This window comes from Nelumbo nucifera, chromosome 7 (genome assembly GCF_055504915.1).
Source record: "Nelumbo nucifera cultivar China Antique chromosome 7, China Antique-T2T, whole genome shotgun sequence".
In the NCBI taxonomy this organism is placed as follows: domain Eukaryota; kingdom Viridiplantae; phylum Streptophyta; class Magnoliopsida; order Proteales; family Nelumbonaceae; genus Nelumbo; species Nelumbo nucifera.
Window position 1 is genome coordinate 47916555 of NC_142655.1, and position 72089 is coordinate 47988643.

Consider the following 72089-nt stretch of genomic DNA (forward strand, 5'->3'; position numbering starts at 1 on the left):
AAATCAAATGATTGAATGATTTGATTAGCTAGGTCACCACGTTGTTGGCCAAGCCAATGGTTATTTACAGATAAGCAATTTGGTAGAAAATTATCCTAAAATCTTGGTCAAGTAACAATTCAATTAGTCTAATCAGTGTTTAGGCAAGCAATAGTTCAATTAGCACAATAAATTAAAAATATTGGTATAAGCTATAGAGTAATAAGATTTGATACAATTTTTCGGTTGAAAGGCAATAAATCACCAATATATATATACAATTATTGTTGTTGTTATCATTTGAAATTGCCATGTGTACATTTACTAATATTAATAAAGTTCGCCAAGATTACATGAAAAACCCTCAATTTGAAGGTAAAAACCATGGGACCAAAGTCCAAATATATCCCACTGTCAACAATAATAATATAGTACAATAATCTCTCTAGCCACAACGAAAGCCATACACATTAAGAGTAATTAATAATCTCTCTTGGATATCACAAACAACTTCGCTAATAAGTGGATCACAAGAGAAGATGGAGAAATCTCACCAAATAAATGGATAACCAACATTGTCATGAGTTGTGGAATGATACTCATAAACCCAACCCAACTTATTGTAAAGTGTGTCATTATTGTGTAGAGTGCCTTGTGTTCTTCTAACTCTAAGATAAAACCCTTGTTGTTTTCCTTTCTTTTGTTCATTAAGTCAATGTGCCACATAGTTAATAGGACCATGCATGTGGAAGGAATCAACCACAACCACACAGTTACTAGGCCGTTGGAGGGAGATTCATAATTTCAAGAATCTCTCTCTTCCCTCTCTTGTTTTTGTCTTTTCCTCTTCTCACCCTTGAGTGCATGGGAAGACTCCTTGTCCCACATTGCTTGGGAAAGGAATGAAAGTAGAGTGCATTTGTAGTTTTGCCCTCTCTATGTGTAGGGACCCATAGGAGGATAGCACTATAGATATTCCATGTATGTGAGGAGGGCTGGGGGTGCCTTTTACACGTGCACGCCGAGTCGAGCCAAGCCAGGCCAGGTTGGGGCATGGGCGAGGGTGCAGGTGTGGGTGCGAGTACAGGTACGTGTACGTGTATGCATGCATGTTACACCGAATCACTTTTTGCTTTTAATCAGATTTGATTTTTTAATTAAACGGTTTTGTGTCCATTCAAATAGGTGTTTGTTCGAATTTCAAACTTAATGTTTTAAAACGTTTTCTCTTTCCTTGTTCGTATCTCTTCCTCTCTGTAAATCTTCGAATAGGTGCACTGTTCTGAAGAGGCTCTTGTTTGAAAGGACACCTTTGTGTCCATTCAAATTTGAGAACACTCTATAAAAGGAGTGTTGGACGACCTAGTTTTTATCAATCAATTTTTGACTCTCTATCTTCTCTACATGTCTAAGCATCAGTCTTCTGTGGTTTGCGGAGGTCTGGTAAGCGAGTGCACACCTACTAGTAGCCTGTGGGTTGTTTTATCTTGACAACCAATTTGCAATCACTCGGCTGCACCATAGGGGGCAAATGTGGTTTTAAGGAGAGTGACCAAGTGGCTCAACTCAGCCCTCCTTCTCCCTGCAATTCCCAGTTCCAAGTTTCTGCAACAACATCACAGCACTGCAAGTTCAGTTTGGAAAACGATTACCAATAAATTCCATTCTACCTTCTTTATTATTTTTATAACATAGGCTGAGTTGAAAAAACTCTTCTCTCGGCTGTTTTACACATTTTCGTTTCAAGCCAAGAAGCACCAAGAGTAAAGATACCCAAGAATCTTATTCTAAAAGAAAATTGGTGTTTCTCCCCTTTCATTCCACATATTGTGTTCATAAATGTACATAAACATAATCTGAAGCATGAGAAAACTTTTTGAATATAATCTCTAAATGTTCCCAATGAAGGCACTATCTGTGCTAGTTGGTTCAAAGGCGTAGGGCCATAAGAGGGGAGTAGGAGTTGCCACCTGATTTTTGAATAAAAAATTAAGAAAAATATGTAGAAATAAGAAATGGGAGATTTTGAAAATCTTTTCTACATTTGGTTTATATGCAAATGCAAAAATGTATGTTACATAAGTGTGTTTGAACGGTTCAGTTGAATGCAAACTGGGATTGAATTTCAAGATCCAAATGCATTCATTTAGTTTGGACATGAATGATGTAAATTGGAATGCAAAACTGTAAGTGTTTTATTGTTTAAATTGAAGCAAATTCAATCTGCACATGTACCGAGGACATTCTAACCATTTACCTTGTTTAAAATCAAAATAAGATCCAATTCCATTAAAACCCTAAACTTTATTAAAACCAAAAGAAGATTAGACTCCATTAATTAAGTTTGCTTCCTGATTTAAGTTTGCTTCCCTTATTAATTAACATATCTAATGACAAAACTTATTTGAAATCTACTAAATTCTACCAAATAGTTTCACCAACTTTTAGGAAAATAGGACACGGATCCATTATATTTCATAGCAAGAGAGAGTAAAATCTCCAGTTTAGACTTGCCTTGTGACCCCAAACCGGTTTTCTCTACTCAAATGTGTTTGTTACCTTCGATAGAATGAAATCTCTATAATCAAATGTATATATTACCTTAGACTGTCGGCCAATGTGATATCTTCCTCTACAAGCCTATTGCAATCATCGGTGACAAAGACTGAGACGATGCCTATGAGTACATCAACTAGCTTCCTATTTTTAAGTGAGTGTGCAAGGAACTCTCTCACCTAAGTCTCGTTTACTAAAGTGGAGCCCTCAATCTTTGAACCAGAAATAGCAAAAAAAAAGTGTTGGAACCCAACTATTGCAGCCATGGTTGTTTTAATAGAGTCAGGATATCACTTATCGAATCTTCCATCAAGAACTAGGAGAATAGCAACCGGTAATACCTGAAAATTGATCTGGAATAGGCGAGACATTGTTCAGTTTAGGGGGCATTTTTTTTTTTGGATTTTAAAAGGGAGAAAAGTTGGTTAAAAGGATTTTGGTTCCCATTGACCAAGAATCCCATGTTCTTTTTTTCAGATTTATGTGGGGACCAGGGAAAGTTTATTTTCCTAGGTATCACTTACCCCATTTCCTATATGAGTAAATAACTTACCCACCTAGGGGGAAAGTTTCCAACACTTGAATGGGACAAAAATGCCCCTTTTAATAATAGACTTTTATGGATAAAATGGTCATTGCCTTGTTTACCTAAGAAAAAAAGAGCATGGATAAATGCATTTACCCAGGTAAGCATTTCCCAGGGAAAATTTACCCAAGTAATTACATTTACCTGGGTAAATAACTTACCAAAAAGTGAATGGAGCCGTGTTTCTCCATGGGTAACTCATGGAATACCAAAGTATGACGTTTTTTGTTCACCATAAAATGGAAATGGCTGAGACAAAGAAGGATCGTGCACATACCTTATTTTACTCAGAGATCCAAAGAGAACAATGTAAGGTGAGTCACTAGAGAAGTTGTACATGACCATTTAGGTGCAGGATGGTTGTGTTGGGATCGATGGTCTTAACTTAGAGGGGATGAATTGAGTAGAGCTTTAAAAAAGTAATCTTGAATTCAAATATGAATTCTTTGACAGTAAATCAATCAAGCTCAAAACCCTTTTCCCTTAAACTTAAGCTAAGGCTTCTTGACAATGAAGATCAAGATGCAGAAGAATAGAGGCTTAGTTAGTTTGATTTAGCAGTTAATCAAGATGTCACTCTTAGATTAACCTAACTCTCAAACTAGAATTTTGTAGCTACATAAACAAACAAACAATATAGTAGCAAGAGCTAGGGGTGTCAATTAGACTGGATTTGGTCCAATCCATTCTGGTATAATACAAATGGACCAAGTCCCAATCCGATGAATATTGTGGACCATTTCTCCAACTCAATCCAATGAATAATGTGGACCATTTTGGACTAGTCCAATTCAACGTCTAGAAATGCTTCTAATCTATACAAATTGGTTTTGATTTGGATTCATTCTAATCCAAACTTGGTCCATTGACACTAGTATTCTTATCTTCTATCAATGGACTGGATATTGATTCAATCTGACCCAATCTAATATAAACCGATTATGGATGGACCAGGTTCAATCCAATCCGATAAAAACATTGGGCCATTAAGTTTAGATTGGTCCAATTCAATGTCATATCAGCCCGTTCAATCCATCAAAATTGATTTTGATTTGGATAGAGTCCAACCCAAAATCGATCCATTAACAAGCTCAGTTGGAGTTGCAGGGGTTAGAAGTCAATAAATAAGAACAATAATAATAAAGATTACTAACAGGACGATCCTAGCTAACAAATAAATATAACAACCAAGAATTCCAATCTTCTATCAGGTTAGTAGTTCTACACTTAAACAAATAAACATTAAAAGTAAATAAGTATTGAAATGTAAAGGAGCAACTAAAAGTAAATGAAGAATAAATTTATAACAATAGAAAAGAGAAGGACCTATTACAAATTACAATCTGATAGTTGACATACGAACAAACTATCCAAATTGAATCAACTTGAGATTCAAGCAGTTAACTGCTACCAAAGCCTCAAGGACAAATCTAACTGCAAAAATTGTAAACACAGTTGAAAAATAAATGAAAAATAAGTACAACAACTATAACAATAAAAGTAAAGCAGTTAGAATAATAGTTAGTAGTGGAAAATGTTAATAACAACAGAAGACCCAAAACTATTAAGCCAAAGAGTTAGTGCAATCAATAATGTTAGTGAGTTAATAGCTCAATCACTGCACTAAATGGCCTTGTATCTTGCATATGGAAATAAAAAGAATAAAATAAAACAAGATCTATAAGATCTCAAGGGATCAAGTTATTATAGTTATGAGAATATTTGCAAAGATAATAAACTACAAAACTTGGAAGAAAAATAAACAAATACAAGGAACACAAGATTTCTATAGAGGTCGAGATAGCCCTCCTATGTCCTCTACCTCAAACCACGACCGAGGATTTCCAATAACCGATTAGACTTCCCAAACGTTAGCAAGGCCTTTACAATCAAGGGGACTTCACAGATGCTTACAATACTTGAACCAAAGTGGACTTTACAAGTGCCAACCCAACCTAAAACAATAAGGTTTTCAACTTCCTACAAAACATTGTAGTTGGACTTAATAGAGGTGACAATAACACCTTAATAATAGAGGTCACAAGTTTTGAGTCAAATCTCTTGCTTTTTTCCCTTTTCCTTGAATCGAGTTGAACTCCTCTATTTATAGAGGATTTGAGAGCAAGTGACCATCTTTTAGTAATCGGAGGGATTTTTCTTTTTTATTAATAAAATTTTCCCAAAATGTTAGAAGGCTTTCCAAATATGGCAATAGCCATTAGAGTTTTCAATCAATCAAATTTCTTTGAAGCACTTTACTATCAATTTTTTCTAATCAACCACTTGATAAAGGGAGGGATGTTTTTTCTCTCTTGGTTAATTGATTCTCCTATATTATCCAACTAGTAAAATTTGAACTCAGTTTGTTTGGGGTAATCAACTATACTTTTCTATGTATAGTAGTCAACTCATCCTATCAAATAAGGCACTTTGCATGCCTTGGTTGTCAAAGTTGGTCAACTACGCTTTTTAGGGTATTTGACTACTCTTTACAATCCTGGCACTTTACGCCTCAGCCCTAACAATTACTCGACCATGTTGTTTGGGATAGTCAACTATGTCTCATAATTATGGCAAACTTGCCTGATAGACGATCCAAGACTTAGAAACCTTGGATTTTTATCCAAAATTTTAAAAAACTCTAGCATTGGCTTTCAACATCTGATTTTTATCTTTTATTTAATATTAAAAAAGCATAAAAATTAAACCTATTAAAGTTTAGGGTTTCCAAGGTTGATTGCACCAAGTTTAATCTTGTTGATCACTGAGATACATAGCCTCAGTAGAGCTCCCACTTATTCTTTTGTAGCATTAATTCTAGCTTTAATACTCTTTTACCACAGAGAAGGTTACTAAAGATTTGTTGCACACTTAGATACATTGTTAGTACTCTCAAGGAATTTTTTATCCTCAAAACAAATAGGGGTCAACAGGTTGAAAGTCAATGAGATCAAATAGGTAGCTTGTTTACCTCAACCTCGATGCAAGCAAACTTTACTTTGATTTTTTTTTTTTTTTGAAGTATACTTTGTACCTATTGTCATTGGAAACCTTAACATAATTGTATGTTTCCATCAGTTTACATACATATTTCCACATCAAACAAGTGACTGCTAAGTTGAACCGGGGACACATTTTTACCCTGATGTGGGGTTTGTATCACAACTAAACATAGCCTAAGTGACTCCAAAGCTAATTGGTTCTAACCAAATTAACTTCGGAATTAGGCACCACACTTGCCCAGGGTTGAAACCTCAGCCTCTTTCATTCTCCCAAGCCTTAGAATTGTTAATATGCATTCTAAACTATAAACCTATTAGACAGAAGGGGATAGCTTGGTCATGTTCAAGAACCCATTAGAGAGGTCTTACGAAAAAGCATCATATTCCTCATAAGTCCCCAAAAAAATTATGCCCTAGACTACATGCCTAAATGCAATTCTACATGGCATGTTTTTATATCAATAACATAATAAAGGTAAAAGTAATTCTAATAGGATGGGCTTGCCAAGAGATATCATAATCAAGATACATATTAGCAACCTGGCAGGATTTAAGAATAAGAATAACATCAAAGTAGTTAAACCGGCGACCAATCAATACTATGGAGCTGACCCCTTTCCTAATCTCCCATGCCTTTCTGCTCCGGCATGAAAATGGGAAAGGGATTTTTAGCTCCCTAAAACAAATGCACAGACAAGTATTAAACCAACTTAAGAGGGAATGGAACACTTGCATAAAATGATTAATTCATAACTCTCAAGGTTGAAATTGCAAATAGAGACTCCACGAGCTTAGACCTTTTGTGAACTAGACCATGAACCCAACCACAAGCTTAAGCTACAAAGAAGACCCTCAACTTCCTAAGAAAAGAAAAGAAGAAGTTTCTCTTCCACACTTGTAGGAAGCTGCACAAAGACCGCTTGTGAATAATTAAACATGTGTATCCAAGGATTTAGCAAATCCCCTATTTGTAGAGATAGTTATGGTTTGAACCTAGACAAGAGCTAGAGGTTCCACCTTCACCACCCTCCTCCCCACCTTTGGCTCTAAAATTCAAATTTTAGAGGGTAATAGCTCTTATAATGAATCTAGATTGATTCTAGACTTAGTCCATGAGCCAAAAACTAACTTTTTTGGCTGAAAAAGGTTGAAAATGAATGGGAAATTGAAAAGAAGCATAAGGCATTCGCCACAAGGCTAGTAGCCACACAACAACCCTTTGATCAGGCTAGTCAAAACGTTATTTAAAATTGGTATAATGTGAGGGTTTTGGATAATACCCATTACTCTTCAAGTTTTTTTCTATAATTGAGGCCTTTTTTGATCAATTACACACTTCGAATGAGGTTTTGATGTGGAAAGAATGAAACACCCACATTCAGTTCACTACTTGTAAAGGGAGGGCACAATGGAGTATTTAAACCTGCAAATAATCTATACTTTGTCCAATAATTTTTTTTTAACGGCTCATGTCAAGGAATCATCTACACTTAGAATAATTTTATTTCTTGCTTTTAGTTTACATTCTTCTTCTTGCACTATCACATACTTGGCTAGGTTTTAATTTTATTTACACTCAGTCTGTCATCTATCTTTGTGGCACCCAAACATCTTATTACCTCTAATTTCTAAAGCTATTTAGATCACTACATGAAACATTTGTCATGAGATACCCTAGGGGTGAGCATAATTCGGTTAATACCGAAAAACCAATCAAAAAATTTGGTTTCAGTTTTCCAGTTTTTTTTCATTAATTTGGTTTGGTTAATTTGGGTTTTGAATAATTCGATTTGGTTTCTGAATAATTCGATTAATAGTTTTACAGTTAAACAAATAAACATTAAAAGTAAATAACTATATAAATGTAAAGGAGCAACTAAAACTAAATGATGAATAAATTTAAATGCCAGCTGCACCTAGTGGTGTGTGCTTGAGTGGTTGGACAGAGAGGACCAGCTACTAACAATAGCAAAGAGAAAGACCTATCACAAATTACAATCTGATAGCTGATATACGAACTAACTATCCAAGTTGAATCAACTTGAGATTCAAATAGTTGTTAGCTGCTACTAACATCTCAAGGATAGATCTAACTGCAAAAATGCAAATACAATTGAATAGTAAATGAAAACTAAGTAAAGCAACTATAACAATAAAAGTAAAGCAGTTAGAATAATAGTTAATGGGTGCAAAATGTCAGTAAACAATAAAACCCCAAAACTATTAAACCAAAGAGTTTGTGCAATCAATAATTTTAGTGAGTTAATAGCTCAATAACTGCACTAAATGACCTTGTATCTTACATATGGAAACAAAAAGGGTAAAATAAAACAAGATCTACAAAATCTCAAGAGATCAAGTTATTACAGTTATGAGAATGTTAGCAAAGATAAATAGACTACTTGAAAGAAAAATAAACAAATACAAGGAACACAAGATTTCTATAGAGGTTCAGCCAACCCTCCTTTGTCCTCTACCTCAAACCAACACTGAGGATTTCCACTGATCAATTAGACTTTCCAAGCACTAGCCGAGCCTTTACAATCAATAAGACTTCATAGATGCCTACAATACCTGAACGAGTGGACTTTACAAGTGCCAACCCAACCTAAACTAATAAGGATTTTGACTGTCTACAAAACATTGTTGTTGGGCTTAATAGAGGTGGCAATAAAACCTTAATGGTGTTCAAAGCACTAGCCAAGCCTTTACGATCAATAGGGCTTCATAGATGCCTACAATACCTGAACCGAGTGGACTTTACAAGGGCCAACCTAACCGAAACCAATAAGGTTTTCGACTGTCTACAAAACATTGTTGTTGGGCATAATAGAGGTAATAATAAGACCTTAATGGTGTTCAACTAGTTGAACACCTACTTCCTCAAAAGTCTTTCTTTGTTTAGCATAGAAGCAAGTTTACAAGAAAGAAAATCCTTTAAATGGCAAATGTATACAATTCAGCACAAACAATACCCGATTGCTAGAGTTCTCAACAAACGCTTAGATAAAAGAAGAGGATTCAATAAATGGGTGAGATTGTATAAGCTCAATAGCTTCTTTGCTTTACTCACCTCTAACACTATTAAAGCACAAGGAACTCTTTTGCATTTTGCAAAATCAACTCTAGCTAGCTTGCTCTCTAAAAAATAATTATACACAATATATACAATGAATGCATAGGTTGCTTTTTTACAAGCTTTGAGTCAAATCTCTAGCTTTTTTTCACTTTTCTTTGAATCAAGCTGAACTCCTCTATTTATAGAGTATTTAAGAGCAAGTAACCATTTTCTAGTAATTGAAGGGATTTTTCTTTCTTTACTAATAATGCAAATTTTCCCAACATGTTAAAAGGCCTTCTAAAAATGGCAATAGTTATTAGAGCTTTGGATCAATCAAAATTTCTTTGAAGTATTTTATTATCAATTTTTTTGTAACCAACCACTTGATGAAGGGAGGAATGTTTTTTCTCTTCTGCTTAATTATTTCTTCTATATCAGCCAACTTGTAAAATTTGAACTCAGTTTGTTTGGTGAAATCAACAATACTTTTCTTGGTAGTTAACTCATCCTCTCAGCATTTTGCATGCCTCAGCGGTCAAAGTTAGTTACTTTTTAGGGTATTTGACTACTCTTCACAATCCTGACACTTTATGCCTTAGCCATAACTATAAGTTGACTATGTTGTTTGGGGTATTCAACTATGTTTCATAATTATGTCAAACTTGCCTGATAGACAGCCCATCACTTAGAAACCTTGGATTTTTATCCAAAATTTTGAAAAACTCTTATGTTGTCCTTCAACAACTATTTTTCTGATTTTTATCTTTTAATTGATATCAAAAAAGTTAGAAACCAAACCTATTAAAGTTTATGATTTCTAAGGTTGATTGTACCAAGTTTAATCTTGTTGAGAATCTATATAAGTGCACCATACAACTGGTCACATCAAGGTCCTAAAAAGATAAATACAATTTGAGTACAACTTATTGTACTTATCTCCTTAAAGAGAAGTTGTAGCAGATATTCTTTTGATAGCCCCAAAACCATTAAGTTCTTCACTAGCCTTGATGCTTGAACTGCTTAGAGCTTCCTTAGTTGTAGAGATGATGTCGTTTAGAGGTTCTTTGAAGCATAGGTAGCCAGTTCAGTAGATCTTCTTCCACTCCATCTTTTGTAACATTCTACCTTTAAACTCTTTTAGCTTAGAGAAGCTTACTAAAGATTTATTGCACACTTAAATACGTTGCTAGTACTCTCAATGAATTTATTATCATGAAAACACAAAGGATTAATAGGTTAAAGATCAATGAGAGCAAATAGGTAGTTTGTTTACCTCAACCGTTGATGCAAGAAAAATTTACTTCGATTTTTTTAAGTAAAGTTTGTACCTATTGTCAATGGAAACTTTAACATAGCTGTACATTTTAACATTTCCATCAATTTACATACATATTTCCACATCAAACAAATGACTGTTAAGTTGAACCAGGAGACATTTTTACCCTAATGCGGTGTTTGTATCACAAATAAACATAGCCCAAAGTGACTCCCAAGCCAATTGGTTCTAACCAAATTAAGTTCAGGATTACTGTATGAGCATGGAAGGGGTTAGGCACCACACTTGCCCAGGGTTGAAACCTCCGCCTCCATTTCATTCTCCCATGCCTCAGAATTGTTATTATACATTCTAAACTATAAACCTATGAGATAGAAGGGGATAGCTTAGTCATGTTCAAGAGACCATTAGAGAGGTCTTAAGATAGAGCATCATATTCCTCATAGGTCCCCAAAAAAATTAAGGCCCCATTTGGTTCGTGGGAATAGGGGTCTAGAATTGGAATCAGAATATCCTATTCTGATTCCAACTGTTTGGTTGGGTGGAATCGGAATCCCATTCTAATTCCTATTGGAATGGCATTCCCCCATTTGAGAGAATAGCCATTCCCCGCCCCTCCCTTGGAATTAAATCTCATTTCTGCTGATTTTAATTCTCATTCCTATTCCTGTCTGAACCAAACAGACTATTGGAATGGACCATTCTGATTCCGATTCCGAAAGATTTCAATTCCGATTCTGACTACGAACCAAACGGACCCTAAGTCCTATATTACATGCCTAAATGCAATTCTACATGGCATGTTTTTATGCCAATAACATAATAAAGGTAAAAGTAATTCTAATAGGATGGGCTTGCCAAGAGATATCGAAGATACATATTAGAAACCTGGCAGGATTTAAGAACAAGAAATAACATGCAAGTGGATAAACCGACAACCAATCAATACTATGGAGCTGACCCCTTTCCGCTCGGGCATGAAAATGGGAAAGGGATTTTTAGCTCCCTAAAACAAATGCACAAACAAGTATTAAACCTACTTAAGAAGGAGTGGAAGACTTACATAAAATGCTTAATTCATAACTCTCAATGTTGAAACTGCAAACCAAGACCCCACGGGCTTAGGCCTTTTGTAAATTAGACCATGTACCAATCTACAAGCTTAAGCTACAAAGAAGACCCTCAACTCCCTAAATAAAGAAAAGAAGAAATTTCTCTTCCACACTTGTGGGAAGCTCCACAAAGACTGCTTGTGAAGATTTAAACTTCTGTATTCATGGCTTTAGCGAGTCCCCTATTTAGAGATAGTTATGGTTTGAACCTAGACAAGAGATACGGGGAGATTTCACCTTCACCACCCTCCTCCCCACTTTTGGCTCTTAAATTAAAATTTTAGAGGGTAATAGCTCCAGGTATATATGAATCTAGATTGATTCTAGACTTAGTCCATAAGACAAAAACTAAGTTTTTTTTGGCTGATTAAGGTTAGAAAACGAATGTGAAATCGAAGAGAAGCATAATTAGTCATGAGGCTAGTAGCCACACGACTGCTCTTTGGTCAGCATAGTCAAAACTTTGTTTAAAATCGGTATACGGCGAGGGTTTTGGATACATACCTACTACTCTTCAAATTATTTTCTATAATTGAGGCCTTTTTTATCAATTGCACACTTCGGATGAGGTTTTGATGTGGAAAGACTGAAACACCTTTATTTAGTTCACTACTCAAAAGGGGAGGGCATAATGGAGTATTTACAGCTACACATAATCTATACTTTATTCAATAATTTTTTTAACAGTTATGTCAAGGAATCATCGACACTTAGAATAATTTTCAGAAAAGTATGGACAGGTCTAATGCAGATTTCTGATTTCCACTGCAAACTTATAAACACTCAAAATGTGAAAAACCCCCACCTTATACACCAATGCCCCCTCATGAATTGGCATCAATTCCAAATTGACACCTACCCCAACTGTACTTTGTGCCTAAAAATTTTGACCCTGGGTTGAACTGTCATTCTCCCAATAATTTTATTTCTCACTTTTAGTGGACTTTTTTTCTTCTTGCACTATCACATACTTGGGCAGGTTTTTACTTTATTTACACCCAACCCATCATCTATTTATGTGTAACACAAACATCATATTACCTCTATTTTCTAAACCTCTTTGGAGCGTCACTTGAAATACTTGTCACAAGAAACCCTAGGGGTGAGCATAATTCGGTTAAAATCAAAAAACTGAACAAAAATTTTGGTTTTGGTTTTTCAATTTGGTTTCTTCGATTTTTTGGTTAACTTGGTTTTTGTTTTTGGTTTTTTGAATTAGAGATTAACTGAATTGACCAAACTTTGATATATAATATGTAATAAATCAAAATTTTTGATTTTTTTATAATTCGGTTTTGGCTTTGATTTTTATTTTTATTTGTTTTAAAGATTTTGATTTATTCGGTTCGGCTTTTAACTGAATAAACTGAATTCTCACCCCTAAAATACCCTACCCTTATAATAGCCTCATGACGTCTTTTAACTTAGTCAACAAACAGTTTGCACACTTTCAACCTCAACTAATATATATCACATTCCTCTTTGACCCACTAAGTTCAGCCCTATATTTCATTTCCAACCACACCATCATATGGGTTAAGCCCCACAATCCCATAGCCTTTACTGGGGGCTAAGGCCAAGTTTGGGAGTGCTTAAAAGCTTAAAAATAAGTACTTATTCGAATAAGCACTTGTTTTGGGTCGGTACCACACCAATAAACACTTATTGTCAATGAATGTTGATTTAGTTAAGTGAAATACTTGGAGTCTTGGATTGCTGAACCAAATAATTGGAATAAATATTGACTTAAGCATCTATATCTTGCATTTTACTTTATGACCCCATTCACTTTTCAGTAAGTTACTTACCTAGGTAAGTCCATTTACCCATGTTCTTTTATTTCCCAGGTAAATAAGGCAATGACCATTTTAGCCATAAATTTCCATTGTTAAAAGGAGCATTTTTGTCCTATTCAAGTGTCGGCAACTTCCCCCCTAAGTGGGAAATCTATTTACCCACTTAGGAGATGGGTATCACTAATATACCCAGGAAAATAAAGTTTTTGTCATCCCACATAAATATGAAAAAAGAACATGGATTTATTGGTCAATGAAAACCAAAATCGCATTGACTAACTTCCCCCCTCTCAAAATCCAAAACAAGAACACCCCCTATGAGCTGGTCATACTTAGAATTCAATTTAAAGGGAAAATCTTTTTTCTTTCCTATGGACTGATGAAAATTTGTGATTTAAGCAAAAGACTAAGTTCCCAATTATCATTATGTATGGAAAAAATACTGATGGAAATTATCTTATAAGCAAGAGACTAAGTTCGCAATTTTCATCAATTCCTATAAACTGCTGAGAATTTGTAAACTTTGCCATGAACCCAATAATCTTCGGATTTCGGTTGGATGTTGTTTTCCATAAGTTCCCATATGGCAAAAACACACAAGTTTTTTTTACCTTCTTCAACCCATGTAACTTACTAGCTTCCAATTGTTTGTTTGTTATTCTAGTTAAGTTCTTTACTTTTCATTCTGGGGAAAAGATCTAAGCCTTGCAACATGTTCCTCTTCCTTTCGATTAGAGTTCAATAAATTTATCATGGTGCTGACTTCTGTTACTATGTATAAGATAAGTAGTGTTGAGATGACCTCAGCTCAGGTTGTGATCATCCTTCCAATTAAGGATTATGCTCAGATGTCTGTTCTAGATCAGACAAGTTTTAGTTCATGGTTTTATGGAGTTCAATAAATTTATCATGGTGCTGACTTCTGTTACTATGTATAAGATAAGTAGTGTTGAGATGACCTCAGCTCAGGTTGTGATCATCCTTCCAATTAAGGATTATGCTCAGATGTCTGTTCTAGATCAGACAAGTTTTAGTTCATGGTTTTATGGATTTCCTTTGTGGAGTGGTTTTCTTATCATCAATCTTTCACCACTTCGTCCTGCTCACCTCGTCTATCATAGCTCAACCCATCCAACTCAATAGGACTTTATCTGTTATTTGTCTACCTTGGTTCTGTGGAAAATTATATAGTGATGGTGCACAATCTGGATGCTCTTAGCTGGAGGCAGTTCGGATGTCAATTGCTTTGCTGGCCGGTTGAACTGCAAGGAAACAATGTTCAAAAAACCCGGGGTAGCTTACCCGATGTGGGCACTCCGATGCTTAAGTTAGTAATCTGGTGTGCGAGCTGAAAGCTTGAATGCAAGTAAGCTAGTGAGCAATAAATCGCGCGTACCTTGCATTGTTAGGGTTGGGACCCTTAGATAGGTGAGCTGTCATATGCCTTATGAAACGCCTCTGAGATTCTCCAGTCCGTGCTACTAGGTATCCGTTCCGCTCTAGGAGGTGGACTTCGTGTGAGCTGATAAGGCTTATCGAGTTCGTCCAATCCGAGCAGGCTAAGGATAAGGCTTACAGACATGCAACTTGATCTCGAAGAGGTTGAAGACAGTTGGCTAGCTTCTAGAAGTTGGCTATGTGTCACCTCGGTAAGCCAGGCCATAGCGAGCTACTCGGACCCCGGTCTTGGCTGAGGTGCCCGAGGTACCCGAGTTGACCTGGCTTGTTAAGGTGGTAAGAGATGCCAAGTTGTCATATAGTCAGCAAGTTGCTTCCATGTGTCCAAGTGTTGATAGGTCGGGCCAAATTACCCTTCATCAATTGCCCCCCACTCCCAGTGCCAGGGGTCCTGACTTAATGTTGGAGTTCATGACGAGCTTAGGTAGATTTGGCCCGGACTTTGTTTTGGCTGAGGTCCGGTCTAGAGATCAAACCTTAATGACCCAACTGGCTCAACCACAAAGTTAGATCGTATGCTAGGGACTCACAGACGTCACTCGAATTAAAAATTTCGTAGATGTCAAAACACGCGCTCAACCAATTTTGACCTCAAAAGTTGTGCGACCAGTTCTTATGGGAGTCATCGGAACAAACTAATCTGAGCCATCTATGATGGACTACAGTGGCTATAAATAGGGTCCTTGGGGTCCCATTCACCTTGTCTTAATTCGAATTTTCGCGGTCTAGAGGTCACGCACTAGTTTCCAAGTCGGTCGTCTTCCTTCTATCTCTGAGGTCGTTTTCCTTTCTTTAGGTAAGTCATCTTTCCTTGCTTTGGTTCATTCCTATCTTTCATTTCAGCATGTCTAGTAGTGATAGCCTTTTTAATGAGAACGGGGAGTCCAGTCAGGTCAAGGAGGGCACCTCAACACAAGACTTAGAGCCTAGCCCAGCCGAGATGGTCACTTCAACCCAAAACTCAGATTCCAGACTGGCTGAGGTGGACACCTCAGTTTAGGAATGAAAGGCTTCAAGAAAAAAAGCATCGTCTTCCCATAAACCCCGAGGTCCATACACCTTCAATCCTTCCACTATGACACCCGAGCAGATTTGCACTCTAGCTATTTAGTATAAGTTCCCCGACCACTATGGTTACTACCTGCCCTTGGAGGGGTTCCCCTCGGAACATAATCACGAGGAGATCACGATCCATGGTAGAGCTCAGCCTGAAATTACAAGACTACTTGGCTGAGGATAAGCTTGTTAAGGTCGGGCTGAATCCCCCGAGTAGGTCATTACTTCAGGTGCATGTGCTTTCTTTTGATGCTTACTTTACTTTGTACTACTTCAGCTAATCTTCTACTTGTCCTTCGCAGATATCATGGCTAATTTCCCAATGTCTAATCTGCTTGCCAAAATGAAGAAGAAAAAGAAGAGGAAGGCATCCTGAGGCGACTCTTCTCAGAAACCGACAGCCGAGCCTGTTGCTCTTGCTACACCTGCTAAGGATGAGGAGGTCCTCGTCATCAACCTGGTCAAGGAAGACCAAGGGAAGAAGTCACCACCTCACCAACCCGAGGTGACCCAGACTCCAAAGCCTCGGTCCAATCATCCTGAGGCCAACACTCTAGGCGGAAGCCACAAGGAGGTCCGAAGAATAATGAATTTATGGGTTGCTCTCAACAAGAGTAAGAAGGTAGTCTTCTCTGAGGAAGTCTCCAAGTATGCCGAGCTGCAGCCTGCCGAGGTGACCGCCAAGGCAATGGGTCACCTTAGAGTGGTACATCTCCGATCCCACTACTATGCTTTTGTTTGTTTTCCTCTTTGTACTTAGCAAATTTTGTGTCTCTCACAAACAAACTCCATGATTCACTTGCTACTGAAGTAGTCCAAGCATTATGCTGCCATGATGCAAGCTGCCAATGCCAAGGTGAAAGCCGCCAATGCCAAGGTGCAAGCCGCTGATGCAAAGGCACAAGCTGCTGAGTCTGCAGCCATGGAGTGTCGGACTAAGCTGGTGAAGGTTGTTGACGCTATCAGAAAGTTGGAGGCCGAGGTGGTGGTGAAGAGGGAGTGCATTCAAGGACTAAGGAAGGAAGTTGAGGAATAGAGGATCACTTTTGTTGAGCATGAAGCTGCTCTTACTCAAGGGATCAAGGACACCGAGGTTCTTGCTATTAAACCTACAAAGACTCTCCAGAGTTTAATGAGCTTAAGTAGGACCTCATATAGCAACCTTCCAGAAGGGCTTCAAGCTATGTCACTGGTTGGCTAGGCATTCATTCCCCAACCTCAACCTCGGAGCCATCACCACCATTGGAGTCACTTCGGAGATGGTGCTCAAAGCTGATAAAGACCCAAACTCCGAGGAACCAAAATTTTCTAAGTGTAAGTTGCCCTGAGTTTCCCAACTTCTAAAATGACTAGGCATGCTAAAGAGTGAACCGAAATAACTATGAGCCAAGGTGAAGAGGCATAGTGGGGTATATGACCCAAACTGCCTATGCACCAGTTAGGCATAAATAAAGTTTACCCATGGTAACCATATTCTTAGAAAGCAATTGGGTCTTCTTCAACTTCGGTACTGAGGTCATTATCAGCTTGGCATCATTGCCCTTGGGCTTTAGAATGACTCATGGTCCATTCCTCGATTTGTAACTTAGCCGACAGGTGGCCTGACCAATTGGCCTAAGCGAGTGGTCATTTGTATTTAGAAAAATTCTTTGATACTACAGATGCTTGAACCACGTGCTCATAAGTAATACTTCTTTAGGTTTTTGACATTCCAGGCACGAGGCACTTGCCTCCCTTCCAATGTCTCGAGCTCGTACGTCCCTTCACCGAACACCCATCTTACCCTATAGGGACCCTCCCAATTTGGTCCAAGCTTACCTACACCAGGCTCAGGTACCATCACTTTCCGAAGTACAAGGTTGCCAACTCGGAACTGGTGTTGCTTGACTCAAGCATTGTAATACCGAGCTACTTGTTGCTGGTAAGCCGCAATCTAGATGTAGGCTAAATTGCGTACTTCTTCAATCAGGTCGAGGTTGGTTCGTAGCTCATCGTCATTGGCCTATTCATCATACGCCTCAAGCCACAAGGTATCTCAGCTGGGATGACAGCCTCCGTACCATATGTCAGATTGAATGGGGTCTCACCTATCGCAGTCTTGATGGTAGTCCAGTAGGCCCATAGGACACTAGGCAGTTCATCAACCTACAAACCCTTAGCTCTTGCTAGCCGAGCTTTTAGTCCGTAGAGAATTGCCCTATTCATCACCTTGGCCTAACCATTTGCTTGTGGAGGTGCCATCGACGTGAAGTTTTGTTGGATCCCCATCTTAGCACACCAATTCTGGAACTTTATGTCTCCGAACTACTTCTCGTTGTCGGAAATCAGCACCTTTGACAGTCCGAATCTGCACACTATGTTCCTCTAGAAGAAGTTTTGTACATTTTGGGTTGTGATGGTCACCAAGGAATCGGTCTCCACCCACTTTGTAAAATAATCAACCGCCACGACTAGGAATCTTCTCTGCCCAGTTGCAGGTGGGAATGGATTGAGGATGTTTATCCCCCACTGGACAAAAGGCCACGGGTTGGTCAGATACTTCGAGTCAGCAGTAGGCTGGTAAAATATGCTAGCATGCCTCTAGCAGTTATCACACTTGTAGACAAGCTCGAGTGCATCTGCTTTCATAGTATGCCAGTAGTATCCTTGCCTTACCACTTTTTGGGTGAGCGCCCTGCCCCTCAAGTGTCCTCCATAGATACCTTCGTGGATCTCTTGTAGCACCTACCTCGCCTTTGAAGGTTGCAAGCAGCACAGGTAGGGGAGTGTAAAGGATCTCCTATACAACCACCCATCAATGCTAGTAGGGTCCTATGGAGTAGATAGTCGACAAGCGAATCAATCCAACTCGGTTCTTCATGCAACATGGGAGCGACCTTTTATGCCACCCTAACAATGCTAGGCCAAGGCTGGTCTTCAATATACACCATCCTCATAGTAATGTTGCTAGTGCTAGCCAACCTTGACAGTGCGCCAACCTCTGCATTCTCTGATCTTGGTATTTGCCAAATAAACCAAGAGTGGAAGCTGGGCAGGAGTTCCCTCACTTTGGCCAGGTAAGCCATCATGGCGGGTTGCCGAACCTCATACTCGCCATTCACCTAGTTCAAAATCAACATAGAGTTACTGCACACCACAACGTGCTTTGCACCAACCTCCTTCGCTAATGTTAGCCCGGCTATTTGTGCCTCATACTTCTCTTCGTTGTTTGATGCTTCAAATCTGAACCAAAGAGCGTACTCGCTTCACCTCGCTTAGCCCGTACAATATGATTCTAGCTTTATTTCCTCGCTGATTAGACAAGCCATCGATATGGAAGATCCAAGACTCGTCCTAGGCTAGGCTTTCCTGGCCAAAACTGGCATCGTGCTAGTTGATGCCTCCGACATGAAGGTCAACTCAACCACCTCAAGGGTTGGCATGTTGAATGTGCATTCGGCAATGAAATCTGCCAAGACTTGAGATTTTATGGCTGAGCGAGGCTTGAACCAGATGTCGTATTTTCTCAGCTCGATGGCCCGCTTTGTTAATTTTCCTGAGACCTCAGGCTTTTATAGATTGTGCTTCAATGGTCTGTTAGTTAGGACAACGATGGTGTGGGCATAGAAGTAAGGCCATAGTTTCCGAGCTGTGATGACTAACGCGAAGGCCAGCTTTTCGATGTCGGGGTACCTAGTCACAGATGCTTGCAAAATCTTACTGATATAGTAGACAGGCCTTTGGACCAGGTCTACTTCTCTTATTGGTGCCGAGCTAACTACCTCATCGCTCGGTGAGAGGTAAAGTCTTAGCTCGTCTCTAGGTTCAGGTCAAGTTAAAACTGGTGGGATACTTAGTTACTTTTTGAGCTCATCGAACATGAACTGCCACTCTTCAGACCATTCAATGTCCTCGTTCTTTTTAATGGCCTTAAAGAAAGGTAAACACCAACCAGCCAATTTGGACATATATCGGTTTAGGGCGACAATTCGGCCATTTAACCTTTGCACTTCTTTTATTGTTTGAGGCAGTTTTATATCTAAGATAGCTTGAATTTTATCTAGGTTGGCTTCGATGTGACGCCGGTTCACTATATAACCAATGAACTTGCCCGACAATCGACATGACCCCGAAGACACACTTGTTTGGGTTGAGGTTCATGTTAAATTTTCTTAAAATTTGCAAGCAAAATTTAAATCATCAATTAAAGAAGAGAAAAACTGGGTCTTCACGACCATGTCATCAACATAACATTCTACTTATTTCCAATAAGTGGTTCAAAACTTTTATTTGCAAGTCGTCGGAAGGTCACTCCAGCGTTTTTTAGTCCAAAGGGCATGACTTTATAACAGTACAACCCTAACTCTGTTAAAAATGCTGCCTTTTCCTAGTCGGCTAAGTCCATCTTGATTTGGTTATAGCCAGAATAGGCATCCATGAAGCTCAACAACTCGTGCCCCAAGGTTGCATCTACCAGCCAATCTATTATGGGAAGGGTGAAGTTGTCATTTGGGCAGGCTTTGTTGAGGTCAGTGTAGTCGATGCACATGCGCCACTTGCCATTGGCCTTCTTCACAAGCATGGGATTTGCTACCCATCTCGGGTACTAGACCACTTTAACAAAGTCTGCTGCGAGGAGCTTTCCGACCTCCTCATCTACTATCCTCCACCTCTCTGGGGTGAGGTTCCTTTTCCTTTATCTGACTGGCCTGACTAAAGGGTCCACATTAAGATTATGAGTAATTCTGCTAGAGTCAATATCGGGCATCTATGATGCCGACCATGCAAAAGCATATAGATTATTCAATAAAAATCTTACCAGTTAGGTGAGTACCAATTTGGAGAGTCTTTGTGGACTTAATTTCTAAGACTAGGACATGGATTGTATCCTCCATTGGTGCATCTCACTCATCGGTGTGTTCATGGGGCGGCTCCGGTTCAACATCGTCTGCTAGCTTCACTTTACCCTTTAGCGCCACAACATAGCACTTTCACGATTCCAACTGATCGCCTCGTACTACTACTCCATAGTTCATAGGAAACTTCATTGAGAGATAGCAGGTCGACACCATTGCACGAAGTGCATGCAAGATGGGTCAACCTAGAATATCGTTGTAAGGGGATGAGGTGGTGACCACGAGGAAGGTGTGCTTGAATCGGACGATGTTGGGCTTCGCTCCTATTGCTACCGGCACTATGACCCTGCCAAGGGGCTTTACCACATCTCCACTAAAACTGGCCAGAGGGGTGACTGTTGGCTAGGTGTCCTTCCACTCTAACTTTATTTTCTCAAATGCATCTAAGAATATGATATCCGTAGAGCTTCCTGAATCAACGAGAATCCGCTTTACCTCGAAGTCATTGATGACCATCTTGACAACGAGGGCATCATCGTGCGGATACTGGATCCCATGAGCGTCATCCTCGGTGAAGTATATAACCTCCTATACCCGAGGGTGCTTCAATGGGTTCACGTCCTCATCCTTTAGCTCCCAGACTGCTATCTTTCCCGTTGTTGTGCTGCAACTTGCTACAATTGACCCTCTAGTAATCTTATTGATTACCCCATGGATCAGTCTCTCTTCTAGCGGCAGATCCCGAGGTGGTTGGTCATGGTCATTCCGCCTGCTCGACTCTGGTGCATCTCTTCACTGCTCGGCAAGCCGATGATCTCTGTCTCTGTCTTAATACTTGATGAACTTTGTGAGATAGCCACGACAGATTAGCTCCTTGATCTCGTCTTTCAAGTTGCGGCAACTTTCAGTGTCGTGGCCAATATATCCCAATGGAAGTGATAGTACTGGTTTGGGTTACAGTTTGCTGGATCTCCTCTCATCCTAGGGGGCCATTTGACAAAGCTGGCCTCCTTAATCTGCATCAGAATCTCACCCTACTTTGCATTCAAGGCGGTGTAGTTCGTTCTCTGGACTAGGGGAGTTCTAGATCGCCAACCTGACCTAGAACTCCGATATGGTGACCGACTCTTTCTTGGCGACCTACTTCGCCTGCTGCACGATGACCTGCTTCTCTCCAACGACTTGCTCTTTCATTGTTGATCTTTATTGTTGCTTGCTTTTTCCTCTATTCTCTTCCTTTTCCCAGCCTAGTGCAGCTCTAACTGGGACCCTAGAGCCACATCCACCTTGATGAACTTGTCTGCTTTATCGAGGAACATCTCCATGGAAGTAGGATGGTTCAATTCGAGCTGCCAACAAAAATCTAGGTGGCGGACTCCCTTTCGGGCTATAGTGAGTTGCACGGTGCAGTCAAGGTTGGGTACCTATAGTCTTTCCGAGTTGAACATTTTAATATAGTCCCGTAATGACTCACTCTCCCACTGAACCACGTCCAAAAGGCTAGTCACAGACTTCGGGCACTTCTTACTTGTAACAAAGTGTGTTGTAAAAAGGTCCACGAACTATTTCAAACTTTTGATCGAACTAGGGGATAGACCTCAATACCACCATCTTGTTATTTCTCTAAAAGTCGTAGAAAATGCCATACAGAGACTAGCTTCATCTACCCTGGCGAGAAACATCAGGGACTGGAAACTATTAACATGGTCATTTGGATCAGTGTTTCCATCATAAGTTTCTAGGGTGGGCGTCTTGAAGTTTTTTGGCCACGGGGCCGAGAGGATTTCAGGTGCTAGGGGGAAGGCCAACTCAGCGGAATTGAGGTGGGCTATGCTACTACCAAGCTCACTTCTTTCCTTCTCTTCTCAACTTTGGTCATTGGTGTGACGCTGCTTCTTCCTGAGGTGCGGCGAGCACATCGGTGGTGTCGCTTCTTGGCCACCTCATTGGTGTTGTTCACTTCAGTGTTGGCCAGAATCTTAGCCCTGGTATTCTCTCGATCTCTAACATGGTCAGGACTGGGGGTTGGTCCCGGTTATCAATGTTCTCACGAGCAAAGGTTGGGTCTTGGTTACCAAGGTGTTAGGAGGGATCCTAGGTTGGATCCTCACCCCTGACTCCGAGCCACTGTTCGCTAGGTTGTCTATCATCTTGCTGACAATGCTATTGGTGCTGCTAGTCATTGCGGCGCTGGTCATTCTATGATCATTGCTACTGATCGCTCTGGCGACTACGCTGCAGCTGGTTGTTCCCCTGGTCCACTGCGAGGTGCCTGGGTGGTGAGGGGCACCGGGTTGGTGCTGGATCTTGAGGTGGAGTCAGGCCCCGAGGTGATGTCGACCCTTGGGGAGACGGTTGGTGTGGCAAGAACTAGTTCTGGTACTCATATCATTTGTGTTGTGATGGCATGCATGCTCCAAATCTCTCCTCCCAGGATTGCAGCTACAGATGCATGATTTGGACACTCTACAATGGCTCATGGAATTGTCATGCTTCTATCCCAATAGGAATCATAGAGGGCCTACCACTAAGAGAGCAACGCTCACATGAGGCATGGGCACATTGACTTGCTGGAGAGGAAAAGCTAGCTTCTGTGCAGTTGATACTCCTAGAAGAGTGAGGGGCACTGTCATCTACCCGATGGTCACAAAGGGGACCTTTGGATTGATAGCTGGCTGATCTTGCCACCCAATGACTTGTACCTAGACTTATGCTACATTTGGTTGCAATGAAAAACTTGTACCTAGTTCAGTTTTGCTCTCATTTGTTTGTAATTGTAATTTGCATTCTTATCTGATACAAAATTTGTACCTTTTTTCTCTTTTTTATTTATTGGTAGTGCAAATTTTGCATTCTAAAAATTGATGCAAAATTTCAACCACCTTCATCTTCCCTCAATTCTTTCTCATACTAGCCAGAGGGGCCCTACGTTGCAGGGGCTTGTGAAAGATATAGTATTTTCTTGTTAAATTTTCATGTAATTTGACATACAACTTAGGAGTAGTCTCCCTTTATTTTATATTTTCTTTGATTTTTGTAAAATGGAAAATTTGGTTTTCACTTATTAATAAATTGAAGTTACTGGGCACTCACTCTTTTGTAATCGTAGACTCTAATTTTCAAGTTATTTTTTCAAATTTTGTGAAATAAAATTACACAAAATCACATTAATATTTGCTATAAGATAAAATTCTTGTTATCCCTTTAAACTGAAGCCATATTCCCATAAATACACAAGGAATTTTATGGTTAATTTCTTCATTATTATCCTGAATTTGTTCATCGATGTGAAAATCTTGGATTTTTCTTTTCTCTTGTGAAAATTAGTGAGGTAACTTAAGGGTTTTTATAGCTTGATTTCTCAAATCTCTATGTGAGATTTCAGTGACGAAGTCCAGTGTTTCAAGGAAGTGATTGTGTGGAACACAACCCTCTGTTTTGCTATTCTTCACTTATTGAACTAGTTGTAAAAGAAATAGGGCTATGTGTCATAAGATTTCTTTCCTGTGCTTCCCTAATGTTTTTCTAGGTTTGCTTATATAATGGCTTCAGCTAGATCTTCATATTGGTACTACAGATGCAATCGATTTTTTAGGGTTTCGGATCGAGAAACTATTGTTTGCCCTGATTGCGATGAGGGATTTATTAGGGAAAATCATTGAGTCCCCTTGATCTGCACATGCAACCGGTAGGTGCTGGCATTTAGAGTATGAATCTAGGGTTCCACCACAACCGAAGTAACACTAGGGATCATTTACCTTTTAGCCTCATTATTATCCTCTGAGGCCTGCATGGCGGCACTAAAGGCGGTGGTGGAAAGAGGGGAAACTTTGACCTTTACTGCGATGATGGCTCTAAATCGGGACTCCATCTACTACCCGTAAGCATGTCGGATTTCTTGATGGGTTCAGGCTTTGACCGTCTTCTCAAACAGTTGTCTCAGATTGAAATCAACAGGGTAGGGCATTGTGAACATCCCTTGGTGTCAAAGGCTGTCGTCAAATCCATGCCGACCATTGGGATTGTCAACAACCATGCTGTCACTAAGTCTCATTGTGTTGTCTGCAAGCAGCCCTTTGAACTTGCACAAGTGATGGAAAGAACCAGCCACCATTAGTGCAATCAAGCAAAACTGAAGCAAAACCATGGCAAGAGGACCGAAGACCGAAGAGTAAGCCCCCAGAGCTCTGCTAAACCGAATACAAACTACAAAGAGAACAGAACAAATAGAAACACTAACCCTCTACAAGACCAATAAACAAAGAGAATGAGAGGGGGAGGAGAGAGAGGGAGACCGGGAGAGACAAAGAGGAGAGAAAGAGAGAGAGAGAGAGAGAGAAAGAGGGTGCAAAAATTTTTCTTCATCCTAATGTAGAGGATGTGAATTATCTTTGAGAAATTGAATCTCTTCACGCATTGGAAGGGGAGTCACACGCAAAATAATGTTGGATAGTTTTTGTATGCCCATAGTTTCAATCAGTTTTGATTTACTTTTGATATTTAATGTAAATAAATGAAGTACATGTTTGGTTCATGTTGTGTGGTATATTTCTGTGTAAAACCCTAAAATTCGACACTTAATGAGACTTGTGTTGGTTTTAAACATTCACAGCCATTGGATAAGTCTGGGGACATTTATCTTGCCAAGGCTGACACTAGTGTATTGCCAACTGTTGGGGAGGCTTGTCTCAACCGCCAGGGTAAAACCCAAGGCACATGTAGTGTAGGATTAATTGAACCCTTGAACCAGACCAGATTTCCAGTATTGCCCTGGACCTTGGAGATTGATGGGCAAAACTAGAAAGTTACACCTGACCCCTAGACCCGATTATGGTACTGCACTAGGTGTCCGATTGGGTTGTCTTTGATATGCCAATCAGTAAGATCCTTAGCGGGGTTCAAAACCTGGGTATGTTGGGACAGTCTGAGAATTCATCTGAGTTGGTGATCATAGTGACGGGATCAGCCCCTTTGCCGGACAAAGGTAATGATCGGGGATGCACTCTCTCTGATGGAAACCAAACTGCCGGCAGTTGATTCCAATCGTTGGAATTGGTTTTGCAAAATTTATATATATGATATATATTTAAGTACGGTTTCAAAATGTTTGCAAATGGTTTTAATTCCCGGGATCCATGTAAGTAGAGAGTGCAGCACTGTTCCTTGCAGCCGAGGGAGAGGTCCTCTCTTGTCGAGCAGTGCTTGATCATTATGGGCTGAGAGGTTAAGTGTAAGGCTATTTGGGATAACACCTGATGAGCTAATCTTGCACCTGCCCACAGTCCCTAGGTTTTTATAAGATGGCTTGGCCCATGGACCACTTAGTGTAAGTGTTGGGCTCAGGGGGTTTACAGGGCTCTCCAGTGAATTCGGCCAGGCCTTGTAACAGAGGCTGGGCTGAACCCATGTGGCTGGTGTGTAGATCAATGCTTGGGTCCCACGCCATACAAAGAAGCCCAACTAGGCAGCAGTTTGGAAGACTTTTGAGCACATAACCTTATTGGGCCTAAAGCCCATTTCGAACTAGGCTTATTTGATCACTCATTATTAAGGGGCGGATCTGAGATTAGGATGAACCCAAAAGCTTATCTAATCTGCAGATAGGATTAAGAAGAGTCCTAATCCAAATACAGATTTGGATAAGGGGCAACTCTTGATATGATCAGGAAATCCCTTCTTAATCATTAAGCAACTAGGAGAAACCCTATTCGAATCACATGAATTTGAACCCTAGGGAGACAGAAGACACTCTGTAGTTTTGTGAGATAGGATCTCAGAAACCCTAGAGAAAAGAAAAGCAGTTTGCCATCTACTTCTCTAGTTTCCTCCTGTTGCAACCACCATCCATCTGTCACAGTTCATTTTCTCTGTCAGAGATAGATCAATAAGAGTTCTTGATATCAGTCTTTATTGAAAGGCTGATTCGGTTTGGTGCTCATTGTCATCCAAAGGATTTTTATGAAGGATTCAGTGTGTAGGGCGCACCCTGCTGGTTCTGTTCCACAGTTGCTGTGTCATCTTCAGCATGAGCAGATCTTGGTTCCTTCTTTGGGCGTGAACACCAACTTTAGGAGAAATATTTTCTTTGGATCAGGTATAATTCCCCTTTCACTTTTGGTTCAGATCTGGTTCGGTTCTAGTTCAAGTAGGATCCTTGAATCCTGATTCGAAAATTAGGGAATGTGAATCCCAGTTGAAAGGCAGGTAGAAAATTTTTGAAATTCGCCCACTTATTCCGCAACTGTTTTGGTGTCCATACGATGGATTCTACCATCCCTTTCAGTGGTATCAGAGCCACAAGTTCGAATCTTGAACCAAGAATTCAGATTTGAACCTGCACAATTTGATAGAAGTTGTTCTATCCGGGTGTTGCGCAGTTTGTTGTTTTATTTCATGAAATTGTTTCTTGTTGAGGGCGATTGATCTAAAATTAATTTTATTTAAATCTGAAATTTATTTAGAATGGTTCTTGATTTATTTATTGATTTAATGGACTGTTCGTACCTGGAGATCGAAGTGCAGAGTTGGCACAGATTGTCTGCGCATTCCTTTTGTAATTTCTATTCAATTCGGTCTGTAAAATAATTATTTTTATTTTATTTTTCTAGACTGAATGTATAGGATTCAATCAATGATGTAATTAACTAATAGAAATAGGATTTCTATTTTATTTTATTTTCTTGATTGAAGAAGACGGCGATGCTAGAGATTTGCAGATGGAGGGATCGCATTCTGCCTTTTGCAGTTTATGAAACTACAACCCTTGTGACTAACCTCTGTTTTGCAGGTGGTGCGAACAGTCCATATCTGATTTATAATTATCTAAAATCAGAAATATTAATTTCAAATCTTTCCTTAATTAATTCTTGAATTGAAAATCAGTTTCGGACCAGATTGGACCAAATCTAGGGTTTGAAACTGGACTGTTTTCAGTCCAATTTTCTCACACTATCAGGCCCAAATCAGATGTTCAATTGCAGGGATTAATTCGGCCCAACCTGTAAAGCCCAGTTTTAATAGGTTAAAACTGCAAAAGCCCATTTTGTGAGAAAAAGCTATATGGGCCGAACTGCTAACTGCTATTCAGCCCATATACCTAGATGATATTAATTGTTAATGTTGTGTTTTTGTTGGACTGATTAATGGGCTTTACAGCTAGTGATTGATTGGATCAATTCTTCCATATCATGTGATGTGTGGATGTTTGATGTGTTGCGACCATGGGCCATAAGCACTTGGCCCATGATGACTCGTTAGTAGCTCTTGCGCACACCATGGCTGAATGCACATCATTGCCATGGTGTCCCATAAGAAAATTGGATGACCCCTCCTTGCTTGGTGGGCCCACAACCCTGAAAAGGGAAGCGTGCAGAAACCCAAGCCGATTTAGGCCCACCAGAAATCTGACTTTATGAAAGTCAGTGGGAGCCACTTTGGTTTGACCAAAATTAGAACTAGGGCGTAATTTTGTTCCCTCCGATAATATGAGTGCATGTGATAGGGAGATCCATATGATGAACTCTCTAAAGGCCTTCCATCATTAGCATGATGATGGGTCCTTCAGTAATGAAAAAACGCACCATAAAATTGGGTTATCCATTTGTTGTTGGGTATGTCAGAGTGTTTCATAAGATGATAGGAGTGTCATAGACCGATGTGGGAGGGGCTTCACCAGAAAATGGGAACTCTCTCACGGTACCTTGGCATAACCTGAATATGATGGGTGAGCACTCACTGGACAGAAAGGTTTACCTAAAAACGGCTCTGAACCTTGTCTGATAGAGGCCAAAGGGAAACCCATACGATGAGTGGATGTGATCCGTCGCAGAAAGGTGGTGGGGTTATGCAGCTGAAACAATTGGCTCCATGCACCTTATGTGATTTCCCACATTTCCAAAGACATCTCGCCGTCTCCATCACTGAGATAGGAGGGAAATCTCAGAAATGAACAAATGAAAATGGAACATAGATTAAAAGTCATATCTATGTAGGTAACATGAATCAAACTAAAGGTTGTGAACTAACGTTTTGTTGTTTTACCAGAAAATGGCAAACGGACAATTTGCTAAGTTACTTGATGACAACAAGCTTAAGGGACCCAATTATGCCGACTAGTGCAGAAACCTTATGCTGGTCCTAGCTTTAGAAAAAATGGATAAGGTGGCTAAAAATCCTGCTCCGGATCGTCCGGGGGACAGGGCTTCTGAGGCCCGAAGGAGAGAATACCAGGAATGGGAGGATAAAAACTCCCTTGCTCGCTACTATATCATAGCCTCTTTGGACAATCCGATACAGAGGCTGTTCGATCAGATCGAACTCGCCAAAGACATATTGGATAGTCTAAAGACTATACAAAGAGCAGAATCGTTCTACTCGACAAAAGGTCCTAAAGCAGTTCATGACCGCGCAGATGACTAAGGGGCAGCAAGTGCATGACCATTGTCTTTGGATGATGGGCTACATAAACGAGCTGGAGGCCCTTGGTTCTGGGCTAGATCTAGTCACACAGATCGATGCTATTCTCAACTCTCTGCCTTCGTCCTTCAACCTGTTCATTATGAATTATAATATGAACAAGTTGAATGTCAGCATCCAAGAGCTCTGCAATATGTTGCAAAGAGCTGAGGAATTAATAAGGAAGGATGAGCCGATAGCCATGCTTGTTGAAGCTGGAAAATCTGGCAAGAAGAGGAAGGCAAAGAGAAAGCCTCAGAAGAAAACCACCAAATCTAAGAAACAAAAGAAAGACAAGGCATCTGATGCTTGTCACTTCTGCAAGCAGGTCAGCCACTGGAAGAGGAATTATCCCGCCTACCTGGAATCTAAGAAAGGTACTTTCGAAACTTGTGTCATGGAAACTAACTTGTTAGTAACTTCTGTGTCCTGGTGTGTTGACCCTGGGGCTTCAACTCATGCATGTAATTCACTACAGGGGTTCAAAGTAAGCAGAAGGTTGAGTGAATGAGAAGTCACACTATACTTGGGGGCTTCTACAAGTGTTGCAGCTATGGCGATAGGAACCATAGAGTTAAATTTTAGAGAAGGGATTCTTGTACTGAAAGATTGTCTTTATGTACAAAATCTAAGAAGAAATTTGATTTCTATTTCTAAACTGTGTGGATGGATATACTGTTTCTTTTAGTAATATGATTACTATCAAAAGGAACAACAAATCCATCACATGTAGGGAACTGGAGAATGGTCTCTATGTTCTACATCCTTCTCTAGAAACTAATCTAACCGAAACTATGTCAGTCAAAATCCCCAAGAAAAGGACTCGTGACATGGTAACTCTCACATGCCTGTGGCATTACCGACTTGGCCACATCGGTATTGACCGAATCACAAGATTGGTAAAGGATGGTCCTTTGGGTTTTTTAACCGTAGAAGACCTTCCCACTTGTGAGCCTTGCCTTAAAGGCAAGATGACAAAGTGGCCATTTAACGGTAAGCCTGAAAGATGTACAGGCACACTTGACCTTATACATTGTGATGCATGTGGTCCCCTGAGTGTTAGGACACGCAATCAATACGTGTATTTCATCACCTTTACCGATGATTTCTCACGATATGGTTACGTGTACCTAATGAGACATAAATCTAAATCCTTTGAAAAGTTCAAAGAGTTCAAACAAGAGGTCGAGAAACAGTTAGAGAGAGAAATTAAGGCCCTTCGATCGGATCGAGGTGGCGAGTATCTCTCTGGCGAATTCAATGACTACTTGAAGGCCAGTGGGATTATCTCTTAGTTGGCTCCTCCTGCAACACCCCAGCTTAACGGTGTTTCAGAGATGAGGAATAAGACATTGCTTGACATGGTCTGGTCACTTCTCACACACTCAGAATTGCCCACATCCTTTTGGGGATATGCATTGGAGACCGCAATTTACGTGCTAAATAGGGTTCCAACCAAATCGGTTCCGAAAACTCGATACGAACTATGGACCGAAAAGAAACCAAGTGTCAAACACTTGAAGATTTGGGGTTGTCCTACACATGTTAAAAGAACGAGTGCGGACAAGTTGGAATCCAAGACCAGTTGTTGCCTGTTTGTAAGCTACCCAAAGGATTTAGTGGGTTATCTTTTCTATGACCCAAGTGAGCAGAAAGTGTTCTGCAGTCGAAATGCCATATTCTTAGAGACGGATTATATCTTGGACGCTCATCATCAGGAAATAGTTCTTGATGAGGAGATCTCAGGATCAGTGGGAGATGTCCCGCAGGTTCTAGGTGGTGACCAACCTAGAACATCCACCCGGGTATCCCAACCACTAGTCCGTTATGTTTATGACCAGGATAGTTACGTAGTGGAAGTCTTGACTAGTGAGGAGGATCCCGTGACTTATGTGGAAGCTATGTTGGACATAGATTCCCAGAAGTGGGTGGAGGCCATGAGAGCTGAGTTGGACTCGATGGAGGCTAATAGAGTCTAGACTCTAGTAGATCCACCCTCTGGGGTAAAAGCAATTGGTTGCAAATGGATTTATAAGAGGAATAAGGGCCCCGATGGCAGGATTGAGACCTACAAAGCTTGTATAGTGGCGAAAGGGTATACTCAAAAAGAAGGTATCGACTATGAAGAAACATTTTCGCCTGTGGCCATGCTTAAATCCATTAGGATCCTGCTAGTTGTAGCAGCATACCATGACTACAAGATTTGGCAAATGGATGTCAAAACCGCGTTCCTGAATGGAGATCTTAGTGAAGATATCTACATGCAGTAGTCGCAAGGCTTCATTGCTGCTGGTCAGGAACACATGGTATATAAACTTAATAGATCCATATATGGACTTAAGCAGGCTTCTAGGAGTTGGAACATCCGTTCTGACTCTGCCGTCAAATCGTTTGACTTTGAGCAGAATCCAGATGAGCCTTGTGTTTACAGGAAGTCCAGTGGGGATAAGGTCACCTTTTTGGTGTTATATGTGAACGATATCCTACAAATTAGGAATGATGTAGGAATGTTGACTTCGGTCAAGGTATGGCTTTCGTAGTAGTTCTCCATGAAAGATCTTGGAGATGCTTCCTATATACTGGGTCTTCGACTCTATAGAGATAGATCGAAGCGGATAATTGGATTATCCCAGGCTGCTTATATTGACAAAATTGTCAAAAGGTACAGCATGGAGAACTCCAAGAAAGGAAACGTTCCTTTCAGGCATGGAGTCACTCTCTCCAAGAAGATGTCTCCCAAGACTTCTGAGGAGATTGAGGGCATGAAAGACGTTCCCTATGCCTCAGCCATAAGGAGCATCATGTATGCCATGCTGTGCACTCGCCCTGACATTGCTCAGGCGGTGAGTATTGTAAGTAGGTTCCAGGACAACCCAAGGCAGGAACATTGGACAGTTGTGAAGAACATACTTAAATACCTTCGAAGGACAAAAGAGTTTTGTCGGGTATTCGATGGTAGTTCACTGCAAATTCTGGGGTATACTAATGTCGATTTCCAGTCAGATCCAGATGATAGAAAGTCTACATCTGGGTATGTTTTCACGATAGGATCGTGTGCTGTTTGCTGGAAAAGTAGCAAACAGGGGTCAACGGCAGACTCCACAACCGAAGCCGAGTACATTGCTGCAAGTGAAGCTGCCAAGGAAGCTGTGTGGATGAAGAAGTTCGTTCATGAATTAGGAGTGGTTCCGTCCAGCACATCACCCATCCCGTTGTTGTGTGACAACAATGGAGCCATTGCTCAGGCCAAGGAGCCTCGGGCCCACTCGAAGTCAAAGCACATCAAGAGGAAGTACCATGTACTGCGGCAGATCGTTGGAAAAGGGGACGTCCTGATTCAGAAGGTAGCATCAGCGGATAATGTGGCAGACCCATTAACTAAGCCACTCACACAGAAGGTGTTTGAGAAACACGTGGAAAGTATGGGACACCGGCTTGTATCAGATTGGACCTAAGTGCAAGTGGGAGATGTTGGATAGTTTTTGTATGCACTTAGCTTTAATCAGTTTTGATGTACTTTTGATATTTAATGTAAATAAATGAAGTACATGTTTGAAAAATGTTGTGTGGTATACTTCTGTGTAAGACCCTAAAACTGGACACTTAATGAGACTTGTGTTGGTTTTAAACATTCACAGCCATTGGATAAGTCTGGGGAGATTTATCCTACCAAGGCTGACACTAGTGTGTTGCCAACTGTTGGGGTGGCTTGTCTCAACCGCCAGGGTAAAACCCAAGGCACACGCAGTGTAGGATTAATTGAACCCTTGAACCATAGCAGATTTCCAGTATTGCCCTGGACCTTGGAGATTGATGAGCAAAACTGGAAAGTTACACCTGACCCCTAGACCCGATTATGGTACTGCACTAGGTGTCCGATTGGGTTGTCTTTGATATGCCAATCAGTAAGATCCTTAGCGGGGGTCAAAACCTGGGTATGTTGGGATAGTCTGAGAATTCATCTGAGTTGGTGATCATAGTGATGGGATCAGCCCCTTTGCCAGACAAAGGTAATGATCGGGGATGCACTCTCTCTGATGGAAACCAAACTACCGGCAGTTGATTTCAATCGTTGGAATTTTGTTTTGCAAAATTTATATATATGATATATATTTAAGTATGGTTTCAAAATATTTACAAATGGTTTTAATTCCCGGGATCCATGTAAGTAAAGAGTGTAGCACTGTTCCTTGTAGCCGAGGGAGAGGTCCTCTCTTGTCGAGTAGTGCTTGATCATTATGGGCTGAGAGGTTAAGTGTAAGGCCATTTGGGATAACACCTGATGGGCTAATCTTGCACCTGCCCACATTCCCTGGGTTTTTAGAAGATAGCTTGGCCCAGAGACCACTTAGTGTAAGTGTTGGGCCCATAAGGGTCCATATGATGGGCTCAGGGGGTTTACTGGGCTCTCCAGTGAATTCGGCCAGGCCTTGTAACAGAGGCTGGGCCGAACCCATGTGGTTGGTGTGTAGATCAATGCTTGGGTCCCACACCATACAAAGAAGCCCAACTAGACAGCAGTTTGGAAGACTTTTGAGCACATAACCTTATTGGGCCTAAAGCCCATTTTGAACTAGGCTGATTTGATCACTCATTATTAAGGGGCGGATCTGAGATTAGGATGAACCCAAAAGCTTATCTAATTTGCAGATAGGATTAAGAAGAGTCCTAATCCAAATACAGATTTGGATAAGGGGCAACTCCTGATATGATCAAGAAATCCTTTCTTAATCATTAAGCAACTAGGAGAAACCCTATTCGAATCACATGAATTCGAACCCTAGGGAGACAGAAGACACTCTGTAGTTTTGTGAGATAGGATCTCAGAAACCCTAGAGAAAAGAAAAGCAGTTCGCCATCTATTTCTCTAGTTTCCTCCTGTTGCAGCCGCCATCCATCTGTCACAGTTCGTTTTCTCTGTCAGAGAAAGATCAAGAAGAGTTCTTGATATCAGTCTTTATTGAAAGGTTGATTCGGTTTGGTGCTCATTGTCATCCAAAGGATTCTTATGAAGGATTCAGTGTGTAGGACGCACCCTACTAGTTATGTTCCACAGTTGCTATGTCATCTTCAGCATGAGCAGATCTTGGTTCCTTCTTTGGGCGTGAATACCAACTTTGGGAGAAATTTTTTCTCTGGATCAGGTATAATTCCCCCTTCACTTTTGGTTCAGATCTGGTTCGGTTCTGGTTCAAGTAGGATCCTTGAATCTTGATTCAAAAATTAGGGAATGCAATTCCTAGTTGAAAGGCAGGTAGAAAATTTTTGAAATTCACCCACTTATTTCGCATTGTTTTGGTGTCCATACGATGGATTCTACCATCCCTTTCAAATAACAGATTATCCTCACACGCTTATTTTATAATCTGCACGTGAAGATACCATTCTCTAAATGTTGAATGCATCCATGTATCCCCATTTCATATTAATAGATAGACTACAGGAGGGGACCCTACATTGTAGGGGCTCACTCATAAACTATCAGGCTCGAGCTCAATTCAAATTAGGGACTTGAGCTCAAGCTCGAATCGAGTCAAAAGATTGAAAGTTCGAGCTCGGCTAACTTTGATTGCAAGTCTCTCTAGCAACCAAGGTGTCGAGCTGAAGTCTCCCTCAATTGTCGAGGTGCCAAATAGAGGCCTCCCTCAGCTGCTGAATTGTCGAGCTAAGGTTTCCCTAACAAATGAGGTGTCGAGATGAGGTCTCTCTTAGTTGACAAGGTGTCGAGCTGAGGTGACACCCTATCTATTCACTCAATTAGGCTCGTGAGGTCTTTGATTGCATGTCTCCCTAGCAGCCGAGGTGTCGAGTCGAAGTCTCCCTCAGCTGCTAAAGTGTTGAGTTGAGGTTTCTCTAGCAAGCGAGGTGTCGAGTTGAGGCCACCCTTAGCTGACGAGGTGCCAAACTAATGTCTCCCTCAATTGTCAAGGTGCTGAACCGAGGTCTCCCTTAGTGGTCGAGGTGTTTGTCTTGCTCGAGCTCGATTCGAATTAGACTTGAGGTCGAGCTCATATCAGCTCTAGCTCAACTAACTTTGATTGCAAGTCCCCTAGTAGCCGACATGCCAAGCTGCGGTCTCCCTTAGTGAGAGAATGGCATTCTTGTAATTTATAAGGAGAGAGAAAGAGATGGCAAGAGAGAGAATGGCATTCTTGTAATTTATAAGGAAAGAGAGAGAGTGTGTGGCATTCTTTTAATTTGTAAGGAAAGAGAGAGAGAGAGAGAGAGAGAGAGAGAGAGAGTTGATAGGAGAGAGGGTGGCATTCTTGTAATTTATAAGAAAAAGAGAATGAGAGTTGGTAGGAGAGAGTGACATTCTTGTAATTTAAAAGAAGAAAAAAGCAAGAGAGAGAGAGAGTTGGTATAAGAGAGTGGCATTCTAGTAATTTGGAAGGAAAAAAAACAAAATTTACTGTTAGATTCCATTTCTTGCCTTCTCAAACCTTCTTTCATACACATTCCAACTTAATGCATTTATATTGATATAAGATGACATGGGAATCACATCATCTTGCATCTTACCATATTCCTAAACAAATAACCTCTTCTTAGCTTTATTCTCTTTCATTTAAAGTGGTCACTTTATTTTTCTTCCTATTTTACTAATCGCAAACAACCAAATGAAGCAAAAGCGTAACCCTTTTTTACTCCCATGTGCAAATGAAATTTGTAATTTAACTAAACATAACCTTAAGTTTTATGAGATTTATATGGATTTTCCCAATATATACAAGCATATCCTTATCATTCCACCATGGCTTTGTTCATTTTTCAATAAGTTGGGGAGGGGGGAATTAGTTAATGGAAAAGTTTACAAACTTTCCTACATTCCTTTGGCTTATCATGTGGGTCCCAAGGTAAATATACTTTCCCTTTGGGGGTGTTCTTTTTTCGGATTTGGAGAGGGGGAAAAGTTGGTCAATGGGATTTTGGTTCCCATTGACCAAGAAACCCATGTTCCTTTTTCAGATTTATGTGGGGATCAGGGAAACTTTATTTTCCTAGGTATCACTTACCTAAGTAAGTGATGCCCATCTCCTAGGTGGGTAAATAACTTTCCAATATGGGGGGGCGGGGGGGGGGGGAAGTTTCCTAAATGGGACAAAAATACCCCTTTTAATAATGGACTTTTGTGGCTAAAATGGTCATTATCTTATTTACTTAGGAAATAAAAGAACATGGGTAAATGCACTTACCCAGGTATCCCAGGAAAAACTTACCTAGGTAAGTGCATTTACTCAACTTACCAAAAATTGAACAAGACCTTGTATCCCTTATAAAAATGTCTCTTTTAATAATGGATTTCTGTGGCTAAAATGGTCATTGCCTTATTTACTTAGGAAATAAAAGAACATGGGTAAATGCACTTACTCGGGTATGTTTCCCAGAAAAAACTTACCTAGGTAAGTGAATTTACCCAAATAACTTACCAAAAAGCGAACAGGACCTTGTATCACTTATCCGGATAAATAAAATACCCTTCTCCCAAAGAAAAATGCCAAAACACCATCAGACAATTACCCTTTATAAGAATAGAATATATCCATAAAAATAATAAGATAATGCCTAAAAACATTTAACTAGGAAAGTAATACCTAGAAAACACTAAGATAAGTAACTTACTGAAAAGAAAATTAATTCTATATAAATTTCCCAAGGATCCACTACCATTTTTAAGAAAAGGGTAAATTGCTAAAATCTCCATTGAAGTTTTTGATTATCGTTGAAACCTCCCATGAACCTTTTGACATAATTGCAAATAGACCCCCTCTAATAGAATCTTCTAAAATGAGGCATGAAAAGGTCCAAAATACTATGCAATTACTTTTGACAAAAATTTTTATTTTCCAAATATTCTCTTCATATGAATCACTACCCCAAACCCACCCGATCTCTTTTATAAAATTGATTTAATTTTCATATTTGCCATTCATATCAATCACTCAAAGCTACAACTTTAAATTCTCTTTGTTTTTGTTGTACATAAAGTTTGTATTGTTTTTGTCCCCCCAAAGCAATCAGCCTCAGTAGTAATTGTTTGGGTATTTTAGACATTTTTATGCCTTTTTTAGAAGATTCCACCAGAGGGGATCTACTTATAACTATATCAAAAAATTCGAGGGAGGTGATTGCAATTACTAAACTTCAAAAGAGGTTTTAGCTATTTACCCTCAAGACCCCGTGTAAGTGTTTCATAGGAAAGACTTACCCGAGTAAGTGCATTAAACCATGTTCTTTGATTTCCTTTGTAAATAAAACAATGACCATTTTAGTCATAAAAATTCATTTTTAAAAATGACATTTTTGTCCTATTCAAGTATTGACAGCTTTGCCCCAAGTGGGAAAGTTATTTACCCACTTAAGAGATTGGTAATACCCAAGAAAATAATTTCCTTGATCACCCCATAAATCTGAAAATAAAAAGCATAAGTTTCTTGGTCAATGGGAATCAAAATCTCATTAACCAACTTCCTCGGCATCTTAAAATTGCCTTCTGACACTTTATGATGCTGATATATGAAGCTTGCTTTATACAAGCTGTTAAAAGTACGTCTCAATTCTCATATTTCATATTTGTTTATACCCTGTTTATAGCCAATTTGAGTTGTGGAATGTGGTGATATGGTATAGCCAATTTGTTTATACCCTGTTTATAGCTAAGCTTCCTTACCATATATCCATGGGTGTCATAATTATTTTATCATACCCTAGCAATCTCTTAAAATTGCCCAATCTTGCTCCAGATTCATCTGTCCATGACCTTGTCATGGCATCTAAAGCTTTTGGCAGGCAATAGGCTTCCAATGCTCCAAGTTTTCTTCCATGATAGGACACACTTTAAACATTTATCGCCTTTATTTTTGTCACTGTATGCTTGCCCGAACCTGTGCATCTGTACCAAAGGCCCTTGCATTTCAAGCAAAATCAGCATGCCATGAAATGCTTGTACATACAATGGAGCAAAGCTACTTCCTTCATCTGTAAATAGCTTCACCCAGAAAAATCGACTCAACCATAGGCAAGGTAAAAATAAATATGAGAGCATCCACATGATGCTAGAGCGTGGCTGACCCATCAGAAACCTCAAAAGTAATTCAGTTGGGAAAGTTTTAGCCTCAAGGAAATTTTCATGGGAAAACAAGTGGAAGATCAAACCATTCTTGAACACTTCACTCTCTTAGATTGGGGCAATATAGAAACTATCCAAAATTTGCTACAAAAGCACAAGCTTTGTTTCCAACATTGTTGTTCTCATATACTTTCTGAAGAAAAATACCTTCAACTCAAGTTTTTCTCTTTCAGCAGAGCCTTCCACTCAGTGAAAAAGTAAGAAAGAAGAGCAGAGTCGATAACGTAACCCCTAAATTCACCAACCTAACAACTTGCAAACAGAACCAGCTAAACTAGAAAAGAAAAATCCATTGAAACTAGAATATATATAGATGGTTTCCCATATACCAAAAGGTTTGGGCTTTGTCTGAATCTCAGAAGAAAAATAAACCAAGCTCCATAACTAGCTGAACTGTACGCCCTCTTAATCTTACATAACCTGAAAATACCTACAAAGATGGACAGAAAAATTTAGGCCACTGTCTAGGTGGAAAAAGAAATATGCATAGTAATTAGGGAAACAGAACCACCTCTGAAAACCAAGGTCCAGCGTTGGGTCTTAGAAGATAACCCACCCAGGCTCAGTAAATGGTGTAACATCTTCATGGCTTCATGCTTGTTTAATCTTACATAAGATAAATAGCTGCAAAAAGGAGAGGGCAGACAGAAAAATCAAGCATTTATCTAGGTCATAGTTTTCAAGGTGTCTAGGCGATTCTGGGCGACACTAGGGCACCTAGGTAAATTTATAATATAAAGAACCAACTTTTGGCTAGTTTCCTAGTTTTATATACCATTCAACATGTATGTTAATTGAAAAAATAGCAATTCTCTTTATTAAGAAGATTAAATTTCCTCTAAAAATGTGGCAAATCATCACATCTAAAAGATAAAAATCTTTTACATATATTAATTTCATTATTTTCAAAAATAATACTACTATAATAAGTATTTAATAGAGCAAATTCATATTAATTAGCAGCTAAAGAAGGTTATTAACTTTATATGATAAATATTTAAGATGGAAAGTAAAATAGAAAAAAAACAAGGATGGAGTTTCTGTTTTATTTAATTAGAGAGAGAATAGAAAAAAAGAACTTTATTGTTCTATTCTTTCTTTTCTTTCTTTCTTTCTTTTTCTCTTCTCAAAACCCTTTGATCTTTTAAATTTCAATAGTAAAACATTAAAACAAAGTATAATTGATATATATATAGCATATAATAAAATGTATTAACACATACATTAATAAGATACAACAATATAAGTGATATTATAAAAGGCGTCCACCTTGTTATTTTTGTCGCCTAGGTGGGCACCTAGTTTCCTAGAAGGGCACCTAGTTGCTAAAAGTCAAGGCATTTGGGCAAGGCACCTAGTCGCCTAGGTGGGCGCCTAGGCAATGCCTTGACAACTATGATCTAGGTGTAAAAAAAAAAGAAAGCAAAACAACGAACAGTGAGGATAACCTCCATCCCAAACTGTCAATCATCCAGGTAGTAGTAGGACCCAGCAGCCTTTTGCTCTCTGTCCTTCGTTGAGTCCAATTTGTTTATTCGTGGTCGATAATTAGTTGGGTCCCGCCTAAATGTAATATCCAGATGCTGCAAAAAGTAGGGCAAGAAGTGCATATTAGAGAAAACAAAACAACTTCTAAACATATGATATATCGAAGAATTGTTGACAAAAATGTGATGGAATGATCATGAACCATAGAAGTTTGAACTGGCAAATCCTAATTGAGATAAAATATAAAGCAAGGATATTCCAATTATAGGAGATCACATTCACAGAGAAACAGATCAAGGTGAAGTGCAAAAGGCTAAGAACTTCTAGAACAAATTGGCCAAGGTGGCTCTGGATTTACAAAAAGAAAATAGGAAAACTTATACATAGTACACCTTTCTGTAGACAATCTTATACATAGCACACCTTTGACCTTCCAGTGGATGAATAGAGGTGGGGCCAGAGAGGAACAGTGGGGAATGTCCTCTCCAAATTTTGCTTGCTATATTACAAAGATAAAAACCAAAAAGAGAAGGAGAATCTCTGCCTCCATCATTGCATTAAGAAAGTATTATGCTCATGTTCTGAAATCCGAATGTTGGTCCTACAGCTATAGAAAGAAGCAAAGAATAATAATTTGGCAGGATTCCACATAAAAACTTAAGGCTGCATTTGGCATGAGTGCAAATGCAGAATAAGCAAATTTGAACTCCAGTTATGCAAGCGTTTGGCAAGATGTTTTTATACTGAAAATAAGTGAATTTGTTTCAACTGCTTTTGAACTCAAAGTTGGTCAATGTAAAATAGGTTGGTTCCAGACTTGAGATTCGTGTTTGCACCGATAACAACCAATGAACCAAAACAAGACACCATAAATTTATGACTGCAAAGTCAACCCAGGTCTGCATCCTTCTATTTGAACAAATTTGTGTTCACATCAGTGCATTCACTTTTTGAACTCTCACCAAATGCTGCCTAAGTTTCCAATGAATATGGGAGGTTTTCTCTAGGAGTAAGCAGCAGCTCCCAGGAAATGCATTACAAGGGATGAATTAATCAGTACTAAAGAGAGGTATTAAGAGATATCATCTAGCAATTGCATCATTTAATCCTCCATTGCCCATCATTTAGCTCCACTATCTGGAGTTTCTGGACACGCTTCTTTCAGCTTTTTAATATCCATTGATGCTTCCAAAGTCCTATACTTGAGGTAGTAACAAAGTGGCAAAGCAAAAGATCAAACAAAAGCAACAAGGCGATATTGAGCATTCCCTTACCAACCCTAAAGACAGTTTGGAAGCAAGTAAAAATGTATTAATCTTCAAGAATAGATCTACAGGACTTAGAAAAGAGGTGGCAACAGTACACTCTTGATCATCTGTTCCAAGTAGCTTCAGGAATGTAGACAGAACACTTATTTCTCCAAAGGGCAGTCCAGTGCACTAGGCTTCCGCCAATGCAGGGCCTGGGGAGGGGCAGATGTACACAGCCTTACTGCTGCAGATTCACAGAGAGGCTGTTTCCAACATTTGAACCCAAGAGACCAGGTCACAATAGAGAAACCCAAACATTGTGCCAAGGCCCAACATCTTATTTCTCACATGACACCCATTTTGTACAAATAAAAGAAAAAGAAGTATTTTGATCGTAGTGCATGTTGGAGGTTACAGGGGTATATTTATAATGTTGATAAATTTTGGGGACTTGTATGTATTTATGGGAGGAAAAGGGGCCTGTGTGAAACTCTGATATAATTTGATCTTTTGCTTATTTAAGCCGTTGGTTGTGGGATTAGGGTTGAGTGAGGGTGGATATTTTGTTGAGTCTGTAGAGAGGTCAGCCATGTATCTCTTGTTCTCATAGTGGATATTTTTCCCTCTCTTTCCACGTTAAATTTTGGTGTTTTCTCTATTTCTTCTTCATTTACCATTCTCTTTTCTGTTAGTTGAGTTTTCTTTTATCTTCACTAAAAAGGCCATTACCCAATGTTGGTATTAGGCACCGAGCTATCTGGGGTCTAGAGAATGGTGGACAAGATACAGAACTAGCTTTTGACATTTTTTGGCAAGAAGTGACTGCTTTCAGACTCAACCCCACATTCTAATACTTGCTAGCCCAAGATTTTACCATTTTTCCCCTTTCTTTTTTTCTTCAATCAATGGTTATATTGTTTCCATTTTTGTGGTATCTTCCCCCATGTATTGTATAGTTTTTACTATACATGAGCTATAGCTCTATACCTGTAAATTCTTGAACCTATATCATTATTACAAAGTTTCCTTCTTCAATAAAAAGGAAGTTTTGTAAGTTCATGATCTAAAGGGTTATTAGGGTATAAAGAACTACAATGCTCAGCAAGTTTTGAGTATCATCCTAATCCCTGAGCAAATAAAATTGTATAAATCTGAATTGTAATTGTCAGAGGAAAAAAGAATAACTAGCAATCAAGAATTGGTTCTTACAGATAAGAAAAGGTTCATCCCAGTCAACAAGGACTGCGGAGCATTGGCAGTACAATCAATAGATGGTTTTCCTTCGTACACAATAACTCTGTCTGCCAGATAAGTTGCCATTATGAAGTCATGCTCCACCACAAAAGCAGTCTTCTTAGCATGTAGGATAAACCTCTTTATAACTTTAGAAGCAACAATACGCTGCTCCGAATCAAGATAAGCACTTGGTTCATCTATCAAGTAAATATCTGCTGGCTGCAAAAAGAGTCAAGGACCACAAAACATGTCATCTGAAAAGCACTTGAAATGATCAAATGACAATCAAAATGAAGCATGCCAAATACATTCTTTAAACAACTCCCTCTTGTCTTAAAAAATAAAATACCAGTTTGAATTTTCAAGCCATTATCTTTTCTTCATTCAGTTGCAGAGAAAACATAGAAAAACTTTGGCTAGGAGGAACTATTAACATCAAACTTAAGCTTACCCAAGCAAAAGTGTTTCTAAAAAGTTTACTTGCAGAGATAGTTTTACATGATATAACCAAATATTGTAAAGCAAGTAAATTTATCAATGTTAGCACCAAATCTCAGACTAAACATACATTTGACCTGCATCTAGGCATGCACCAATAGAGATGTGCGATTAAGAAAGCACAGTCAAAGTTCCAGCCTAATAATACATAATGAAAGACCACTATATCAATTATGAAGCACAGCATTTATATTTTCAGTCTGACAATGGATATAATTCAATGTTTGCTCAAACCAATTAAACCTCTACAGGTAAAAAAGAGCAAACTATGTTGTTGCATAATGAATTTACTTGGTAAAAGAGGATTCATTATCCATACCACTCCCCCCCCTCCCCGCGAAAATATATATATATATTAGCAACCAAACCAATCAAAAGCCTCAAAATATTAGCAAACAGGGGGAACCACCTGATGAGACTGAGAATATGAATGTAGACAACTGTGTGAGAAAGAAGTCGCATATTCTTTCACAACTCAACCCTCAAGTGTTATGGATGACCATTTCATATTTCACCCCAAATATCTGGACAAGAAATTATTCTTTTAGGGATCATGACCATTGCATTTTCTGCTCTATATGTTGATCAATTAGTTCTCAACTATTAAATATTATTATGACCACTTAAATGAAGCTATTGACTGGATGACTTGTATGAAACTACAGTACTAACTTTGCATAGTAATCCACCTATGGTACAACCTAATAGTCAACAATTCAGACTGACAACCAAATAAAGATGCTTAATGAATCCAATTCGAGTCAAGCATAGGAAACTTTTCTGTGCTAAAACATTTCATACTTGCCATTCTGTGTTCTTGGCTTCTTGCATCTTCCCCATCCAAGTTCACTAACAAGGATCCTTCTACCTGACTTGGCATACCATCCTAGCTTCTCAAAGCTATCAGTGCTGCAGAAATGGGGAAAAACGGGTGATGCAGGAGCTAAAGATTCAAAATTAGAATTTTTGAATTTCATGCATCTGCATTTTTGGATAGTAGGGGTACTTTGGTCATTTTAACATTCTCTATGGGGCCCAGCCAGTTAGTTTGATTTGTTTAGTTAAAGTTCGTTTTTCTTCTTTTTTTCAAATAAATGAAAAAAGAAATTTTCTTTAAAAAGAAAAAGGTTACAATCCAAAATGCTGATGAGAGATCAAGAACAACAAAAACATTCAGTTATTAGGCAGCTTGAGAGTTTATTAAGTCTTGTTTGAATTGAAATGATAGTGGGCAATCTTAAAAGTTTATAGTCTATAAATATGCAGGGACATTTTACACAAGGATCAATGAAGTTTATTTGAATGCTTATAGTTTATGCTACCCATGGTGAGTGGGTAGCATAAACTATAAAAAGGTTACAATCGCCCTCCCTCCCTCATCTCAAGGCTTTGAGCTTAGCCACCCACAACAATCAAAGACAAAAGCCATTTATTAATCAGTCCTACATCAGTTGGCATCAGAGACCAAACTCTTAGATGACTCACTATCAAAGACGGAATATGAAAGGGGAATTGAGTGAACAAGCTAAAGAACTGTTGATTGCATTATGCAATAGAGTAGACACCTTAGAAGCTCAATCAAATTAAAGCTCTGATACCAATTAATCAGTCCTACATCAGTTGGTATCAGAGACCAAACTCTTAGATGACTCACTATCAAAGACGGAATATGAAAGGGGAATTGAGTGAACAAGCTAAAGAACTGTTGATTGCATTATGCAATAGAGTAGACACCTTAGAAGCTCAATCAAATTAAAGCTCTGATACCAATTAATGTAGGACTGATGAATGAATTGCCGTTTCCTTTGATTGCTGTGGGTGACTAAGATCAAAACCTTGAGAGTGAAAGGAGAGAGAGAGAGAGAGAGAAATGAAATCACTCCTAGAGTTCCTATAATCACTCTAGGGCATGGGAATTACACACAATAGGTATCAGAAGCTGTAGGAACTCAAATAAACTTCATTGACCCTCGTGTACCTCTTTTTTCTTAATGAATTCCAGTTACTTTCTGTCTCAAAAAAAAACTAAGAAGAATCCTAGAAAAATTCAAAATAAAAACTTATTATTGCCACTATCCTATTTCAATTCAAAGAAGACTTAAATAACTCTGAAACCTCAAACATAAACCAATTATAACCCGACAAATCAAACTAATAGGCTGGACCACACAGAAACATGTTAAAATGACCAAATCCTGCTATCCAAAATTACAGAAATACATAAAATTCAAAAAAAAAATCCAATTGTGACTCTTAAGCTCCTGAATCACCATGTCTGACTATCCTCTCAAAAAGTCTGTTGTCTTCTTTGACACAGATAGTTTTTCAAACACTAAAAAATAGAGAGGCTGATCCCTCCCACAATTTCAATGTTGGCAACAACCGAGAGAAGAGTGAGAAGAAAAAGAGTTTCTCCCTATATTTTTTGTCTCTCCTTCCATCCAACACCTGTGAAACTCGTAGTGTAAGGTATCATGTCTGTTTCCACTCTCTGAGTCTTGAGGGACAACTCAAGCAGACCCTGGCTGTAGCACTTCACCCCTCAACCCCTACTTCCCACTCAACAACCAACTGCAGAATGTGAACCTCTCCTGATAACCAGTTTTACCATTTTTGGGGCTTCAGCCACAGACTTTCCCCATATAAAAAGTCAAAGAGAATCTACTGGCCTCATCATCTTCATCTGCCTCCATATATGTTATGTTGCCCAACTACCTGGACCAAAACCCCACTATGCTCATCAGTTCCCAACCCTAGCACATCAGTATCAACGTCCCTCATCAAAGCCAAAAAATGGTTTGCCACTATATTAACAATTTGTAGAGAACACTGATGTGGCCCCACAGCTATGGTCCCACTGTGTCCGTAGGGTAGAATGTGCTCTATTCATCCTAGGGTTAAGGACAAATCTGATTAGAAATTAAGAACACAAATTAACATCCTAGGGCTATGGTCCCACTGGTCCCACTGTGTCCGGCAGCAGAATCTTCAACCCTTACAATACACAAATTAAGAACACAGTAAATGGAAGATTAGAAATTAACATCTTGGTCTTCCCCAATCAGAAAATAAACCTATTTTTTTTGCAATAAACCTGATTAATTCTTAATTTCTAGAACTATTCGATATTGAAATATTTGCAGAAGAATAATCATACCTTTTATAATGGATACTAAATCATAAAAACTCAGAAGCAGGGGTATCACAAAAAAATAAAAATAAAGCAAATTGTACCTTTCCAAGACATAGGCATAATGCAACTCTTTGCAACTCCCCACCAGAGAGATTCACAACCTCCTGATCCATCAGTTGCTCAATTAGAAGAGGCTTCATGACATCTGACACAAATTGGGGATGCATATATGAATCACGGATTTTTTGATGTAACAAATGTCTGACTGTAGATTGAAATTTTGGACTTATTTTCTGGGGCTTGTAAGAAACATTGAATTCAGGAATTTCCACATCAGAACCCTCAACTTCATCGGGCTTTAGTAGACCAGCCTGCAGTTACAACAGAATATAGATGAATTGGATCAAACATGATACTGGACGAGCAGTCAGTTTAAAAGCAGATAGCAGAAGCTGAAAATTCAATGGAATACTTCAAATTGCAAATCCAGTATGAAATTCAGAGCAACTGAGAGAATGCTAAGAAAGTATACCAGCATTCGGATGAATGTTGTCTTCCCTGTCCCATTCTCACCCAGCATTACGATAATCTGGGAATCAGTAAATTCACCCTCAATCACACGAAGCTTAAAATTACCCTGACATTTACTCATGGTGGGATATCTATATCGTGCATATGTCTGAACCTCCTCTGCATTTTCCTGTGGAGTTTCTGCAACCTGAAAAAAGCAAGAAATCAAATACAAACTGTTGTGTAAATCAAGGAAAATGTGTTCAACATGAAACAGAAATTTTACCTTAAAGGTAAGAGATTCATCCCGGAATCTTAGATTCTCTGTAGGGACAAACCCAGCCAAGAATATATTAATTCCTTCCCTAACAGAGAAAGGAAGGGTCACAACTCCATAGGCTCCCGGCTTCCCATATAAGCAACAAATAAAGTCTGATAAGTAATCTAGGACACTAAGATCATGCTCCACAACAATGACATAGCTGAAGGAGGAAAAAAGATACAAAATTACAGTATTAGTTTATGTCCAAAACAAAAGTAACTTAAGGAAAACGTGCAGGCACTTGAGCATAGACCTGTTAGGCCTGAGCAAAGATCGGATAACTTGGGCAGCTTTAAGCCTTTGCTTCACATCAAGATAACTGGAAGGTTCGTCAAACATATATATCTCTGCATTTTGTATGGCTACAACAGCGATAGCAAATCTCTGAAGCTCTCCACCTGATAAGTCCCCCACATTTCGATCTATAACCTGATTCAACTCAAGGTCCAGACAAAGTTCTGCCTTCATTTCTCTCTCATCTTTTTGGTCAAGAACTTGTCCAACATTGCCTTGGACTGCTTTTGGAATGTGATCAACATACTGGGGTTTAATGATTGCCTATTGAACAATCAGTTTACTAATTAGCAGGCTAATTAAGAAAAAGATTAACTAAAAAATTATCAGGACAGGAGGGGATGCGTACAATTTTTTTTCTCTCAAGGAGGGGAATGAGAAAGTAATTAGAATTATGTAAAGCATAAATTTTTTATATAAAAAGAGTTTAGGGAGCAAAAGGAAAAAACAATGCAAAAGAAATTAAAAAAAAAAATGTGCCATATTTCTTTCATCATATTACACAGTTGGTCATGAAGGTCACGAAGATGATACTTAAAATAATCAGAGTTATTTAGGTATCAACTCTAAATCAATGAAAAAAGAATATCAAAGAGAATAGTGGGCTGAGTCACAACCTTGAATAAGAGTCTTCAGTATCCCACAGAATTCTAATCCCATATTGGAGTTGCACCAATCAGTTAGAGGAGTCACACCTCTAAGAAAATGAAGTCAGACCACCAAAGCACAAATTGCTCAAAGAAAATACTCAATTCATTCACTACTGAAACAGATTAGTGCATTCCTTTACATAGGCAAGCTTCCTTGTTAGGTAAGGAAACTAGCATTAAATCTAAATTACTTCTAAAAAATCTGCAACTTTAACTCCCCATACATTTCTTAGTGACTAAGACTTCAAGATGACTGTTGACCTTCTATATTCTGCCTTTTATTCCAAGAAACTCCACCAAGGTTCATCGAACTTGCATTAGTTCCCAATGTATGCTCCAATTAATGGGTTGGCTGGCCATGGACTTAGATTTTGGGTATGGCTATGGGAAGGAAACATGGATGTGGATATGGATAATGGGTATGGGTAAAAGGCATGGGTTTCAATACCGGTAAAATTATATGGGTTTGGTCTTGTGTAATAATGGGCTTGGGCTTTGATATGGTCTGAGTTTCTTTTCTTCTTGCAGCTGTAAGCTTTCATCCAATCAAATACTGTGGCATCAAGATAATATCACCCAAACATCAATTAATCAAGTCATGGCAAATTGATAAACAGCTGATGAGTCTATGATAGGATTTCTTTTTCTTCTTTTATTGAGTTTTTTCAAATCAATGTTCCTTCCTTAATAACCCAAAATCAAGGAACCTGTGCAAAACAGGCAAATAACAAATCAAATTCTGACTGCTAATGAATGTATTGAAGAAAAGAAAAGGTCTAGCCAAAAGGGAAAAATGCTAGAGAAATGTGGTTTTGGTGAGTGATAGAGGAAATGGATAAAAGGTTGTGTTCAATCCACTCACTATTCAGTGTTGGTCAACGGGTGTAAAAGGTTTCCTTGGGTTCAAAAGGGGACTTAGGAAGGGTTATCCATTATCCCCATTCCTACTTGCCCTTATATCAGATGTTTTCAACAAATTAATCATACAGAATATAACATGGGACTTATCAAGGGATGGAAGGTGGATAGAAGAAAGACTATAATCACTCATTTACAATTTGCTGATGACATCATTCTATTCAATGATAACACCGAGGAAGTAGAGGCAAGGAACTTGCAACTCTTAATCAAATGTTTTGAGAAGATATCCAATCTTAGAATAAATTTAAGTAAGAGCTATATCGTGGCAGTCAACATGGGGGACTTAGAACTAGGTAGGTATGCTTCTATTATCGGTTGTAAAGAAAAAAAAAATAAAAAATCTAGCCACCTAGAAGTGGAACTACATTTCCCTAGGAGGTAGAATTAAATTGATCAATTCAACCCTAACCAAATTACACATATACTACCTCTCAGTTTCAGAATCCAAGTTCATGTAGCCAATAAATTAGAGAAAATAATGGACTTTTGTAGGATCCAAGTGATGATAAAAAGGACCATTTAGTGTATTGGGCCATAATTGTGAAGAGAAAAAGTGGGGTGGTTTGGATATAGAGAAGTTGAGAGTTAGAAATCAAGCATTGTTTGGGAAGTGACTTTGGAGACTTCCTTTGAAGGATAGATTATGGTATTATGTGGTATTAAGCATTCATGGTAAGCATGCAAATGGCTGGAATGTAGAGCTTTCTACAAGAGTGCAACTTTGAGTTCATGCAAAGTTCTAATAGGATTCCTTCCTTAGTTTCTAAATTTCATAAGGGATGATGTTCAAATTGGCACTAAGGTTAGCTTTGGGAAGACTTATAGTGGGAAGACTCTCCACTCAAGGATTTCCACCCAGACTTGTACTACTACATATGCACTTTCAAAGACAAGCATGTTTCCTCTTTTGTTCTTCTTCATTCTCTGGTATTTCTTGGCTCCTTTCTTGACTCCCTAACCCCCTCCAAAGTTGATGTACCTGCTGCTAAAATCTGGAATCCGATACCCCCTCCAAAGTAAATGCTTTGGTTTGGGCTGCAGTGTTGGGCAGGTGCCTAACTAAAAGGAACCTGGTTAGGAGAGATGTACAGATTCAAAACCTCCTCTGTGTGCTGTGTGGCCAAGCAGAAGAGGACAACAACCACTTGTCCATCCATTGTCCTGTTTCTTCTGCAATTTGGGGGCATTTATTTTCCTCCTTGGGCTTATCTTGGGTCATGTCGAATTCTATGGTGGACCTGTTATGGTGCTGGGAGCTCCATGGCTTGGTCCAAGCTAGCAAAGAGTGTGTGGATGTCTGTTCCTGCAGCAGTGAATAGTACTATTTGGGCGGAAAGAAGTAGAAGGATATTCCAAAATAGTACTAAGAATGCAGACTGTTTAGTTTCTTGTACTTTTGGCAAGATAGTTTTTTGGTCTGCGGATACAAAAGGTCTCCAGACTTCGGTGCTTGGGGTCCAGCTGAGAACAAGAAGTCTGTTAGATTTGTAATTTAATCTGGGATTACGGATCCTGTTTGTGGCTCCTCTTTTGGGGCTCCTTTGTAATCTCTTGTTCTGGTTTCTAATAAAATTACCTTACCCTATCTCAAAAAATATTTACTACCAAAAAAAATCAAAACTGAACTGAGAATATGGGCACCTTCAGATTGTCCTCCAAGATACGGGTGAAATAGTTCTGCAGCTCAGATCCTCGGAAGTATGTCAGTATTTCTTGCCAATCAGGAGGATTCTGCAATAGATATGCCAACAGCAATAGTGAATCATGTAGGCTTTGAAGGAACAATTACAAGAAAATGGTTCAAAGAGATTAAATTACATTGAAACGACCCAAATTAGGTTTCAACTTCCCAGCCAAAACTTTGAGGGCAGTTGACTTCCCAATGCCATTTGTTCCAACTAAGCCAAGAACCTGTCCAGGTCTTGGAACTGGAAGCCTGTAATTGCAAGTTTCAGCATCTTGTGTTAGAGGCAATAAAAGTCAATCTTTCATATTTCGAGAAATTAGGTTGTATATCAACCTGTGCAACTTGAAGGTATTTGGGCCATATCGATGGGTTGTATCTTTATCCAGATCTTTTGGCAAGTTGATGATCTGAATGGCTTCAAACGGGCATTTCTGCACAGGAAGATATAATTAGTTTTACCCATAATGTATGCTCACCTATTATTCAGGTATCCAAGGCAGAAAAGTTAAGTTCTATTCCACAAACCTTGACACAAATACCACATCCAATACATAACTCTTCAGAGATAAAGGCAATCTTAGATGCAGGTGTAACTTCAATACACAATTTACCTGCAGAGACACCAATGAAATTGGTAAGAGAATAATGTAGAAACAAAAAGCCCATGATTTAGCTATCACTATCTCTTCTTTTCAAATAAAATATCAAAGATGCCAGATCAGGAATGACTCCAAGAATGTTGAAAATCCCATGGGATGACTCCAAAATTTCCAATTCAAAATTTTCGCCAAGTTGGTGAATAATATTGGAATTGGATTCTGTCCACTTTGCAATTTCCTACAAATTAACTCTATTCTTTATGAAACACTAGCAACCCAACTTTAAGCTCTTGGATTATTTTTAGTTAACTACACAAACAACGAAGCTTGCAGTTTAGTTAGCTAGAATGCTACATGTTTGAGTCCATGTAACACTCAAAACCCAATGATTTGTCACCCAAAAACATAACAAATACTTGCTGCTTTTCAAGAAGAAAGTTGTAACAAGAAAAATATATTCCTTAAATGTGCAGGCCTCAACTCTTGAAGAGCAAAACTTTACTCCAAAAAAAAGTTAAACTTCCAATATCTAAAATTTACTTCTCAAACCCATGAGCCTTCTTCTACAATCATAAAAATAAAACCCGCAACCACGTTTTCTAAGAGAACAAGCAAAACCAATCTTCCATATCGATAAGAAAAAATTTTAAAAATCTCTTTCACATGAATCAAACAAAAGAGTTCAAGTTTTGTACAACGATCCAATGGAAGAGACAAAAAGCATTGTGGACATAGCTCTTGTTCCTAGACATATAAAATAGATAATCTTTCAGTTGTTGGGTGATAATCAAGTTCTAATAAACCCACAATTCACTTGCAGAACTCCAGTTATCTTCATCATCTAAAATAGGATATGAACAGAAAATCCAAAAACTAAATAAATAAAAAAAATAATGTTTACAACAGAAGTAAAAAAGGAACAATTTAGCGAATCTCGTATACCTGTTTTAACAACAGGGCAGCTCTTCTTACACTCCTGACGACATTTCTTGGGCTTGCAACGATCGGAGCTGACGATGGCAATTCGAGTCAATCGATCAGCCATTGCTCCTGGAAGAGGATGGAACCCTAACCTCTGTATTGCGATTTGCGGAAAAGGAAGAATCAAGCAAAAGAAAGGAGCAATTTACAGACAGGAGATGCTAGTACTACGCGCAACTAGTGAGGGTACGCTCTTGATAGCTAAAGGACAAATCTTCCTATGTTGGGGAACGGTGAATGGTGAGTAGGGTACAAATGGATCGGATCATTTGAATCCGATCTTTGACGTATTCGGATATCCCCGTTGGATTTTTGGATAATTTGATCCAATTAAAAAGTCGGATCGAATTTGGCACCCTATCCGAATATTTATGGATTATAGATTGTTATTTTTTTTTTCCACTTGATAATTTGTTAAATTTGAAAGAAATTAAATCATTGGATCATATTTGGATATATAGAGATCGTGTTCTATGAACCCATGGGTTTACGAGAAGCGTGAATCCACAATAACTTTAGCGGGCATTCTACCATTAGCAATTGTAGCTTGTAAACTAATTGAACGGGACACAAAACGACAAAAAAATACCTAAAACCCTATTTCAAGGAATTTCATTCGAATTCCCTCCCATTTCTTCCTCTCCTCCGTCGAGCCCTAACCTAAAAACATCGCATTAGGCAATTTCATTGTACACCAGCATTCGTGGACGCAAAATCCATCGGTGGCGGGTCAGATGTGCTCCTCCAAGATGTTATCACCACAAGCCCGTGATGTTCATTCCTATAATCCATGTATCAGCTGAAAAATAGAAACTTTGCCCAACGTTCGTCCCTTCGTGGAATAGGAGAACCAAGTTCCAATGTTTAAAAGCATCTCCTCCATGGCCCCTTCTGCATTTTCCGTCTGCCATACATCATGGGCATCAGAGTCCGTCATCTTCAGCCGGCCATCCTCAATCGATCTCATTGTTACCAAAACCAAGTTTTTGACCGAGCCTCCCTGTTTGCAACCCAAATGTAGGTTCTAATGTGTATCGAGGCGTACCACATACCGGATATACCAGTCTAATCCACCATTACTACTAAAAAATCCAAGCTCGAAAGTTTGATTTCTGCTCAAAATGGTGGAATTTCCCCAAGACTATTACGGTCGCTCTTCTTAGTTTGGTGCAAAGACATTGAGAAGAACGATGATAAACACACCGGAAGAAATGATTGTCAGGAACATCTGAGTCATTTTCTACCATTCTTCTTAGCTTGGCATAGACCATTTTTTGTTGCCAACAACCATAGGTTTAGAGATGGAAGGGGACTATTAAATGAAATGAACTAATGAAGTAAAAAAACACTAAATTAAACTAGATTTGAAACCAAATAAAGGGGGAGATGTCTACCTTATACGGATACCACAATTGCAGATCCCAACGTGGAAATTGATGCCCAAATCAGTCCTAAAATCAGCCTCCACTGAATATGGCGCAGTGTATAGGTGAAATTGATTCATCAACACAGTTTTCAATAAAATTGAGATCCAACTACTTGAATCGAACTAAGGATGATGAGCCTGATATCTCCTAAATTTTTCTTGCAAAAATCAGAGGAAAAACTGATTATATCAGTCCTAGATAGCTGAGGTCGAATTAGAAAAAAAAAATGTGCAGAGAGAACAAAAAACTGCAAAAATATGAATCTGTCTTGAACTGGTCCTTCCCCTCCTCTTTTATAATCTCTTATGGAGCTATCTCCTAAACTAATTACGAGATAATCCAGATCTAAATAAGATATGGACTCTAATTAGAGATATACCTTATCTTCTCATAAGATTAGGTACTCCATACCCAGATTCGCCCCATAACTTGTCATGTGCCAGCTTAATTAATCATATTAATTATTGACCATAGGTCCATTAACTATAAGGAACACAACCCAAGGGTGTTGCATGACCAACTTAGACCTGATTTGTATGGCGTGGGACCCCACAACGACCTCATATAAATCCACATGGGTTCAGCCTAGTCTTTGTGAAAAGGCTTGGTCGAATTTGATGAAGGGTGATTTGGCCCGACCTAGTAAAAAGGGGACACGTGGACATGACCTGACCAAGAGATGACAACTCAGCTTGACATGACCAGTCCACAATAGATTGAGCTCAGATATCCAACCACCCCGGGATAAACTGACCTCGGGACAAGGTCACCTCGGGATGAGATCACCTCGGTACCAGATCGCAACAGGATCACCTCGGTCCCAAGGCACTTCAGCATTTAACCCAGTTCGGGTTTTAAAGGCATCAGCTCAGGGACACCTTCAGACCACAACATGGCGATTCCGGAAATCCCTCAAATGGATCCCAAACCTCGCGGGATCACATCGTGTAACAGTAAGCCTTATTTCCTTCCCGCCCGGTTCGGGCGGAATTAATAAGCCTTATCAGTTGATAGCATTATCCCCCAATTAAAGCGGAAACAGATCTCATCGTGACGAAGCTCCCGCAACCGATCCGCAAAACCCGCGAGGACTCAACTATATAAAGGCTCCACCCCCGATGGTTCAAGGTACGTGTGATTTCTCTACTCTCTAGCTCTCAATATTCTCAGCATTTTTCAGCTCGCAACAAGTTTGCTAACTTAAGCATCGGAGCGACCTCGCCGGGTTAGCCACCCCGGGTTCTCTAATCTTATTTTGCAGATCACCTAGCTCGCCGTCCGATTGGAAGCCAGATCAACCTCCAGCAGGGAGCAGTCAGATCACGCTACATCAATTGGTGTTGTCTGTGGGAAACACTACAAAAAGCCTTTTCCACCATCAACAACTCAAAAATCCATGGCATCTTCCAACAACACCGACCAGAGCACTGAAATGAACATCTCCGGGGGGTAGCCTCAGTTCCCATCAGTTTGCATCGGTCAGTTTACCATACCGCTCACTCCGGTTGGGGTTCCAACACTGACCATGCCGCAAGCCTCTATGCAGGTAAACACACCACTCCCCTTGTAGGTGGTGCGACCTTTGCTGAACTGTCTGTGGTTCCCCCCGAAGTCGGGCAATCCCAGTTCGACGACCTGATACACTGCGTCTGGGCCATTCAGACCCAAATGCAATAGGTCCAACAGTGTCAGCAGTATCAACTACAAGTCTTCTACCAATTCTATCAACAACAGTTTCCTCCACTGTAGCAAAGCCAGCAGCCGGTTCCACCTCGGCACCCAACAGTATAGCATAATTGACCTCGTGTGCAGAACACTCGTTCTCCCCGTCGAGGAGACTTCCCAGGTTCCACTTCCTCTCAGGAGCCAAGTTACACCTCGTGGTAGGAGAGACGGGCAGGTCACTCCGCCCACTTCACAGGGCAACGCTGGAAACAGATCAGGGGACACTCAGCCCGCCAGGGCCATTTTACCTCGGCATTCGCATCAAGAAGGATCGCTCTTAGGTAACCGATTCGGGGTTCTGGCCACGAACTCAAGGCAAGCCCCTTCCATCTGTGGTAGTTAGCCTCTGCATCTAGAGAATCAAGAGGCACCCCACGACAGAACAGTACCTGACCACACAGAGGTCAGCAGCACCAATGTGGAGCCGACAAAGAAGCAGTAGCAAAGGCGTCGCAAAGCATGCCGAATTGCAGTTCAAAACAGCCAGTTCACAAGGCCAAACCAACAAGAACAAGTAAAAGGTAAAGAGGAAGCGAGCTCAGCAGGCACAAAGACCGCTCCTCTCCTCTCTGGGTCGTCCCCTCTATCCTCCAAGCTCTTGGCAACCCCGATGCCAAAGGACTTCAAAATGCCTCCTCTCGACAAGTATGATGGATCTTTTGATCCAAACAATCATGTAGACTCCTTTCAGTCCTAGATGCACCTAGTTAGGGCTGACGAGTCCTGCATGTGCGTAGCTTTCTCCACCACATTAAAAGTACTTCGCACATGGTACTGGAACCTCGCGCCAGGAACAATCAAAAGTTGGGCACAGATCATAAAGTTGTTCACCTTGCACTTCATCACAACAAGAAGTGCTCGAGGTCCAAGAAAGCCTCCTCAACGTAGTTCAAAGAGAAGGGGAGTCTATCAGAAGCTATATCAAACGCTTCAATGACACCTGCCTGCAGATCCCCGATGTAGATCCAGCGGTGAGGCTCATGCTAGCAAAGAAAGGCATAACCCATAGGGAGTTCAAGTGGTATGTGGTGGCCAATAAGCCGAAAGACATCACCGAATTCTTTAAGCTCGCCGACCAGTTCTCGGGACCGAGGAAGAGATGAATCAAAAGACTGAAAATCCAATAGAAAAGAGAAAAAGGGAAGGTGACAACGTAAGCAATGATGGGAACAAGAGAATAAAGAGTAAGTCCCCGACCAGAGGAGGAAACAAGTTTGGGAGCTGATCTCCTTCGCGATCTTGTAAGTCATGTCAGCGTTCCAGAACTCCGCCTGTCGAAAGGACGAGCTACACACCCCTCAACGCGAAGCGAGGAGAAATCCTGATGGCAATCAAAGACTCCTCCTATGTGAAGTGGCCACCTTGGTTGAGGGGAGATCCCGCCACCAGAAACAGAAATGTGTACTGTCATTTCCACAAAGACCACGAACACAGTACAGAGAACTGCAGGAACCTCTATGACGAGATCGAAAAACTCATCCGTCGTGGATATCTAAAAAACTTTATACAAAGAGAAGACAGGAACCAAGCAGATCGCCAAACAGATCAACAAGGGGACTAGAGAAGAAACGCCCCCGAATCCAGCGGCAAACAGAGTGAACAGCCGCCATGGCAGTTGCCTGAAGAAAGGCCGATCTGCGGAGTAATCAACATGATTACTAGTGGGTCCATCATCGCGGGCTGCACTTCGGCAGCAAGTCGAGCTTCAGTTCATGAATTAGAAAATGAAGAGTAGAACCTGCCGAAGTGACCTAGGCTCGAAGACCCCATCTACTTCATAGAAGATGGTGTGCGCAAGACCCAATATCCTTATGATGACACTTTGGTGATAAAGTTGAGGATAAATGATTTCGAAGTCAAGCGCGTCTTGGTGGATTCAGGTAGCTCGGCTGATATCCTGTTCAAAGACGCCTTCAACAAGCTATAGTTCCAAACAAGCGATCTAAACCTGACGGGATACTCCCCTGGTAGGCTTCAGCGGCGAAGAGGTCAGACCTCTAAGGTGAGTCTCAATACCCGTAGAGGTCGGCACGTGGCCAAACATTGTAAGGTTTGAGCATACATTTTTAGTGGTTGCAACTCCCTCCTCGTACAATGCCATAGTAGGTCGGCCCATTGCGCATGCATTACATGCGATAGTATCCACCTATTACTTAGCAATGAAGTTCCCTATGGACTATGGAGTAGGGGTAGTGCGAGGCGACTAGCTCGAATCTCGCAAGTGCTACGTCGCCGCCATCAAGGGGAAAGCCAAGCTAGCAACTAACGTCAATCTCGAGCGACCTACAGAGTATGCCGAGGAGCGAGCTACACCGATAGAGGAGACGGTTCACATCCCGGCCTCAACAGATGATCCAGCTAAGACCCTCCAAATCGGCGCTTCGGTCGAGGAACCACTTCGCACTCAACTGGTAAGTTTTTTACTTAAAAATTTAGATGTATTTGCATGGTCCGCGGTAGAAATGCTTGGCATAGATTCTAAAATCCTAACTCATAAATTTAATATTGATCCCTTAGTCAGGCCCGTTAGACAGTAAAAACGTAACCTCACCCCGGAGCACCGGAGGATAGTTGACGAGGAGGTCTGGAAGCTCCTAGCGGCAGACTTTATCAGGGAGGTCCATTACCCGAGCTGGGTAGCTAACCCTGTTCTAGTAAAAAAAGCCAACGGTAAATGGCGCATGTGTGTCGATTATACCGATCTAAACAGAGCCTGCCCAAAGGACTGCTTCTCGTTGTCCAAGATCAATTGCCTAGTGGACGCAACCTCAAGGCATGAGTTGCTGAGCTTTCTGGATGCATATTCGGGCTACAACTAGATCAGAATGGACCCCGCCGACGAAGAAAAAATGGCCATTGTGACCGAGTTTGGACTGTATTGTTATAAGGTTATGCCCTTCGGACTAAAAACGTCGGAGCAACCTTTCAAAGACTTGTAAAAAGAATTTTTGAGTTGTCAATCGGAAATAAAGTTGAATGCTATGTAGATGATATGGTCATTAAGACCCAATTTTCAAAATTTTTATGGGATGATTTGCAAAATGTTTTTGAAATTTTACGAAAATACAACATGAGGTTAAACCCCAACAAATGTCTCTTCGGCATCACCTTGGGCAAATTCTTGGGCTACATAGTCAACCGACGTGGCATCAAAGCCAATCCAGAAAAGATAAAAGCCATCTTAGATATTAGACCACCTCGCAAACTAAAGGAGGTTCAGAGACTGAACGGTAGGATAACTGCTCTAAGCTGCTTCATGTCTAAGTCGGCAGATCGCTGCCTGCCTTTCTTTAAGGCAATAAAGAAAAGCATGGACTTTGAATGAACCGCAGAGTGTCAGCTCGCCTTCGACGAGTTGAAAAAATCCCTAGCTAGATATCGCGGTTCTAACCCGACCCGAGGAGGGAGATATTTTAAAGTTGTACCTCTCCACGGGTGACACGGTGCTCAGCTCGGTACTGATAAAAGAGGTAGATCGGGTCCAACAACCCATCTACTATGTTAGTAAGGTTTTGTAGGATGTTGAAACAAGGTATCCGAAGATCGAGAAGCTGGCGTATGCACTAGTCATAGCAGGTCAAAAGCTTCGTCCCTACTTCCAAGCCCACACCATCATTGTCCTCATCAACAAGCCTCTAAGGCAGATCCTGCTCAAGCCCGAGGTGTCTGGCAGATTGACATAATGGGCCATCGAACTCAGTGAGTACGACATCAGGTACGAACCTCGGACGGTGATTAAGGCCTAAGCCTTAGTCAATTTCGTGGCAGAATGCACGTTCAGCACTGCAACCCCCGAACTGGTCGAGCTCGAGCACATGGAGGAAACTTCAACCAGCGTGGCATCAATCCCGGTTCGAGCAAGTCTGACCTGGGACGAGGAGCTCTAGATCCTCAACGTCGACGGCTCATCCAATCAGCAAGGAAGCGACGCAGACATAATTTTGTATGGTCCAAGCGGGGTGAAGCTGGAATATGCGCTCCGGTTTGGGTTCGCAGCATCCAACAACGAAACAGAGTACGAGGAATTAGTAGCCAGGCTCACTTTAGCGAAGGAAGTAAAGGCTAAACACCTCATCATCTGTAGCAACACCCAACTCGTAGTTAACCAAGTCAGCGGAGAATATGAAGCCCGCGACCCCACCATGGCCGCTTATTTGGCCAAGGTCAGAGAGGTTCTACGTGGCTTTCAATCTTATTTCATTAGGCAGATCCCGAGATCCGAGAACATTGAGGCCGATGCCTTGTCCCAGTTAACCAGCACCACCAGCAACACCATGCGGACCATGTACATAGAGGACCTACCTCAGCCTATCATTCTTGGGGGGGGGGGCAAGAGATGTCGCCCCAGTAGCACAAGAAGAGCCGAGCTGGATTGACCCACTCGCGAGCTATCCACTTCATGGAGCCCTCCCTGCAGTTCGCAATGCGGTCCAAAGGGTAGAGCGTCAGTCAGATAAGTATGTCATTATAGACGAACAACTATATTGGAGATCTTTCACGCTCCCCTACTTGCGCTACTTACGACCCTTAGAGGCTGAGCTTGTTCTCCGTGACACCCATGAGGGCTTGTGTGGCAGACACTTGGGGGGCAGGGCTCTTGCCTAGAAGGTGCTACGACAAGGGTACTACTAGCCCACAATGAGGTAGACGCACTCGAGCACATCAAGAAGTGTGATAAGTGTCAGAGGCATGCCAACATCCATCACCGACCCGCTGCCGACCTTAAATACCTCACCAGCCCATGGCCCTTCGCATAGTGGGGAATCAACATTCTTGGCCCATTCTCGCCAGTGACAGGACAAAAGAGATTCTTGGTGGTGGTAGTGGATTATTTCACGAAGTGGGTGGAAGCGGAACCCCTAACGACGATTATAGCCCACAACATACAAAATTTCTTTTGGAGGCATATAGTATGTCGCTTTGGGCTACCTCGGGTACTCATCTCCAACAATAGAAAGCAGTTCGAGGACATCAAGTTCCAAAATTGGTGTGCTAAGAAGGGAATACAACAAAACCTCACCTCGGTGGCACACCCCCAGGCAAACGGGCAAGCGGAAGTCACCAATAGAGCCATACTCCATGGACTGAAGGCTCGCTTAGCCTGAGCCAAAGGACTGTGGGTAGACGAACTACATAGTGTGTTATGGACCTATCGAACTACTGTTAAGACCGCCACGGGTGAGACCCCCTTCAACCTCACCTACGGCACGGAAGCGACGATCCCAACAGAGATCGAGGTGCCAACACTACACTTGGAGGCCTACAACGAGGAGACAAACGACGACGAGCTCCGTACCAACCTCAACCTGGTGGAAGAAGTATGAGACCTGACAAACATTCAAACTGTAGCCTACCAGTAGAGAGTGGCTCGGTACTATAACACTCGAGTCAAGAAATGACACTTCTGTGTCAGTGACCTGGTTTTTCGGAAGGTTATGGTACCTGAACTCGGTGTCGGTAAGCTCGAACCGAACAGGAAAGGTACGTACCGAGTAAGACGAGTATTCGGGGAAGGTATGTACGAGCTCGAGACCCTAAAAGGGAAACAGGTACCTTGAGCGTGGAACATCGACAACCTGAGAAAATACTACCTATGATCGCCGAATTGGAGAGAGGACTGTGAGTCACTCCTAGAAGCCCAAGGGCCATGATATTGAGCTGACATAAGACCTCGGCACTGCAACAAGTCCCAATCGCCTCCTCGGCATGGTAAGACAAGTCCTAGTTGCCTCCTCGGCATGGGCAGACAATTCCTAGTCACCTCTTCGGCATAGGCAAATCATCCTCCATGCCAAAGGCATAGACAGTTCGGATATAAACCCTATGACGTCTAGCCCAGTTTGGCATATAAGGTTGGACACACTAGCTCAAAGGGACAACCAACATCTAAGTGAGTAGCCCGTGTGCAGGCAGGTTGGGTATATACCCTACAATGGCCGCTCACCTTTGTGTACATTATGCGAAGTTACCCTTACTAGTAGTTCAGATCGGTAGTTTGGGGTAACCTCCACTTGGGAAAATTCTATTTTCGGTTATCCTTACTTGTTGTCCAGCTCGGTAGCTTGACAATTCGGGGTAACCTACACATCTACTCCTACTTAGTTAATTCGCCAGTTCGGAAGTTATTTGCACTTAGAACATTTTTAAACACAAAGATAAGTCAAAAAGTGTATTTCTTTAAAGTAAGAGTTCAATACAAAAAAAAAAGTTCACTATAGACGAGCTCAGAGGTCCGGGGTATACAATATAGAAGATAAAAAGGAGTCTATTCGCCTCGGTGCTCTTCGCCCTTGTCCGATGCCTCAATAGGAAGGTCCATACTCTCGTCAGCACCGATCTCTTTGATATCGCCAAGCAGCTTGCTGTCACTTTCTGCCTCAAAGTTCGGATCTTCGGCAGCTTTGACAACCATTTCATCTATGACTCTCGAAGTAGTAATGGCGCTCAAGTCGAGTCGAAGGAATTCACATCGGGTTAGCCACCTACTTAGCTTGAAGCCCTTACGATAGCCTTCCATCCCCACCTCGACCAGTTCTCCACGGAACTCCTCCGAGGTCTTGTATTCCTCGACGGCCTTGATCTTAGCCTCCTCCACTACCTAAAGGAGTATCTCAGTTCGCTCCTTTACGAGGGCCTCGAGGTTCTCTACCTCCCTCTTCAACGCCGTCTTTTGCCCCACGAGCTCCTCCATCTCGGACATCAGCAGTGTTATCAGCTCCTTTTTAGCCCGTGCATCCTTCTTCGCTACGAGCTAAATCTAGCTCGGCATGAGCCTCACGAGATGAAGATTCAATTGCAAGAGCCCGCTTCAGATGCACCTCGGACTGGTAAGCCAAGGCATGTACAACGGAGTTCACCTACTGAGAGAAGAAACACAAGTTAATACGAGAAAAGAGAAGCACAAAACCGAAGAAGTCAAGATAGAAACTTACCACCATGCAGTGGATAGCCGCTCGCGCTCCGAGCTGAGCAACCGATAGCTCGGCCCAGTTAGCAACCTCCTCTGCGTATACAACGCTCTTGCTCTTGAGAAGGTTGTATTTCGGAGCCAAGATGCTCCGAACTGCTCCCTCGCTGCTTGAAGATGTAGCAACGACACCAGTAGGGGCGGGCTCTGAAGACATTGCCTCCTCGGTCGCGTGGGGCAGGAAGAGTTTCCCTAGTTCCTCCTCAACCAGGTCGATCACGGGAGGTTGCTCGGCGAACGTTGGTAACTCAAGCACCGGATCAACAACCAGCAAAGACTCAATGCGAGGTTTTTTGGCAGCTCACTTCTTCTTCCCCTTCATCCTACCAAGGAGTTCGTTTGCAAGGATTTTCATGGTTGCTGTAATGAAAGCAAGTCATCAGAAACAACATCGAAATAAAACAAAGGCAACACAAAAATTAGCGACCTACCAAGACTCAGACCAACATGCACGAACTTGTCTTCGGTCATGTAGTCTGCGAACTTGAGACCGAGCTCTGCCCAAGATCGGAGCATTTTCCTTGTCTTCAAGTCCAGCCTAACACCGGGATCCTGAATGGCCGCCCTCCAATGGTTCGGGAACGGCCACCCCTCAGTGTTACGGACCATGAAGTATCCCCTTTTCCAGGCCGGGACCTTGTTTGGAAGCTCGTGTAAAAATTTATAGCCCAGACGAGGGGATAGGTAGTAAGTTCGCCTGTGCTCGGGTAGAACATAGTAGGAGTTCTTCTTTATTGAGAGAATGGAAGAAAAAATATCAAGGTCAACAGGCAAGCTATAGTCATGGAAAAGCGATATGGTTCCTACTACATTGCGAATGGAGTTCGAGTGTAGCTAATCTATGGTAATGTTAAAAAGTTTTATAACTTCTACGATCAAGGGGTCAAGTGGAAGATGAAGGCCAGCTGCGAGCTGCTCCTCGAAGATCATGATCTCATCGTGACCGTGCTCCCAAGGAAAGTTACCTAGGGGAAGATTATAGACAAGGTTTCTCGGAAGCCTATACCGAGCTACTAAGGATTGGAGCCTGTCCGCTGTCATCGTTGACGAGCCAAAGTTATTTGGTTGCCGACATCGGTGGGAGGTGGACGCCAGAACACCTGAGGCCTCTCGCGCCTCCCGGGGTGATTCCACCATAGGAGGACCGCAGACCGCTTCTTGATCCGGAGTAGCTTCTTCGCTGTGGCGATCTACGACCTGAGCCGAGGTCCCCACCTCGGCCCCAACGGATTCACCGCTCCTATCTAAGAGACTATTGAAACTAAAGGTAAACATGGAAAAGACAGACTGAATAAAAAAGGAGAGCTAGGGAAGACTCACCAAAGAGAGACCGAAATGAAAGAAGACACAAAACTGGAGAAACTGAGCTAAGGAACTTGGACACGACCTTAGATCGAAGGCTAGCGAATTTGTGGCGAAGCAAATGAGTCTCGGGCCCCATATTTATAGCCTTTGTATCCAAGAATCAACGATCGAGATCGAAGCAATCTAACGGCTCCTAGGAAAACTAGTTGCGCGACCCCCGAGGTTGAAATCAGTTTAGCGCATTTTTTGACGTCCGCGGAGTTTATAGATCGCGTGGCGTCTGTGTGTAAACTAGACACGACCTAGGTTGTTCCTGGTTTAATCAGGTGGCCGAATAGGTCCAACCAGCGGTTCGTCCAACAAGTCGCCTGGACCTCGGGCCAAATCCACTTGGCTCGTCATGAACTCCCCGCACTGGGTCGGGACCCCTGACTCGGGGAGTGGGGGCAATTGATGAAGGGTGATTTGGCCCGACCTAGTAAAGAGGGGACACGTGGACACGACCAGACCAAGAGATGACAACTCAGCCTGATATGACCAGTCCTCAATAGATCGAGCTCGGATATCCAACAACCCCGGGATAAAGTGACCTCGGGATGAGATCACCTCGGTACCAGATCGCAATAGGATCACCTCGATCTCAGGGCACTTCGGCATTCAACATAGTTTGGGTCTCAAAGGCATCAGCTCGGGGACACCGACAGACCACTATGTGGTGATCCTGGAAATCCCTCCAATGGATCCTAAACCTCACAGGATCACACCGTGTAATGGCCAGCCTTATCTCCTCCCCGCCCAGTTTCGACGGAATTGATAAGCCTTATCAATTGACAACGTTATCCCCCAATTAAAGCGGAAACGGATCTCATCGTAACGAAGCTCCCGCAACTGATCCGCAAAACCCGCAAGGACTAAACTATATAAAGGCTCCACCCCCGATGGTTCAAGGTATGCGTGATTTCTCTACTCTCAATATTCTCAGCATTTTTCAGCTCGCAACAAGTTTGCTAACTTAAGCATCGGAGCAACCTCGCCGGGTTAGCCACCCTAGGTTCTCTGATCTTATTTTGCTGATCACCTAGCTCACTGTCCGACTGGAAGCCAGATCAACCTCCAGCAGGGAGCAGTCAGATCGTGCTACACTAGAATTCATTGTTAAACATAGTGAACCCCTGAGCACATCACTATGATCTCAATATGGACCCAACATTTAAACTTAAACAATCCTTGAATTCAACCATCCTATGAAGATCCAAGGATAGTGGACTTAAGTAAGATAAAACCCATCAGATGATCAGCCCTATAATAGTCTCTTACACTTAACCTCTCGACCCATAATGATCAAACACTACCTGACATGGAAGGACCTCTCCCCTGGCTGCAAGGTGCAGTTTCACACTCTTTACTCGAATGAATCTCGGGAATTTAAAACCTTTTGCAAAATTTTTCATAAAACATTAATATATATATATATATTATATAAATATTTTGTAAAACCAAATCTCAAACACAGTTGAAATCCACTACCAGTAGTTCAGGTTTCCATCAGAGAGAGTGTAAGCCCTATCATTCACTATCTGACAAATGAGTTGATCCTATCACTATGATCATCCACTCAAATGAATTCTCAGATTGCCACAATATACCTAAGTTTTGACCCTTCATGGATCTCACTGATTGGCATATCAAAGACATTCCAATCCAACACCCAAAATACTACAATAATCAAGTCTATGGGTTATGTGTATCTTTTTTGCCCATCAGTCTCCAAGGTCTAGGGCATAACTAGAAAATGATTTGGGTTTAGTGTTTCATCCAAATATACACTACATGCGCTTTGGGTCTAACCCTAGCAATTGAGACAAGCAACCCCTGTTAGAAAAAATTGCCCATTGGGTAGGACCTGGATTGTGGCCCATCATGGTGGCCATGATCCAGACTGAATTGGTCCAAATCCAATCACCCTAATTGGAGCTCATTATGAGGGTGTTGGACTTAAACAATTTCCTAATTAAAAAATGCCATTAATTAAGGGATTTGTGGGATTCAAATTTGAATTCAAATATCCCATTTATTTTTGGAAACCATGGGGCTGACTGATTGACAAAATTTATGGGAATTAAATTCCCTCTAATTAGGCAAGATGTTTGATAGGAAGATTGCCTAAAAGAATGACAATAGAGAGAGGACCCGTCTCCCCTAGGTGTGTGATCCCTCTTGGTTTTCTCCTTCAAGCTTTACTCTCATTCCGTTCTCCCAAAAAATAAAAGTCTGCTTCCTATTAGCACTAAACTAGAGAGTTAACACACGAGAGATCTTGTAGAGGTCTAAGGGGATATTACAGTTCTTGCAAGTCACCAACTATAATCGGTGTGTAGCTGTTGAGTATCGACTGCATTAATCCGAACCAAGGAATCAAAGTCTAGTGGGGCTCGATTCAAGGAAGCAGAAAATGGTTTTGATCAATATACTTATTGGTACGAGAGTTTCTTGCACAGAGGTTATGACGACTAGAGGTAAAATTTTATTCCAACATGTTCATTTATTTCAGTTGAACAGATTTTGGTTGACACAGTGGTATCAAAGCTGTCCTCTAAGACCATAACTCTATGATTGGATGAACCTCTCAAGTTAGAACCATGGCTGCCATTAATTAATATTTTTTTTTGCGTACCAGTAATCTACAACATGGCTTGAGTTTGGGGTTGTATTTTTCCCATTCCATTAGATTCAAGAGAATAGTTTAATTTTTCTTTTATTTATTTTACTTTATTTAATTATTGCTCTTTGATTCATTCTTTGAATGCCGATTTGGATGGCATATTAACATTGTAACAAGACATGTTGGTAGTAACAGTTAAATCCACCATTAATAGAGAAATTTGTAGCAGTGGTTGTCGATTAGCTTACTGTACATAAACTTGGGTTGTTTGTGATGGCATAACAAAATCGAAACCATGACTGCGATCTAGCACTGTTCGATCCAAATAATGGTCACAACGTAACCAGTAAATGGGTGCCCAACAAGCGATACAAATGAGCCATGGATAAAAAAATCAATTGAGTAGAAATAATCCATGGCTGATCGTCCTATGGGCCGTTCATATTTATCAAAATTTCATTGCTGAAATATCAATATAATTTTGACCACCGAAGTCGTATATACGTCATGATACACCCTTGTTGTTGTTGTTTTTTTTTGTTTGTTTCAGCTCGTATGCTATCAATCAGTGTTGTGATCGGCAGAAGTTTTGAGGTTGCCATGTCATCGAAATGGCAGACATGGAGAGACCAAAATTAAAGGTTGTTTTCTTTCTTTTTTATGATTATATAGTTGTGCTATTTCTATTAGATAGTGTATACCCTTAGCTTCAATCAGCATGATGTACATTATGACATTTATGTAAATGAATAAAGTATATATATGATTCATGTTATTGTGTTGTATTTCTGTGTAATACTTTTAAATTGGACACATGAGACTCGTGTTAGTTTTGAACCTTTATAGCCGTTGGATAGATCTAGAGAGATCTATCCTGCCAAGGCTGACACTGATGTACTGCCAAATTGGTTGGGGTGGCTTGTCTCAACTGTGAGGGTGAGACTTGAGATACATGTAGTGTGGGTTTTCTTAAAACCCTAAAGTGGATCAAATTCTAATATTGCCCTGGACCCTAGACCCCTAGACTTGATTATGATACTGCACTAGGTATTGGATTGGGTTGTCTTTAATGTGCCAATCAGTGAGATCCTTAGAGGGGGTCAAAACCTGTGTATGTTGGGATAGTCCGAGAATTCATCTAAGCGGGTGATCATAGTGATAGGATCAGGCCCTTTGTCAAACAAAGTGAATGAACGGGGAATTGCACTCTCTCTGATGGAAACCTAAACTGTCGACAGTGGGTTTCAAATGTGTTTGAAATTTGGTTTTGCAAAATACATTTATGTAGAGATATACTTATATATATTATGGTTTCAAAATATTTCCAAAAGGTTTTAATTCCCGGGATCCATGTGGGTAGAGAGTACAACACTATACCTTGCAGTCGAGGGAGAGATCTTCTCTTGTCGGGCAGTGTTTGATCATTAAGGGCTAAGAGGTTAAGTGTAAGACCATTGAGGGTTATACCTGATGGGCTAATCTTGCATCTACCCACAGTCCTTGGGCCTTCATAAGATGGCTGGACCCAATGACCATTTAGTGTAAATGTTGGGCCCGTTAAGAGCCCATAGTGATGGACTCAAGGGGTTCACTGTCTTCAACAGTGAATTCGACCAGGCCTTGTAACAGAGGCTAGGTTGAACCCATGTGGTTGATGTGTAGATCAATGTTAGTATCCCACGCCATACAAAGAGAACCAAGCTAGCCAGCATTAAAAGGAAGTAAGCCTGAAAGCTTAAAGGGCCTAAAGCCCATTTTAAACTAGGTTAATTGGATTAATTAAATAGGGCAGATTTGGGTTTGGATCAACAGATAAGGATAATAGGATAACTCTTATCCACTTAAAGATTTGGGTTCGAATTAGCAGATTCAGTTCTTTTTCTCCTTACTCTTGCCGCCCTACCATGTTCGATCTCCAATTCTTGGATCTAATCAAGATTTGATTTTGATATTTTTTCTTGCTAGAAGAAACAATTTTGAAGATGTGCTCACTACCACATTCGATTCTTGCTGAAGAATCACAAGTTCTTGGTGATGAACTATTTGTAGATCCTGCCTCATCCTAAGCTGTGTCGTCTTCAGTGGATGAAGGATTTGGTACATTCTTTGTGCGTGAACACCTACGTTGGGAAGAGCTTTTTTGCATGGATTCCGTATCAGATATATCCCTCCCTAATCTTGGTTTCAAATTTGGCCCGGTTTGGTTACAAGAATGAACCTTGAAAATGTAGTTTTCTAAATTGGGAATAGGATTCCCGGATGGGGGTAAAGAAATTTTTGAAATTTCGCTCAACCTTCCTACAAGGTTCAACCATCCATATGACTGATCTCCCATCCCTTTAATGGTATCAGAGCCAGGTTCAAGTCTTGAACCAAATTATATCAGATCTGAATATGCACAAATGGGCAGAAGGCGTTCTACCCGATTTGCATATTTAGCATTTTTTTCTAGGAATTGGTTCCTAGATTATGAGCGGATGAACTGGAAAATAAATCTTTATTATTCTATTATATTTGTAGAATTATTCTGTGAATGTTTCTTGAATTCTTGGGTTGCACGTGTGATGGAGATCGAATCCTTTTGGTGCCAACATTGGCGCACCCAACTATTTCTTTTTCTATTCAATTTGGTCTGTAAATATTTTTTTTTATGTTTAGACAAATTGTAAAGGAATTTGATGTGATGTAATAATAGAAAAATTAGGTTTTTCTATTTTATTTCCATCTAGAGATTGTTGGAGTGTGCAATAGAGGAGAAGAAGATTTCATAGAAAGAAGTTCTATAAATTGTGATTTTGCCGATATTGATTCTGCCATTTACGATTAACTGTTCTTTGCATGTTTGTAGGATATCCAAGAAAATCACATTGCAGCCCTTTGATTTTAATTTCTTGATAATTTGATAATTATTCTTGAATTAAATCTTGAACTGAACACCAAAACTTAGGCTGATTTATACTAGATTTGGACCAAACTGGTTGGATCGAATTGTTGTTTTTTCTAACCCAAATTCGATTTAGGCCAGAGGGTTGATGGCCCACTTCAAGTTTTAATTCGGCCCACCGCTATAAAACTCAGTTTTAATATGATAAAACTGAATCAGCCCTGATTTAGCTACATAAGCCGAATTGCTTTTTGTAGTAAAGCCCATGTACCTAGATAAATGTTATATGATAACATTATGGGCTCTGTTGGGTTGATACTGATTTAATCTAATTAATTAAGGGTTTTACAGATATTTTAATTGATTAAATCAATTTGTTTCGTGGATGTGATGTATGGATGTGTGATGTGCTATGTACATGGGCCATAAGTATTTGGCCCATGTTAATTTGATAGTAGATCTTTTGCACACCATGGTTGAATGCTCATCATTGCCATGGTGTTCATAAGATCATTGGATGAGCTCCCCATTTGATGGGCCCTACATCAGCTTCCTCCCCAAGATGAACCATACGGAACCTTATTCGTTTAGGGCCCATTTAAATCTGGCTTTAAGAAAGTTAGTTGGAGCCACTTTGATTTGACCTAAAGAAAACTAGGGTATAATATTTCGTTCCCTCCATTGAAATATGAGTGCATGTGATAGGGAGATTCATATGATGAACTCTCTAAAGGCCTTCCATCATCAGCATGAAGATGGGTCATTTAGTAATAAGGAGATGCCCCATAAAATTGGGCTATCCATTTACTGTTGGATTTGTTGGATTGTTTCATAAGATTATAAGGGCATCATAGACCAATGTGGGAGGGGCCTATCCTAAAATGGAAGACTCTCTCATGGTACCTTAGCGTCCACAAATATGATGGGTAAATACTTATTAGATAGAGAGGTTTAACCTAAAATGGAAATGAACCTTGTCTAATAGAGGCCAAAGGGAAATCTCATAAGATGAGTGGATGTGATTCTTCATAGAAGGTGGTGGGGTTATGCAATTAAAACAGTTGGCTCCATGCATTGTATGTGATTTCCTGATGTGACTCATTGTGACACTAGCAAGTGCACTAGTCGTTCAAGTAATAAAGTAGTGAATAAAGTATCATTACCATGAAGATTTAGGAAACAATTACCAATACTAAATTGGTACTTCTTATCTGATTAACAAATAAATCAAAACTCTAATGAAAGCTAAAAATCTTATACTAAAATCTATCTAAATCATTGGCCCAATTGCCTTCAAATCAGGTTAGAAGAGTAAGCAGTAAATGGCAATCTCAGAATTCAACAATCTATCAATTTGGATCATTCGAATAAATCATGATTGAGCCTTGGTTTAGTGAAACCCCAAGGTTACGAACAACCTCTCTCAAACGCATGTTCATCCTATGAATGAGTGACGGTTCTTCAATCTCTACCAAGAATCTAATCCCCATGCATGCATTTCTTCAAACACTTTTAAGGCATCAATTCAAATCTGAATTGATCACCAACTGAATTGTGCAAGTTATGTCTAACCTTGCACTCAAATCAGTTCTTGAATAGTAGATCTGAATTTCTAGAGTCTCACTCAAGCACTCTAGGAATTCCAAGCTTTAAATCCATTTGGCCAATCTGAAAATTGTAGATCTAAATTCTCTTTCAAGCAATTTAGATCTTGTAATATCAGATCTGAGTTTTGAAGGTTAATTGCCCGAATTAATCTACAAAAACACCCTTATTCTAGAAACTTCAAGTACAATTCATAACCATTCGAATGAAGAAAAAAGAATTAGGTTGCTGAACTGAAATTTTACAGGTTGAAATACATCTAGGAAAAATGAAAGAATGAGAAAGAAGAAAGAAAATATAACAAAGAAACAGAATTCAAATTAAAAGAGAATGAAACTATAATTGAGTTATTACAAAAGATCTTTGAATTACAAACCCCCAATTTCGAACTCACCTTCTCTACTTGCTTGCTTGTCTTGAACTTCCTTCAGCCATTCTTCTTCTTCTTCCTTGCGTCTAGCCTTCTTCTCTTCTCTTCTTTCAAGGTGGCCGAACTTCTAAGAGTGGGAGAGCCTTCCTCTACGAATTGGGCTTCAGCCAGGCTTTTCTGCAAGTTGGGCTTCAACTGCAGATTAGGCCTTCCTATGAAATTGCTGCGACTTCGGGCCCGGATTTGACTTTGATGCAGGTCGAATATGCGAAGGCCCAAAACATTACAGTTGTGGCTTTTTCTATTATATTTCCAGTGGATCTTGAATTATCCCATTCGGAGTTTGGATACGCAACTTAGGCCCAGATTACTGAACGATGTCGAAACTGTGAAAAATCATCCTATTTGTCTTTCTTTGCTTCCGATGCCTTTTTTTCATGCCCTAAACAGAAATATGAGTCCAATTAGGTGCTAATTCAATATAAAAGACAGAATAATTGGGGATAAAAATATGATAAATTCTACTCTCATCACTCTTGCCCCTTCTTGAAGCCTCTAGAATGGGGTGTATTACACCCCTTTCTTGAACTTTCTAGAGCTCTCTTGAAAGCCTCCTAAGGGCTGCTATTTGGGCTGCACTTAGGCTTTCTCTTAGCACATGATAGCTATGTTTTGAGCTGCTCTTTTGGACTGAGAATGGACCTTCTTTGCTGGGCCGAATTCTACTCTTAGCTAGGCTTTTCTTTTCTTGGGTTTTCTCAAGGAATCCACTTGCTCTTCTTGGACCGAAGTGCTCTCTCTTGCTTCCACAATCGGGTTGGGCTGAATTTGGTCTTTTTGAACCTTCTTTCCTTGCCTTTTTCCTTCCTTTTATTGGATTAATTACCCTTGAAACTTATTCTTAGCATTAAGCTAAATTAAAGCAAAAATTAATAAAATCGAAATAAAAATCCATGCTAAAGTCCTAAAAAATTAGAGATGATATGTAGGTTCATCATTTCCCATATTTTTAGAGACAATGTTTGCAGTCTCTGTCACTGAGATAGGAGGGAAATCTCAGAGATGAATAAATGAAAATGGAACATAGATTAAAAGTCGTATGTATGTAGATAACATGAATAAAATCAGGTTGTGGACTAATATTTGCTTTGCCCTTTATCAGAAATGGCAAACGGACAATTCGCCAAACTGTTAGATGATAATAAGCTTAAGGGCCCAAATTACGCTGACTGGTTTCATAACCTTATGCTGGTTCTGACGTCCGAGAAATTGGA

The 72089-nt window shown here is 40.4% G+C and overlaps 1 protein-coding gene across 2 annotated transcripts; it reads right to left on the minus strand.

Moving 5' to 3' along the window:
• Positions 1 to 38329: 38329 nt before the first annotated feature.
• On the minus strand, positions 38330 to 52059 carry LOC104608080 (ABC transporter E family member 2). Of its 2 annotated transcripts, none has more exons than XM_010273948.3 (13): positions 51832 to 52059; positions 50816 to 50901; positions 50624 to 50721; positions 50422 to 50539; positions 50245 to 50334; positions 46992 to 47296; positions 46703 to 46898; positions 46439 to 46624; positions 46008 to 46277; positions 42249 to 42494; positions 39750 to 39884; positions 38813 to 38925; positions 38330 to 38731 (listed from the first exon to the last, which is right to left on the minus strand). In XM_010273948.3, exons 1-11 carry the CDS (start codon positions 51932 to 51934, stop codon positions 39765 to 39767), a joined length of 1818 nt encoding a protein of 605 aa, XP_010272250.1. In that variant the 5' UTR covers positions 51935 to 52059; the 3' UTR covers positions 38330 to 38731; positions 38813 to 38925; positions 39750 to 39764. The 2 variants fall into 2 exon arrangements, with proteins under 2 accessions (XP_010272250.1, XP_019055110.1); XM_019199565.2 differs by having other exon boundaries at positions 39738 to 39884.
• Between the last annotated feature and the right edge of the window lie 20030 nt (positions 52060 to 72089).

Excerpts from the sequence above, each read along its gene's own strand:
- LOC104608080 (XM_010273948.3), bottom strand. The coding sequence starts at position 51,934 with ATGGCTGATCGATTGACTCGAATTGCCATCGTCAGCTCCGATCGTTGC. Across the intron at positions 50,722-50,815 it reads GATGTGGTATTTGTGTCAAG|AAATGCCCGTTTGAAGCCAT; the intron begins GTTTGTGGAATA and ends CTTCCTGTGCAG. Across the intron at positions 39,885-42,248 it reads GGATGAACCTTTTCTTATCT|CATCTGGATATTACATTTAG; the intron begins GTAAGAACCAAT and ends TACTTTTTGCAG.